This window comes from Erigeron canadensis, chromosome 7, assembly GCF_010389155.1.
Source record: "Erigeron canadensis isolate Cc75 chromosome 7, C_canadensis_v1, whole genome shotgun sequence".
Lineage (NCBI taxonomy): Eukaryota > Viridiplantae > Streptophyta > Magnoliopsida > Asterales > Asteraceae > Erigeron > Erigeron canadensis.
Genome location: NC_057767.1, coordinates 13345947 through 13418035, shown reverse-complemented (window position 1 = coordinate 13418035; position 72089 = coordinate 13345947). Strand labels below are relative to the sequence as shown.

The 72089-nt window shown below is 34.8% G+C and overlaps 4 protein-coding genes, 1 long non-coding RNA gene and 1 pseudogene across 7 annotated transcripts in view; 4 read left to right on the top strand and 2 right to left on the bottom strand.

Annotated features, from left to right (window-relative positions):
• Nucleotides 1-12907, bottom strand: part of LOC122608307 (ABC transporter A family member 2-like) — a 14673-nt gene extending 1766 nt beyond the window's left edge. The window contains exons 1-13 of one of the 2 annotated variants that reach the window (XM_043781398.1): nucleotides 12539-12907; nucleotides 9348-9579; nucleotides 9094-9263; nucleotides 8607-8792; nucleotides 8443-8538; nucleotides 8155-8355; nucleotides 7644-7803; nucleotides 7064-7290; nucleotides 6659-6776; nucleotides 6495-6571; nucleotides 802-891; nucleotides 549-692; nucleotides 1-265 (exon numbers count right to left, since the gene is read on the bottom strand). The exon at nucleotides 1-265 is cut by the window's left edge and continues 20 nt beyond it. In XM_043781398.1, coding sequence (XP_043637333.1) covers nucleotides 1-265; nucleotides 549-692; nucleotides 802-891; nucleotides 6495-6571; nucleotides 6659-6776; nucleotides 7064-7290; nucleotides 7644-7803; nucleotides 8155-8355; nucleotides 8443-8538; nucleotides 8607-8792; nucleotides 9094-9263; nucleotides 9348-9579; nucleotides 12539-12907 — 2335 coding nt within the window. The remainder of the gene's footprint in view (nucleotides 266-548; nucleotides 693-801; nucleotides 892-6494; nucleotides 6572-6658; nucleotides 6777-7063; nucleotides 7291-7643; nucleotides 7804-8154; nucleotides 8356-8442; nucleotides 8539-8606; nucleotides 8793-9093; nucleotides 9264-9347; nucleotides 9580-12538) is intronic. The other variant, XM_043781399.1, reaches the window with a different exon arrangement.
• Nucleotides 12908-21388: 8481 nt separating this feature from the next.
• Nucleotides 21389-28780, top strand: LOC122608142 (ABC transporter A family member 7-like). 2 transcript variants are annotated; one of them, XM_043781232.1, is made up of 18 exons: nucleotides 21389-21466; nucleotides 22061-22442; nucleotides 22528-22583; nucleotides 22662-22806; nucleotides 22954-23073; nucleotides 23160-23290; nucleotides 23528-23686; nucleotides 23779-23941; nucleotides 24030-24155; nucleotides 24259-24342; nucleotides 24819-25189; nucleotides 25671-25871; nucleotides 26103-26212; nucleotides 26294-26378; nucleotides 26806-26934; nucleotides 27020-27125; nucleotides 27438-27526; nucleotides 28466-28780. In XM_043781232.1, the coding sequence occupies exons 1-18, from the start codon at nucleotides 21389-21391 to the stop codon at nucleotides 28763-28765; spliced, it is 2835 nt and encodes a 944-aa protein (XP_043637167.1). In that variant the 3' UTR covers nucleotides 28766-28780. The 2 variants fall into 2 exon arrangements, with proteins under 2 accessions (XP_043637167.1, XP_043637169.1); XM_043781234.1 differs by lacking the exon at nucleotides 22528-22583 and having other exon boundaries at nucleotides 22675-22806; nucleotides 25689-25871.
• A 5158-nt stretch (nucleotides 28781-33938) lies between these two features.
• On the top strand, nucleotides 33939-42950 carry LOC122608191 (annotated as a pseudogene).
• On the top strand, nucleotides 42380-43040 carry LOC122608981 (ABC transporter A family member 7-like). The gene is made up of 2 exons (XM_043782046.1): nucleotides 42380-42431; nucleotides 42721-43040. Exons 1-2 carry the CDS (start codon nucleotides 42380-42382, stop codon nucleotides 43038-43040), a joined length of 372 nt encoding a protein of 123 aa, XP_043637981.1.
• Nucleotides 43041-43644: 604 nt separating this feature from the next.
• Nucleotides 43645-44736, top strand: LOC122609540. Its single transcript, XR_006325328.1, has 2 exons — nucleotides 43645-43850; nucleotides 44040-44736. It is a non-coding gene; the product is annotated as an uncharacterized LOC122609540 (long non-coding RNA).
• A 2542-nt stretch (nucleotides 44737-47278) lies between these two features.
• On the bottom strand, nucleotides 47279-47907 carry LOC122608634 (transcription factor PRE3-like). Its single transcript, XM_043781725.1, has 2 exons — nucleotides 47767-47907; nucleotides 47279-47428 (listed from the first exon to the last, which is right to left on the bottom strand). Exons 1-2 carry the CDS (start codon nucleotides 47905-47907, stop codon nucleotides 47279-47281), a joined length of 291 nt encoding a protein of 96 aa, XP_043637660.1.
• Nucleotides 47908-72089: the final 24182 nt, after the last annotated feature.

The following is a 72089-nucleotide window of genomic DNA, read 5'->3' as shown; positions in this document are numbered from 1 at the left end:
CTTCTTCATGATTTATTGCATGTGTCACATCACCGTTCGTCCCAGAGAAGCTTATATTAGCAACATATCCGGTACCAAATCTTGATTTTAACCTGATGGAATTTCCAATGCAGCGAAGTCTGCCTTTTGTCATGATTCCTATTCTGTCACTTAGAATATCAGCTTCTTCCATTGAATGTGTTGTAAGAATAACGGCTCTCCCTTTCTTTGCATTCTCAATAATGTCCCAAACATGTCTTCGTGTTATTGGGTCCATACCAGTAGTCTAAACAAAGATAAATAGACCAAGATGAAGATTATAAGTGACAACCTGTTTAATTATTAATCGGTTGATTTGTGTTATATTTATCTCTATGGAGTCTGATGCGGCTCATTAGTTATATAGTTGATTTCTATGTTTTGAAAAGTACGTGTTTCAAGTCAACCCAACCTGTTTCAACCTTTACCCGAAGTTCCCCCTTTGATCCCTTACCAAGCCCAGCCGATTTTGCCACTTCTAATGGAGATGACTGAAAGTTGTGAAGAAAAGAAAGTCCAACTCTTTTTACCGGTTCATCTAAGATGACCAACTTTGGTTCGCCAATAAGAGCTATAGCAACACTGAGGCGGCGTTTCATTCCACCACTGTAGCTCCGAGCTCTTACTCTGGCTGACTCAGTGAGTCTCACCTCAGCCAACAATTTTCGCACAACCTATAGAAAAGTGGGATCAGGATACATTTTAAAAGGTCATTTAAGCTCAAATCTAGTTAAAATATACAGTTACAAAAAAAAATCATTTGACAGATTACATAGGACACACCATGTTAAGTGAAGCAGGGGGGAGACCCTTGATACTAGCAAAAAGATACAGGTGTTCTTGACCAGATAGTGCATCCCAAAGAATATCAAACTGCAACCAATAGACAAAATGTTGATTCCAGTCCTGAACAATTGCTGCTTATGACAAGCTAGACTGCTAGAGCGTAATAAATGGTGTCAGGCTGAGCAGGTTGGGAAACGGGTCAAGATGGGTGATTGTAAGAATTTTTTTTTTGAAACAGGCGTTTTTCAAGGGTGTTTTGTCAAACAAGTTTTTGGAAATTTTTTTTTTGTGAAAGTGGGTAAACCGGTATTCCCAGTACCGGTTTCGTTTTTTTGGCTCGAACCCGGTATTCACAAAACCGGGTTCACTTTTCGAAGGTCCAAACCGGTAGTAGCAGCACCAGTTTCAAAGTGATGTGACAACTGCAGTGGAATCTTTGACTTCTACAGAAGACGTGCAGGTCATGGAGGTGATAGCGACGTATGGCTGCGAACCCGGTTTTGGCAAAACCGGGTTTGAGGGTCACGACAAAATAAGCAGCATCAATAATGGAACACAAACTTTGATATATATATATATATATATGAACATAGCTCATTTTCTGGGCATTCAAAACATTAAAAAAAAATACCCGACTAAATTTTCAAAAACATATCTACAGAAATGGCAGGTCAATCATCATCTCTGGTGGTGGTGCATTCCCAAATATCACCAGATTTGGAGCAAAAAACAACGTTTGAAGTCACATGAATGATGATGACAAGCGTAAATCGGAGGTGGCATCTTTAATTGAGCGTTTAAAAGCGAGAAAGTCGGATTATGAGGCTGAAATTGCAGAACGTGCAACAGTGGTCCAACCGACCAAAATAGACAGGAGGTACAAAGCCTACCTGCAGCAGAAGGTCCAATGGTTGCAATTACCCATTAACCATCTTACTTTTGCCGAGTCCTCAATAATTAGCACGAATCAGCACACATATACCTTTAGTGCTGAATTTCGCTCGTTTGGTAGCCGGCCTAGTGGTTACCTGACTGAGCCGGGAGAGGAATACGCAAGAGAAGACCCCAAAGCTGTAACCCCTGTCTATAAGCCCGGTGAATACATTCACCGTAATGACGGTGATAGTTCATTCGACTGCACTGATTCCCGTTTTTGTTAATTCGGATTTTGACTTATTTATGTAATCGTTTTATGTAATCGTTTTGGTTTTAAATAAAGTAAGTTGTTTCGCCATATATGTTTTTTATTATTAAGTGACAAGAATACCTAATAAGAAAATAAACATACAATTGATATTCAAAGTTGCCATGTTACAAGAAAACACTTAGGAATTTAGAAAAAAACAGATAAAAATAACACACAAAAACGGAAACAGATAAGCCACAAGATTATTGCCATATTCAAAGTTGAGGGCATGTTTTCCTATTATGACCCAATCCGTTGTAAATGCCACATCTAGCTTGTTGTCTTGAGGTTAAAGATCTGCTAGTAGAACTCTCATCCATCTCGTACCAGTACCGTCTGGTGCGTCTCCTACCCCTATGCGTGACCAGTTTTGTCGGGTCTCCTTGGATCTCCCAATCTACCTCTGCCCAGTAATGCACGTCTCGTAGGGGAGCAAGTGGAGCATTATACTGATTTATCTACGTCCTAGTTGTGTACCTCTTACTTGGAAGATTAGCAGTTCTCTCTTGTCTATATCCGCAAACAACAATGGCATGAGAACATGGAAACCTTTGATGCTGCCAAGCTCCACAAGAGCATTTTTTCCTATTATCCGCCATGACAACATTGTATGTGTACTCGTCATTTGCATTTCTTTGGTTTATTCTCACCGTGTAATTTCCTGTTCATTCATCATACACTTCCACCTGATGGCTTGTTGAGGCTATTTCATGCATCTGATAAACTTCCCACATTTTGCGAGCTAGTGGTGGGTTCCAATTGGTGGCCTTCCGATATTGCTTGACAAAATGGTCCTTGTCCAAGTAAAAGTGGTCTCAATTAAAGCTCTAATAGGTAGCATACGAGCTTTTCCAAGGATATTGTTTTGGCACTCGGCAATATTTGTCATTAAGTTACCCCAACGACGAAGTCCCGAGTCGTGCTTTAGAGTCCACTTATCCAAACCAATGTTTCTCAAATACGGCCAAACACCCTCTTCTTCACCTCTGACTTCATTCACCGCCCAAGAAAATACTTGGATTGTTGGGATGTGGAACCGATAACCCAAGCCAAATTTTTGATACGCCTGTTCTTGAAGTGCGAGTTGACATTGCTACAAACGTGCTTCAAACAATACCGATGATGCCAGCCGTCAATTTGGTTTACTACATTAATTATGCATTGGTGACGGTCTGAAACGATACACAAATCACCCTGCCGCTGCGATCCAACATGCTCTTGAAAGAAATTTTAAAAACCATCCCCAACTTTCATGACTCTTCATCAACCAAGGCAAAAGCAATAGGCAATAATTGTCCATTAGCGTTCTTAGTCACTAAAGTTAGCAACTTACCCTTGTAGCTGCCTTCCAAATGAGGGCCATCGACAAAGATCACTGGAATACAACATTGGAATGCTCTAATTGCCAATCCAAATGTCCAAAATACAAACTTAAATGTTTGTATATGGCTTGAGTTGGTTGGAGAATGGAGCCATTCCACAACCGTGTCTGGATTAGCACGTTGTAATTCAGCAATATACTTGGGCAATGCATCAAAGTTACTCGGCCAAGTTCCATACAACCTTTCAATTGCTATCCTTCTTGCATTCCACGTCTTGGCGTAGGTCACATCGACACTGAAAGTTCTTTTTACTTGCGCCTGGATGTGTTTGACTTGATAAGTTAAACCCACCCTCACCTGGGGCAAAATTTCAAAAGCTATCATACTTTCTGTCATACATTGATTGCTGTTAGATATCACTTCTCCATAGCAATTGTGACTCTCGACCCACTTTGTGACTTGAAGCAATCCTAAACTGTTTTTGCTAGATCCAACTACAACCCACCTACACGCGACCCGGTTCATAACACCACGATAATTCTTCCCCCTGGTCATGCGCTGTGCTTTCCAAAACTGTGGCCTCGTATCTTGAACAATAAGTTCTCTGTTTTCTCTTATGTTCCAAAGCCTAACAGCGTATACAAGTTCCGCCTTGCTTTGAAAATGCATTCCTTTTTCTATCACATTTCTTTCTTTCGACCAAAAATACCACATCTTCTTGAACTTCATTGAATGGCATTAGACGATCTTCATCATCATCGTCAAGATTAAGATGTTTCTACCTATGTTGCACGGGAACTGGTACGGGAACGGGAAACGGGTACGGGTACGGGTACGGGAACAGGAAACGACAAAACTAAAAAAATCAAGAAACGGGTACGGCACGGGTACGAAAATAAATACATATAAAAAAATAATCTTATATTATAAATAATGTACCACAAACCCCAAAATATATTCATATGTTGATGTAAACTTCAAAATTCATACATCTTCCAAATATAAAGTTAATGTTTAGTCATAAGGTAAAAACAATTATTTTTTTAAGATCTTAGTGTATTTATGTCATATTCTTTAACTTTGCAGGCTTAAAATATACATATTAGAATAGTTTGGGTTAGATAAGATAAAAAATTCAAGTTTTAAGGGTGTTATTGTAAAGTGAATGACAAAGGGGCAGTCACTTTTTGTAACCCATCATCTTCTCCATTCATATACGAGTATTTAATTTCCTGGTCAAAAATTCAACATCTCCATCCCTATCAACTTCTTTCCTCTTCCGTCATCTTCCCCGCTCTATGTTTGACTCAGTTTTTCTCTGTATCTCTCACATTGCTACAGCCAGGTACGTCTCCATCCCTATTCGATTATAAATTTTCGCAAAGGCACATCACCTGCCGTCGCTAGCTCTTTCATTTCCGGCAGAAACTACTTACCGGCACCGGAAATTGATGCTGGAATCGCTATACTCCGGCAGAAACGCCCTTTGACTTATTGAAACGGTCAAGGAACGTTCCCAAATTTTTCGAATCGGATTGGGGACGTTTCGCAGCCATACCCGTAGGCATTTCCGTCCCCGATGAGTTTCCGGTACGGGGTACGGTGCCTCCATGGCTTTTCCGTGCATGATAGGTTGCTACTGCTCCAAAGGACCTTCTACATGTGCCCCTTCATCATCTTCATATCCAGATACATCCCCATCAACGCTATATCCGTTGATGGTATCATTGCTTGTATAAGGTGCCTCATCACCAGATCCATCAACCATTGGTGCAATTTCATCATCTTCAACATGTTCATCGTCTTCATTGTCTTCATCATCGTCATTGTCTTCATCATCTTTGTTATCTTGTGACTGGTTACCCGCTTGAAAAAAACATTGACTTTGAGTGAAGCTTAACAACTGGTTTGTAAAAGTATGCTCGAACTTCCCTTCAAATTGCGCTTCACCCAGATGATAAATCATTCCCAAAGTATTATCATCCATAATTAAATTTCTAAAAGGAGCACCCTTAAATTCATACCATAAATATAATTGCAGTTTGAAGTCTTGTTTTGAAACACCAAAACAACTGTAAGTGACATCACAAATTTCTGAATAAGCCATTACGTGAAAAAGAGGAAAACTTTTTCTTTTTGATGGATCTGCAGTTTGAAGGATCCCATTTGCGAATGATACACAATCATCCCATATTAACTGAACCATAATTGGGTTAATGATGAAGATGCCATTTTTTTTTTGGAAATATAGTTGAGTGTTTGAGTGTTTGAATAGGGATTAGTTTCCTGGAATGTAAAAAACTTTGAACAAATGTCTATAATAGGAAATAACTAAAGTTGTGTGTATTGTATGTAAGCAACTCGAAATAATGTTTATTGTATGTAAGAATTTCGTTTCAACCAATTAAAATCTGACAATTGGCACCTGTATATGGTTGCCACGTATGTTTTCTTACATACAATAAACATTTTTTCGAGTTGCTTACATACAATACACACAACTTTAGTTTTTTCCTACTATAGACATTCGGTCAATGATAGTTACATTACAGGAAACTAATCCCATTTGAATATTATCTAAAAATATTTGTTATAATACTGATAATGGTTGAAGATACATCATCACATGAATACTAATATATATAGTAGGTTTTGACAAAACATAACTAGGGTTTCACCACGATCCGCCACGTGTAGGGTTACGGTCGAACCCGGTAGTGGCAAAACTGGGTTCAGGCTTAATGTCACATCACTGTTCCAGTCAAACCATTCCCCTGCATGTTGTCGGTAAACTGCGAAACCGGTTTCAACCTCCTTTATTTGAACCCGGTGTTGCGAATAACGGGTTCGGGTAAAAAAAGTGAACCCGCTTTCACAAATTTTTCTTTTTCCAAAACTTGTTTGACAAAACACCCTTAAAAAACGTCCGTTTCAAAAAAAAATTTGTGATTGTAATGTGGTTCAAAACAGGTCAAAACGTAATAGATGGTCGGGTTGAGTACCATGGAGGACTCTACCCACATATTTGACCCATTTTCATTTTTACATAATCCTTGCTCAACCCATTTGACCCATTAGATATTAAAAAAAAAAAGTAGTTTTATAACTAAAAGCAATTCATGTATAAATCAATGGGTCGAGGCAGCCAACACAAACAAAGAGTTTCAGAAAAACATTGTCACCTGGGGGCATACACCTAGCATTTTTTGGATATTTGACATGCCAATGGAGCTTCGAATGGAATGACCATATATAAGAGCTGTTAGCAAGACATTTAAAATGATAAATTTTCTGTTTTAAAAAATATAACCAAAAAGCATTGGCACTGAAAGTATATAGATTTCACCATCTCCTTCGGTGACTGGAGTAATTCCAGTTAAGCAATTGATTGCAGTAGTTTTTCCTGCTCCATTGGGTCCTAAAAGACAAAATAGCTGATCCTTAGGGAAGTTCAACCATAAACCCTGAAAATAGTTGAGTAAAAGAACAGTTTATTTATGAGCTAAAAACTAAAGCGGGTTGGTTAACCGGTAGCGTTTTGATCAGATCGGGTCCAAATTTCATTTTTGCGTCACATTATCGCAAAGCTGATATAACTGCGATAATATTCACACTTTTGAATAAACTGAACTAGGAGGTTTTATGGGAAAAAAAATGAACTTCGAAACACTATTTGCTCGTTAGACCTATTTCCTGTTTGGTTACCTTAACTTCATATTTGGGATAATACATAATGTAATTCATTATGTACCTTGAGAGCATGATAAGGTGCGCTTTTCTTGCAAATACAACAACCGATGTTAGTTTTTCCAGGATATACTTTTACGAGCCCATGTATCTGAACTGCAAAATTTTGGTCAACAACACCTTCTCTATGTTGTTGCTTCACAATGTTTTCCTCTTCAAGTACATCCTCATCATCTGGTGATGTATGTTCTATCGGTGGAAGAGATTGCATGCAACTACAAATCTGACCCTCTTCAAACACAATACGAATTAAGATAACTTTAGTGAACCAACAGACATAGCAAGAGTACAAACAACGTATAAGTTTAGTAGGGGTGGCAAACGGGTTTACGTAACGGGTCAAAAGTCAAAATGAGTTCGGTTAGTATCGATTGGCATAGGCCAGATTGACCTAACAACACTTATTTCCACTGTTTAACTCTCATTTGAGATAGATGGGCTAATTATGATTATAAAAAAATAATATTAGTTTGCTACAATCACAAACCTATATTTGTTGTATGAACAAAAGAAATAGACTTAACGACTTTCAACACATTTGACCCGTTCCCACATTTGTTGTATTTACTAGTTCAGTCAATTACCTTCAACCCTGTTTCCACCTTTCCCTGACCAATATCCAGGGTTCAGAAAGTAGAAAGCTGATTTTCTAACACCTGATGAGTTGGGGAATATATTATCAAAGTAGATTGCCAGAGCACCCCACAAAATAAATGTTGCTAAAAGCCATATATAGATATCATTCTGGCAAAAGTCAAACCAAAAAAAGTCAACTTCAAATGATAATAGTAAAAAGGCAAAAGAAATCACCATACAGAAAGGGGTAGCGTAGTGATTACCAACAGCCCATAAACTTACTATCGAGTGCATAGACCATTATAAAGTAGTATGGGTTACAGCAAATTATAACGTTGCATGCAATAATAATATACGATGGGCAACTTGCTGCCTGTTTGATACAATTAGCCCATTTGTTCTAGATTCTTCAAAGATGAACTTATGATTTGCATGTTTGAGATCAGGCATAAGTCAAATTATCATATACGTGGGGGAGAATGAGAAAAACAGGTATATGAACACCATTTAAATGCTTACCACCGTTATTAGACAGTCCGGGTCATTCGGTGCACACTTTCCTCTATTGGCCCAGGTGATACCAGGGTCTTCAGGAGTGGCAGTAGAAACAGAAAGCAACTGTATGGCTTTAGCAAGAAGATTAGGAGGGTAAAAAGACCAGATCGTCCGGTAAGTGCCAGAGTAGTTGTCACTGTAGGGAAAACCAAAGAAGGTAATCACCTGCATAAAAAAAGAATTCTCCAATTTGAAATATGCAAAAGCAGATAGTTTTTTGGTAAGCCTAAGAAAAAAAAAAAAAGAACTAGCCTGTGTCAGAAATCCAACTATGTACACAGAGAAGCCAACGCTTGTGGATGAAGTGGATTTGCTGATGAATGATGAGAACATAAACGCAAAACTAACCTGGCAGTAGCAGAAAAAGTTATGAAATGCTAATCCAAAAAACAACTTTGAGAACGAAAGATTCTTACCATGTTTAATTGGAAAAAAAAGAAAACAAGAAACACAACCGCAAAGCTGTTATGTAAGAAGAAATCAAACTGAAATATCATTCCAAAGAGAACTGTGAAAAGAGACGAAAGTAGGGCAATGATTCCCTCCCATGTAAGCCACGATAACCAATACGCAGTATCATAAAGACCCATCATAGCCATCGACTGTAAGAAAAACAATACAGAATTATAGAAATAATTTCATATTATGTTGAACAGTAGATGAAGCAAATTGAGCAGGTCATGCTGGGTGCAAACTAGTTCTTAAATCCTTTCTAATTCTTTTCTTTTGTATCAAAAAGTTTAATCCACTTGAATACTCTTTGTATGGTTTTGAACCTGTCCATACCCATTCAGCCCATTTGACCAGTTTCCTTTAGAGGTAAATCCAAACATTGCCTATAAATGGGTTAAAGTCCCAACTGATATAGTAAACAGAATTAGAATAAAAAATAAAATTTTGTACCTGGCGAAGCTTCAGTTCTTTCTCAACAATTAAAGAACTAATCTGAAACACAAAGCCAAACATGGCAATTGCCAGGAACAAGCTTGGTCCTATTGCGCCTACAGAAGAGAATGTTTGAACTACAGGGTGTGCAAATTCCTTCAGATTGACAACCCAACTGAAACTGGGATCTGCCACATTATAAAAAAAGTTGCTTAGCTATTTACAAATGATAATCCACCCAAACATGAAGGCAATGCAGTAATGTTCTATACCTCCTATTAAAGACCTCGCAATTTCACGTTCAGCAGCAATTTGTAATGGTATTTGGAATTTGAATGTTGGATCTTCATAATCTCCTCGTTTTGCAGCAGGTGTAGAATTTGTCTGTAAACCGTAACTAATTACAGTAGCAGTTCTGTCTACAAAATGCAGTGCTCCAGGACAGGTCATGGGATTAGCAAAAAGCCACGCATCCACGTCATTCTTTGTATGAAACGATTTTACCTATAAACAAATCATAAATGATCTTTCCAAATAGAAATTGCTTCTATAAAGACCTTTAAATGTATGACATTCTTTAGTCTTTTAAGGGATTACCGAGTACTTAAATATTTAAACGGCAACTCTCACACACACACACACACACACACCCCTTGAATCCTACACTGGTGCCCCTAACTTGTTTTGGGTTAATCGGTTTACCCACTAAGTTGGATTAGGTGTTGTTTGTTTACGACTAAATTGACTTAATGAGTAGATGTCGAGATACAGTGAATTATCAGGGTGTGTTTGTTTTGAACTTAATCTGTAAAGAATGACTTAACTGAAAAAGTCATAAAACTAATGTTTTACACTATTATTACTCATTAAGTCATTATATTTATTCCATTTTAGTAAGAGTGAAAATGTAGCAGTAACATTTTCCTGCAAATTTCATGCATCACCTTTTGTCTTCATTTTTGAAAGTAGTTTATATTCATTTGTGTAAGGTCACTTTACTTATACATACTCAGTGGGTTTTAAGTATGAGTTTTGTGGCTTTAACTTCTACAACGTGAATCCCACCCAACCACTTGATTAAAGGAACACCGAAGAGGCTATGATACACCTTGATACATTCTCATTAAGTTTGACCTAGAATTTATTTTAGTACCAATCATCTTTAATTCCAGATAACCAGCAGCTACAAATTTTAAATAACTTCAAATATATATCTCTCGGTTTTCCAATTACTAGAAGCAAAATCACTAAAGCCTAATTTCATGAGATCCTATCCATTCTAGGTAGTTGTCCCTGTATCTAAGCATAACCTTTTAAAATCTACTAGGTAATTAAAACTTTAGATAAGCTGAGAGGGATAAGTATTCTGAAATGTAATAAACTTTAGACGAATGTCTATAGTGTATTGTATGTAATAATGCATACGTGTCAACCATATATAGCTATCATTTATTAGTTTTTTGATTGGTCGGATACATTTTCTTACATACAATACACATCATTTAAAGATGATTACATACAATGAACATAACTTTATTTATTTCACACTATAAATATTCGTCCAAAGTTTGTTACATTTCAATATACTAATCCCAAACTGATATGTCAAGAACATTAACTATTACCATTTGTAATATATAGCTGGATAACCTCAATCATACCTAAATGGATAACCTAACTAACGTAAGATAATTGTTATGTTATCGTTGTTTCCTCGTCTATCTATACTCCATTGTAAAACAAACTACTCCCTCATCTCTTTTTCAACTTCTACCTTTAAAATACTCAAAATATCCACCTAGACACTAAAAATCTATCTAAAATATCCCTAAAATATTTCTCAACCATATTTTTCCAAATTATATCTCTCTTTTATTCATTAATTTAAATATTTCACCTAATATTTTTATAATGCTTTCTTTTAGAACAACTATAATACTATTAATAAAATTTTTTACAAAAGATACATACCTTAACCATAAAATAACTACACTATCATTTACATCAATCATTAATAATCACATCGTTACCACCACCGCCACCACTACCACCCGTCGCCACATTGCGCGAGTACTTCTGGTTAGATTAAAAAATAATAATCCGGGGTATATAAAATAACGCCTATAATTTGTCTAGATTATACGTAAAATACTTTTTGCACGTCGTAGTGTTGTATGCCCACCGCTCTAGTCACCTAAACTAAAAGATGTCAGCTAAACCATGTCACCGGTACGTAGTCCGGTACAAACTAAACTGTTTTAAATTTTAAACTTTTAGAATTAATAGCGGTTAACTACTAAACATATGCTTCATTCTCATGGTGACCATAAAACTGTTATGCTATATTACCTTAAAAAAATATTACCTTAAAAAGAGTCTAATAGCGCCTCATAGTAAACATCTAAATAATCAGCTAAATAGCCTCATTGTATCATAAAAAATGGTTAGCTAGCTAATTGCAAAGAAAAAAAAAAAAAAAAAACTCTTGTTAACAAGGACAAAATAGAACAGTTTTAGATTAGCAAACCTTACCTAATATATATTGCAGGGCTTTTTTTTTTTAAGACAACATGGTAAATTAAATTGATGTAGAAGTAAGAAACGGATTATTAGAACAAAGTAATTTGTTTTTCAAAGCAGCTTGTAATATTTATTCTAATTACATGAAGTCAAACAACCAGTGATGAACCACTATCCCTAATTAATATTTAAAGAATTAAAGGACATTATTCAATATGAAGGTAAAATAATCAAAGATAATGTGATAATGTTGTTGATATATATCGTTTTGGAATATTTCCACCAAAAACTAATGAATCATTGCATATAAATCACTAAACCCACATTATTCTTTTCCATTTTTTAATTTGTAAACCAAGATAATTTCATTTTTTTTTTCTAATTTTAGTTTTCAGGATGAGTTCATTTCAAATGGGCTGGGTTCATCCTCCCCCGCCATTGGAGTCCGTATCTCTATTTCTCTTCTTTCGTTACCACCCTTCATTTTTAAAATTACTCTTAATTAATATTAGTTGTAAAAGTACAAAATTACTCTTAATGAACAACTTTTTTAGCAAAAGTTATTGAAAATTACCCAAGTAAATTAATTTATATCCTACACTTTTATTTTAATAATTTACAATATATATATATATATATATATATAAAAGTCTTTATCTTTTAAAATATTTTTAATATAACCTTTACATCGCCACCACTGTCAATATTCTTTGTTATGACTTATGACCACCCGACACTACTAGATCGTCATCGCTAACAACGTCCTCCCATTGCGTGGGTACGGTGCTATTAAATTCTAATGAGTATGTTTTTACATGTAATAATGAAACTCATCTAATCAATGCATGAATCCATGGCTAAAGAACAATGTTTGGAATACTTTTACACGGAAGGTTTTGTGTGTGGTTGTGTGCATATATTCAAAAATGAATGCGGAAATTACCTTATCAGAAGGAATAGGTCTACCAGGATTATTATCCCGAATCCGATCCACAATTGATCGAATTCTAGCACTATCACTTCCACTCCAAACAAAATCGTAACATGGAAGCTTAGTATAATACTTATCCTCACATGGAGGAATTGGTGGATCGATAAGCGATTGCGGATCACGTAGGCTTTCAAAAGCAGTGGTGAAACTGAAACGACCTTCTATTGCTTTTTGAATAATGAAAAGCAATAATATGAAGAAAATGGATGAAAATAATTGAAGGAATGTTGCTCTTTTGTTTCTCCATGCTAGTAGTAAGTTTTTGGTGAATAATGCTTTGTATTGTTGGATTAATAGTTTGTATCCTTTTTGTAATTCCATAATTGTGTGTTTCTATATGTATGTGTATATGTGTATGTATAGGTGAGGATGTAAAATGGAATTGAAGATATATATCTATGTATGTATGTATATATGTGTATGTATAGATGAGGATGTAAGACGGAATTAAAAAAAAACGCGGGTGGAAAGCAGATTTATATGTTAGAATTAGTGTAAAAGAAGTGATGTCTACAAGCGACATTGGGTTTATATGAAAATTACTAGAAGTTCCATTTTGTTAAAATGAAGAAATTGTATTGTCTTTTTAGTACGACCTATCAAGATGCGAAATCTATTAATGCTGGACATGTAAAGCTTAAACAGGAACACGACAAGATAATTAATCGCGTCTTTTTCAAACATAAACAGGACATAATATTAAGAGGTTACACAATACAACCTGTTATTAAACTTGTTAAGATTTTGTGTCTTAACTTAACAATTGTTAAGACACAAAATCTTAACGTGTTAGTTTTCTCAAACACGAACACAACACGAAATATAATAATGTCAAACCACTTGTGGGTACCGAATGCGGTACCGTGGATTGAGTGTTCCTTCCAGTTTATTTTATTTTAAATTTTTATAAAATGGTTAGCTCTATTAGTAAATGCAAATTACAAGTCACACCTTTAAACCATGATGATAGTTAATTACAGGGACCTCAAAATTCGAAAATAATTGTCTGTTATATTGTTGGAGCCGAGCGACTGAGTACTTTAAGAAAGGGATAGGGGACGGAGAGTTGGACCTTTGGTCCGATTGGAAACACCATCATGTATCGCTATGAAGAAAACACCTATGGTTTTCATTTTGTTCTAATTTTTTAAATGACTAATAAATAAACTTTAAATATTCTAAGGTTAGGCATGTGATAAGGCAAAATATGTCATGATGGACATATGCAACACAATCTTCCATATGAAATTATATGCATTGACATTCGATCTCATGTATGATAGGATAGGATAGGAATGTAAAAAAACTGGAAGATCTGTTTATAATATAGTTTAAATGAGTTGAAGATGTAAGCTACCATAAGAATCTCACTTACATTTAAAATTTGGTGATAACGGAGTATTAATTAATAGTTAAAAGATTTTTGGTGATGATTATATTTGACCAAATATTTTTTGTGTTTCTAAAGCATCAAATAAGATGATATATAAACTCGTGATTGATGTGGAGGAAATTTCTGTTTACAACATTATTTTTTTTTAAAACACACGTCGGAGGCACGAATGTCACCATCGTTGTCATACGCCTCTCCTTTGGAAGTATGTTACTTATATTGGAAGCATTAGTTTTGAGATAAAATCCTCTATTGATAAAGTAAAAATCTTGAGTTATTTTGATTTTTAATAGAGTTTAAAAAGAGAAGTTGAAAAAAGTATTTTATTTGTTTGAGTTAATGTATCATACATTGATAAATAATATAGTTGTATGTAAAAATGATATTTTCTTTTCAAATTATTATATAATAGTAATCACAATAGTCAGGTGAAAATTTATGTAGAGGCTAAATTGCATATCATTGATTTCGATGAATTTATTTTATGTTGTTTAATATAATGCAACTCATCCTTCTGCACATTTGTCAAAATTGCAAAGACCAATGTTCAAGTTCCCATAATTTGCACTCACACGAAATTATTTTAAAAGTTCATATTTTCTAATTCTCATGTGAGGGTCAATTTTTTTAAAAAATTTTTCCTTCAAAAATGACTCTAATAAATATAACAAGAGACTTTTAAATTTGCTCTGTTACATAATAAGTTATGGCTCCGTCCCTGTGTGGACCAATAGAAAAAAAAAATTGATTCAAGAAAGAGAAAATAAATATAGTTTCATTGGTGGTTATTGATACCACATGTGTTTGTAGTTTTTGTTTGTAAAATTTTGTTTGTGGATGTAGCATTGCTCTTTTTTTTAGAGTACTTCACCTTCTGGTTCAGTGTGAAATTTGTGCCTCAAATATTTAAGTTGTGCTGTAAATTTTAGGTTTGTGCCACAAATTTTCCCTTTTTAACTTTTGTCTTTTTAATTTCATTTAATAATCCTTTCTTGGGGTTGTGGTATGGCTGAACTAGTTGGACCTTACCGTTTGGGGTACCTTAAGTTAACTTGATATTTGTGTAGTAGGTGATTATTGTTGAGCTTTGAACCTTTTCCCGCCTATCTTAGAGCGGTAAATTGTATTTGTATTGCTCGTCTCAGGTGAGTTTTGTACCTAATTTTGTAGAATTATGGGTGGAAAGTATACTATTATTGTGTAGGACGAATGTTAAGTAAAACTTATACGATGTGGGGTGAATGCTTAGTAAACTTATATTGTGTCGTATGATTTCTTAGTTGAACTCATATTGTGTGGAACAAATGCTTAGTGATACATATGCTTAGTTTCCGATCAAGCCAAATATTGGCTCTTTTATATGAATGTATACATATATGTTGTATGGTTGGTATTATGTGATCAACAGTGAATGGATGTAATATATATATATATATGTATATATGGGGATGAGAATATAAGGATGTCGGGTATCTAAGCTTAGGTGTGGAACCCCTCACACACACACATATATATATGTATATATGGGGATGGGAATATAAGGCTGCCGGGTATCTAAGCTTAGGTGTGGAACCCCTCACACACACACACACACACATATATATATATATGTGTGTGAGGGGGTGTGTGAGGGGTTCCACACCTAAGCTTAGATACCCGGCAGCCTTATATTCCCATCCCCATATATATATATATATATATATATCTACCAATAACTATAAAACAACACCTTAAAATTTTTTTTAAAAAAGCCACAACCTTTTGTAGAAGCAATTTCTGATAGGCTTTTGTTGTCCGTTGCAATACAATTCAAAGGGTTGATTATGATGAAAAGAAGACATCATCAAGGTCGTGATGACGTCAGCACGAGGCAGCAGTTCGTGCGAAGGAGCTCGAAGTCCACGAACATGATAGAAGCCCAGCCCATTCGATAGCCTATATATACACGACTTAGGTTACAATTTAGGGTTAATGGTTTTAGACTAGTTAGAAAGCTATTCATAGGATCGATGTAGAGATCTATACACCGTGTCCACCCATGTAATTCATTATTATTGTCGTCTCTTTGATTGTAATCCGTAATCATTGAGATGTTTTCTATACGGATTTATCATTGTATTGTAATCGAGATGACTGAATAATAAAGAAATTTGTTTTATATCTCTTGTTTTTTGTTTAATTCGTGCATATATGTTCATGTTTATTCAGAATTCTCAAAGACAATTACAATCGGATTCCGCACGTTTGTAGTTGTTTAGATCACGATTTGAACGGTCCGACGTGTTTCAACACCTTTGGATGAAAAAGAAGTTTTAATTTTAACCATTTGATTGTTTTGCTAACATTACTCTCCTTTTTTAGATTACTAATTTAAAGTACTAATAATACTAAATACTAAATATTAAATACTAATAGCTACTAATCATCATTCCATACAATATTGTATACTAAACTAAATAGCTACTAAGAGTTGATTGACTGATTCTTTCTATTGTTAGATTACTAAATATTCTAAATTATTAACTAATAATATATGTATATGTAAAACATTTTACGTAATCGAAACAATGTTTCTATAAAATCTAGAAAGTTGATTAGTTATCAAAATTTGTATTTTAGCTTTACTCAATATGATGTACGTATGGTCTTGCATATATAAGGTCTAAGCTATTTATAGTCTAATTTGAGTGAAAAAATAAAATCATGATTATAAGGCCTGTCTATTTCTTATAAGAGGCTTGTATACAAATATAGATATCACTTTTAAATACTAAGAGGTGGTATATTTGAAATTTATTTGTTTTTATAAAAACATATGAATACATATAAAACATTTGAATACTGTTTTGTTTTCGTATGTAATAACCAGATATTTACTAGCATTAGCACTCTTTTTTTTTTATCTATTACAAAGTATTAATATTAATGTTTTGAAGTTTTTTGAACATAAACAAACTTCATTTTATAACTTGCAAAAGAATTTTGAAATTTTACAATTAACTTGCAATCAAGTTAATGCTTAATACTAATGCATAAATACACAGAATCATTGAACACATACTCTTCCAATATATCATAAAACCTCTACAAATTAATAATATTTTAAGATAAAATATTTAATTAATTAAATGAGATTTTCTTTATCTTTTTTAACAAAATATTATTATACCAATTAACTAATATTTTATTAATTTAAAAAGTATTTACATACCTCTAAATTTTTAAAATATTATCTACAAAAATAAGTTTCAAGAGACATTTTTTCTCTATTTAAATTAGACATGGTTAAAAATATGAGAACATAATGCCTCAACCCTTCAATTTAATTATATTTAGATACAAACTCAATATAGATCAAAGTTTAAAAAAAAATGAAAAAAAAAAAGTGATCATAGAATTTTTGTTTCTATACAATCTTAAAATTTGCAATTTTTTAGTTAATATTAACGTGTACTCCAGTATTTTATATATTAGGATTTAAGTCTGTCTGATCTCAAATTGAGACTTCACAAATTATTCGATTTATCGAGGTTATTAGTTATCGAATATCATGTATATCCGGATGATTTTCTATTAGAAGTTAAAGAATATATAACTTTCTTTGTGAGTTCATGTAATGCACATAACTCAAATGAGTTTGAGAAAGTATCGAGTTTTTAAAAACATTCCAAGAGACACTTTAAGTACTTTTTTTTGAAAGGTGGATTTTGCTTGAAACTTTGTATCGCTATTTGACATCGGAAGGCTAACATACATTGTTTTAACCGGGTCCGTGCTAGAAAGCTTCCTCGAAATAGAATTACCAGTTTAAAATATCTGATTGGGGAAAAAACCCCTATTAATCTGTCTAAATGTACGACGATTAATAGGGGTAAACTCTTGTCTCTTCCAAGATTCAAACCATTAGGCCCAAATCTAACATAGTTTAGATTTAGATTATATATAAGAAGATATTATATTATTTTAGAATATTATTATTACACTATATTATTATGTTTACATACCAAAAATTACTATGCATTATGAAAACTTAATATTTTTATCCCGCGTATTACGCGGGAATATAATCTAGTATATATATGTGTGTGTCTTTGTCTAATTATTGTAAGAGATTCTCACAACTAGCTATATTGCTATTGTCAAGCTTACTTGTTAGTACGACACAACTCATGTTGTTGCGGTATTTTACGAACTCATCAACCATGTGTTAACTTTATTTAGTACACTTTTCAGGTAACCAACCGAATCCCAGAAATCAAGGATGAATGGATGCTAACTATGGACTGGAATCAAGGAAGTGCACATGTTTTGATAGTTTTATCAAAAATATGCACATCTTGTAGCGTTTTCATGATTTAGGCTTATTCACGTTTGGTACAGACTTGTATGCTCCCATTGAGGGATGCACAATTGTTATTCAACGATTGTACTCGTTGCATTGGTTAACTTTGTATGTCATTTATGGGTTATTTCATGCTTTATTACTTGGTTAACTTAAAACCATTGATTCATATAAATGTTGTTATATGTAACTTTCATGTCATGCTGTGTATTTCTAATTGCTTCATGTTTTCACCTTATTAGGGTGTTATTGGAGAAAAGATCGGTTGTTTTACACGAAAGTAAAGATGTCTTTTTTCTTTTACATATTTTCAATATCTCCATTCAAAAATTTTTGCCATTATGCTAAATACCATTTGTGTGACATACTATACAATCTTTTTAATAAAATGTCTTAAAGTGAAATAACTTGATGGGTAAGGTTAGATGGATTTAGCCCTTGGATTAAACTTAAGGGTCAAAATTAAAAAAATAATCATCAAATCTTGATCCTTGATTTTAGATTAATGGTCAAAATTCTCTTAATTTTACCCGTCAAGTTGGATAACTTGAGGGCGCCCCTATCATTTTTTCTTCAGGTTAGTCATTTATAAGAATAATTTAATTTTATTGCGAATGAGACACTTATTATAGATACATGCTATCTTTCATATTGTAAATGTACAATTTGATCTATTGATTCAGCTTGTTTGGTGTTTTTATTTTATAAAAAAATAATGATTTATAAAATTTTAAGACTACCGCTATGACATGTTTAGTTTTATCAAAGTTTGATATAAGTTTTTAATCGGAATAGAGTTGGATAAAAAGCAATGTATTCTTTAATAAAGAGTGAATTTCATATTTACCCTCATTAAACCATGTAAATATCAAATATACCCATCTCACATTAAAAATATCAAATTTACCCAACATTAATATTAAAATATCAAATATACCCAAATCACTAATTTAATAATATTTATACATAAAAAGAATCAATAATAATAACTATTTTTTAATCATAGAATGACAATAATACCCTTTTAAAATTGTTAAAATTCTGCTTATTTTCATTCTCATAACATGCTTTCATGAATCAAAATTGTTATGATAACGCTCTCCATTATTGTTTTGTTAATTATTTCTTTTCTTTTTTGGTTTATTTTTTCTCAATGTTTAGACTTTAGATGATTCATAAGGTTTGAAATTACCCATTACGTAGTCAGTGACCTACTGTGTTTTGTCAAAAACATAATCTGCTAAGAACGTACAAGATAGTTAATTTAGTATTTTATAATGCATATTTAGTTTATAAAAGTTTGGATGCAGCCGTGTAGCACTACAAACAATATTACATTTATTCATACTTTTAGGTGAGTGTGAACAAATTAAAATTTTTGTCACGCTTTTTAGTGTGTATAAATATATTGAATTAAAAGTGTATGGAAATTTCTTCACACTAAAAAATGTGTATAAATAAAAGTTCACACTAAAAAGTGTGAACTTTTATTTCTACACACTTTTAATTCAATATATTTCTACACACTAAAAAGTGTTACAAAATTTTTAATTTGTTCACACTCATCTAAAAGACTAAAAGTGTGAACAAATACAATATTGTTTGTAGTGTAGATTTCATGATCAGGCTAACAAGAACAAGAAGTGTTTTATTAATCACATGGAGCAACTTATCGAGAAGTCTTTTTGTTAAATACTAGTATTTGGCATTTCAATAGTTACACATTTTAAAGTTCTTTGAGATATGTAAAAGAATGTTGCAGATGCATTATCGTTGTTTCAAGTAGGGTATTGTAGTCATTATATGATTAAAAAATAATTATCATTGATTTTTTTTTATGTATAAATGTTATTAAATTAATAGTTTGGTGATATTTGATATTTTAATATTAATGTTGGGTAAGTTTGATATTTTTAATATGAGATTGGTATATTTGATATTTACATGGTTTAATGAGGATAAATATGAAATTGACTCTTTAATAAAAATTTGGCATGTTTTCCCACGTCACCTCTCTATATACGGAGTAGTTCGCAAGCCAAAAATTTTTTGACGTTAGAAGAAAAAAACAAAATATCTCTGTAATATTATTTACTAATTTTTTTTTATAAAAAAATACATTTAACTTTAATATAATAATGGGTGTGGTGGCCCATTGGTAAATTATTTGATCTTGGGAGGATCTATCTGGGTTCGAGTCTCACTTTCCACATTTGTGGGGTGAATTAATAGGGATTTTTCAAGAGTTTTGGGTTTCATCCCAAATGACTGGTAAAACGATATATTTGAAAACTTTTATAATTTTATACTTTAAAATTATTTGATATAATTACAAAGTATACTTATAATTAATCTTAATATAATTAATCTAATAATTAATCTTAACAATAAAATTGGGTTGCATCATGTGGTTAAAGTCTTTAAAGACAGAGGTCAAGAGTTCGATCTTTATTTTTAGCAAGGCTGAAAAATTTTTTTCTACCATTGATAAAACCTAAAAACAGTTTCTCTAGCCTTAGTAAGATAACATAGTCTATATCTCTAACAACCTTAATACAATGTTGAAGAGGATGTTGAAACCCAAACGGCATTGGGGTTACTTTTCATGTGATGTAACATGTGATTTGATACCGATTGATTATTTCATAGTACTCCACGCACGATGATAAAAGATATATTGGGTTGTCATTGACCATTATTAGTTTAGTTACAAGTATACAACTGTCAATATTTCTCAAGAATCAATTGTCAATTAAAAATTACATAAAGAGTGAAGACTATGAAATATGATTTCGTTAGTGCTCGTGCCAACATTAAAATAACCTGTTGACCAAAATATTAGTAGTAGGGTGTGAAATTTGAAAAGTGAGTCCGTCATGACTCATGAAGGAATCTTAAACCAATACAAAAGACACATTTAATTACTTATTTCCTTACTTATCTATACATTCCTTTTTCCCGAAAATGTATTTTTTCTTTCCTTTGGCGCCAGATCATTTCAATATTAACGGTCACAATTTCATCTGAGAGAGAAAGTGTAGATAGTGTGTGTTTGTGAGGTGCGTCAATGGCAGATTCGACCAATGGTCCCTCTAGTTTCTGGACTCAGGCTGATGCGTTGTTCCGAAAGAATTTGACTTTTCAGGTTTTTTTATTTTTATATATCTTTACCTTTATAATGTCATTATTTATAGTAAGTAACTGCTCAGTGCCTTCCGCGGGTTTTGAGCCCCAATACCTCGACGGTGTATAGGGGAGGTTAAAATGTAGGCAGACCTTACCTCTACCTAAGTAGAGAGGCTGCTTCCAGTTTCTACCTAAATGGTAGAAAAGGCCCTCTAACCTTTGCATGGGATGAGGATCGAACCCATGATCTCAGTCTCCAGAAGCAAGGATGTTTACCACTGATCCAACCATGCTGCTTTATAATGTCATTATTTATGTATCTATCAAACTTTTAATTTTTGCTATTGCTGTTGTACGTATGTGATTTGATGAATTATAAACAGCTGACGTGACACTAGTTTTAATGATGTGACAACTTATATAGTTATTATGTCATCAACAAAAATATGAAGAGTTAACTGGATACAGACAATAGGAAATTAGCAATGGATTGAATGTTTGATATATAGATATATAGATATTTTGAAAGTTGATCCGGATGTGTTGCAAAATAGAACATGGATGGATATTAATGTAATACTTATAATACGTTGTTTTTTTTGTTTTTCCTCAGAAAAGGAATTTGAGGACAAATCTGAGGCTTGTATTCTTCCCAATCGTCCTTTGTTTGTTACTAGTACTACTACAAGTAATAATAAACAATGAATTAGATAAACCCAAAAATAAATGTGGTTGCACTTGTATTGATCAAGACGGTGATGGTCAGTGCGAGAGAGTTTGCGGGATTCAATACTCAGATTTGGATCAAGTGCTGACTTGTCATATTCCAACACCACCTGAATGGCGTCCCGTATTGCAATTACCAGATTCGCAATTTCGTGCTGTGAGAACAGATTTCATTCCATTTGGTGATTTGCCTAACGAATCATGTAGAGCTACAGGTTCATGTCCAGTCACTGTTCTTATTACCGGGAATAATCAATCTTTTGGAGAGAGTATGTCGGTTTTATCTCTTGCGTATCGTTACTTATGTCAACGCGTATTCTGTATTCAAATCTTGACTATAATATTATATGACAGGGCTGGCTAGAAATATGTTCCCAAGTTCATCCAATGGTCTCGCCGGTGCTGTATTGGTAAGTTATTTTGGTAATTATGTAAGATTTTATTAACAGTTTCTTTTTTCTTATATATGTTTGTTTGAAATATATCAGGGCTCAGCTTCAGATACTGATATCTACAACTTTTTGGAGCCTGCTTTTTCTTCGAGTTCTCCTATCTACTCTATTCAATCTCATTGTGGAGCCAACTCCACATTTTCTATTCCTTTCTCAATAGCATCCATTCAATTACAGAAAGGTATGAAGTCTCGTTGCTTTAATAATAGAAAGAGAAGAAATGGTTTATTGTTAATGACTTCATGCAAATAATTCAGTAGAAGTGCCTATACCAAAATATTTAAGAAAGAATAACAAAGTCTGTGCTATTGCTCAACTGATCTTGTAGAAATCAGATGTGTTCAAGGTGAACATTTATGGCGCAACAGCTCTTCTGAAATCAACAATGAGCTCTATGTGGGATACAGAAAGGGAAACTCTAAAGATAAAATAAATGAGATATTAGCAGGTTGGTTAATACAAACCTTATTTGATAGTAATCTCAATTATATGATCTAAACTCTGCTTTGAGTTCTATATTTGAACATTTTACAGGTTATGATTTCTTGAATTCGAATATGAATAATTATAACGTGACAGTATGGTACAACTCCACATACAAGGTGAAGAATGATACAGGAAGTGGTGCCATAGGAGTGGTTCGGCTTCCTCGCTCAATAAATTTGGTACACACTATAAGCTTGTAGCATCATATAATTTCTATTTACACAAGACCTTCTGTTCTATTTTGTCCAAGTTATCGCTTTCTAACGAATCTGTCTTAGGAAGTCCAATTTTTTTTATTGTTACAACAAACCTTGTGTTACATATATAGTAATTTTACATTTTCCATTGATTGCATGAGTATTATTATTCGCCCCATATCAAACAGAATCTGACATTTGCAACACATATGGATCCAGTTATCAAATGCTTACTTACAACTTTTGGTTGGGCCTTCAACACAAATGCTGTTTGATTATGTAAAAGAGATGCCCAAACCTGAAACCGAAATCAGGCTAGACTTTTCTTCTCTCCTTGGACCATTATTCTTTACATGGGTCATTTTGCAACTTTTTCCTGTAAGTAAAGTTTTAGAATACCATTTTATTTTGATTTAAGTGACAACAAATCAAGTTATAGTGTTATACTGAAGTTTAAGTAATTCTGCAAGATTGTTTTAACCTCTCTGGTATATGAGAAGCAACAAAACTTAAGGATCATGATGAAAATGCATGGTCTTGGGGATGGTCCTTATTGGATGATTTCTTATGCATACTTCCTTGCCATATCTTTGCTGTATATGTTCTGTTTCGTGGCATTTGGTTCAGTTGTAGGTATATATTAGCAAAAACTGAATTACACTTTTTTTTTTTTTTAATTTTATATATTATGTTTTGAGTCATACCCTTCAAATCGTTGCAGGGTTGAAGTTCTTTACGTTGAATGACTACAGTATCCAATTTGTGTTCTATGTCATATATGTGAACTTACAAATTTCTCTGGCATTTTTAGTGGCTGCACTTTTTTCTAATGTGAAGACTGCTGCAGGTTTACTATAATATTGTTCAGATATAATGTAGTTTTTTCATTGTTCTTGTTAGGATGATAGAGATACATCTAGATTCTGATTGTATGCGTATGATTATGACAGTTGTGGGGTATATCACCGTCTTTGCAAGTGGTCTCTTAGGAGGATCCTTCTTCCAATTCTTCCTTCAGGATAAATCATTTTCAAGTGAGTAAAGATGCAAATAATGTATTTTTAAACCTTTAAAAGCGTATTTGGCATTTATTGATGACTTGTTTAAGGTATAGGTGACTATTACAACCTATTTAGGTAAGGACGGCTTATTTAGGCTATGTTTTATCCGTAACAGGTTAAACATGTTAAAGAAAATGGGTCGTAATTGCCCAAATTGTTTTATTAGAAAAAGTTAAATAATACACATCTGACACTCTAATCTTGTCTACGAAGTTTAAATTATTTAGTAAATAAACTGTTGCACGTTAACCCAACCCAACCTGACACGATCTAACACTTTTTGACCCACACCAAATGTTACCCCTTTTGACCTGATATGCAATTTACCAACCCCACTCATTTGGCCAAACATTATAAATAGTGGTATTAAGGGTTGACTTGTTTAGAGCTATTTCTCATATCTTACTGTTTGCATGCTGCTTTTATGAAAATTTGGACTTCCTTTGCAGGAGTTTGGATTGTCGTGATGGAGTTGTATCCAGGGTTTTCTCTATATGGCGGACTTTATGAGTTTTCACAGTATGCTTTTACTGGAAATTATATGGGTACTGGTGGAATGCGTTGGGGAGATTTAGGGGATAACAATAATGGGATGCGTCATGTCTTAATAATCATGGTTGTGGAATGGGTGGTGGTTTTGATTATTGCATACTACATAGACCAGGCTGTAACATCCGGAAATGGTCTCCGAAAATTTCCACTACTTTTTTTCTTGGAGAAGTTTACAAAGAAACCTTCAGTTTCGTTCAGGAAACCCAGTTTACAAAGGCCGGGTTCAAAAGTACATGTGGAGCTGGAGAAACCTGATGTTGTTCAAGAGGTAAGTATCACTTTCTGTTAAGTGATCTTGTATATATTATTAGAAGCGACATATCCAATTCATTTGGTTATATTGGTTTATTTTATCTGTAAGTAGTCAATGGATGTGAAAAAGAATTTCACTTAAAGAAATGCATCCAACAAGTTGAAAGTTATCTACAATATATTAAAATTTGTAAAAATCTCCTAAACATTTTTATTAATCAAGTAAGATTAATTTGTTATTAATATAGTTTTATATCATACTTTCACATAAACAAAGTTGAAGATTATAACACATGGCTTAGAAAATGTTTGCTGATCGATCCTACAAGTTGCAAGAATGATGTAATTCTATGCTTTTGTTTGAACATGCCTTCTCTCTATTTTGTTTATAGTTTTTGTATTATTTTTTTGTAATTAACTTTTATCTAATACCCTGATTACTGTAGGTTCTCTAAGCTTTGGTAAATATTAACCGTCTCCCTTCCATTTTCTAACAGAGAGAGAGGGTGGAGCAGTCAATATTTGAAAATGCTACAAGTCATTCAATCGTATGTGATAACCTCAAAAAGGTGTATCCAGGAAGGGATGGAAACCCCGAGAAATTTGCAGTTAGAGGTTTGTCACTTGCGTTCTCTCAAGGGGAGTGCTTTGGTATGCTTGGTCCAAATGGTGCTGGCAAAACCTCTTTGATTAATATGGTCAGTGTAAAAACATCTTTATTTAATAAATAAAACAATGATAGTTGCATGTTTTGTTATATAGTGAGATAGATGATTAAATCTTCCCATTATATATGAATGGTTCTATGTAGGTTACATTTTACATTTTTATGTTTAGTTTAGCATCTAACTTTGTTTCAGTGTTCTTTCTTATGGAATGTCTTGTTTTGCTTTGATCTCAACTTAAGAAAAGTTATTCACTGCGGACAGATGATCGGGCTCATTAAGCCAAGCTCTGGCACAGCTTATGTTCAAGGTCTAGATATAAGGACCAACATGGATCAGATTTATGGTAACATGGGTGTATGTCCTCAGCATGAGTAAGGATCAAAATCTATCGGAAATTAAACATTACTAGTTCTTACTTATTGTGATTAATTTGCTACATTATACATATATAGCCTGCTTTGGGAAACGCTAACGGGTAGGGAGCATCTTCTTTTCTATGGAAGGCTTAAGAATCTCAAAGGTTCCATCTTGACACAAGTAAGTTTCATTCCTTTCCATTATAGGTGGCAATTTTAACCCAATTACTTATGAGTGGATCATTATCTTCTATGGGCCAAGCTAGTGAGTAATACAAGAATTATTAGTGTAAAAAAGGTTAGGCCACATGTCACGGGAATGTCACGCAAAGTATATTATTAATGTATAAAACCTGCCAAATAAGTTCTTAAAAATTATAGATTGCAATTGATAAAAAGTTTTTGTTATCATATCTGATGCACTTAGTGTGGACTAAATGTGTTTCAGGTTAACCCAACCTGCCTGGTCTCTCTATGACCCCCAACCCAATTTTGCCACCTTAAACCCTTTCTTGCTGAGGAATTTGCATCCAAAAAGTACCTGCTTGCTTCTTTATAGGTCATTTTCTAACTTTTGAACTGTGTATCTTTCAATGCTGTTGTTTTAGGCAGTTGAAGAATCACTTAGAAGTGTCAATCTCTTCAACGGTGGGGTAGCTGACAAGCAAGCGGGTAAGTATAGTGGAGGCATGAAAAGGAGGCTTAGTGTTGCCATTTCATTAATTGGAGATCCAAAGGTATGTCTTGCTTCCCTGCATTTACAACCTTTAATGTTGACTACTTTACACATATCCTTCTAAGTTTCCAACAATATATGTATAGGTTGTGTACATGGACGAGCCTAGCACTGGACTGGACCCAGCTTCAAGAAATAATCTATGGAATGTGGTGAAGCGAGCCAAACAAAACCGTGCAATTATTCTTACCAGTAACCTTCTAATCAAATGTTCTTTCAATTTACGTGGTGACGTTCTAGCGATGGCAATTTTGACACATTTACTTATGAACTGGTCGAATTTGGTTGTGTTTCTTTTCTTATCTAAATTGTTCAAAATAATAAATGTCAAATTCAACCTGACCTGTTTGAGCCCATTGCCTATCCTGTTGACCTGTCATTCTTACCATCACTAGACGAACCATTGGGTCATTGCAGAACATATAATCAGTTGCCACTTAGCAATAAAACATCCCTTTACTTTTTCCTGAATATATATTAATATTATTAGTTCAAATTTTTTAGCACATTCTATGGAGGAAGCTGAGCATCTATGTGATCGGCTAGGAATCTTTGTCGATGGCAGCTTGCAATGTGTCGGAAATCCTAAAGAGGTATTATTAATTCTCACCTCAATATAAAAATGTTGCACCTCGATCACATACTAACTTCCTTTAGTTTCGTGATCACTGCATGCTAAAACACTTTTGCAGTTTAATAATCACTACGTGCGAACAGATTGTAACGTTTCATCCAACTTTTTTTAGTTGTCTATATGGAATTACATTTATATAGACAGCCTACTTTTGATTTGTAAATATGGTTTCTTTCACAAATAATTGAAAACTGCATTATTAGCTGAACTGCTTAGAGGCACCAATGGCACTTTTGACTAGTTCACATATGCATCGGTCAACTCAGGTCATGCCTATTCGGAAGGGTGAAATAAAGTAAAATAGTTTAAAAGGAAACGGTTTGATTGGGTTGTATGTGTTAAGAGTACTCTTCTAAAATGTAAGTGTGCAACTGTGCATGGTTCAGTTTGGGTCAGTGTTGGCCCAAATAAAAATAGGGTAATGATCAATCATCCTAATTGTTTAGCTTAAAAATCCTCCTGATTAATAGGATCGTGACATGTGGAAAATCAGGGGGTGAGATTAGGAAAGAGAATTAATGCATTACATGTGTTAACAAGTGGATATATTAGGAGGATTTTTAGGAGGATTTATCATTTTCCATAAAAATTATACCGAATATTTCTGTTAAGTGGAGTCCTAAACTGTTTACTGCTGGTTGATTATTGGTTCAGTTGTAAGTTTCTGATTATGGTTTGGTTATGGTAATTGGTTAATTCGGTTGACCATCAAAAACTAGCATTTGAGCTTCAAAGTTAACCTAACAATCTATCTATAACCACTTCTATATTTGTGTAGCATATCTACAACTATGATAGAAGGATATCCAACCAGCCTGCTGGGGCAATTTAAAATATGTGACCATGTTAGTGATGTTTGAATGTTTTACCATTGGAGCTTACTATCTCTATTTTCCAGTTAAAGGGTAGATACGGAGGTTCATACGTGTTCACAATGACAACGTCCTCAGATCACGAGACTGATGTAGAAAACCTAGCAAAGGGTCTCTCACCAAACGCTAACAAGATATATCAAATATCCGGAACACAAAAATTTGAGTTGCCGAAAGAAGGCATCAAAATAGCAGATGTTTTTCGGGCAGTTGAGTATGCCAAAAGCAGGTTCACTATTCAGGCATGGGGGATTGCAGACACGACTCTTGAGGACGTTTTCATCAGAGTTGCTCGAGAAGCTCAACCGTTTGATGTTCTTTCATGATATCTTTATTTTAAAAGCTATAAGTTCAATTCGTTATTTCTTGCCAGCACTTTAGCAGGCATATAGTTTAGCTTGTATAATATTCAGCCTCATGTGGCAGTCATATTGTATGATATGTATTTCAAAAACATGTAAGTTTTAAGTTTTCAGATATATTTATGAACATAATGTGATATATATTTTTGTTGCAGGTGATGAATTTGATTGAATTGTAATTGTAATTTGTAAAAGGGATAAGTGTCCCGAATGCAGTCAACTAATGCTCAAAAGTTATTGTGCGCACGAACTCTAGGTCAGCTTTATTGTGTTCAGAAAACTTGAAATTATGTTTATTGTGAACATAAAACGGGAGTATGGCTATGTAGGACCGGTTACTTCACATTAAACTTGTTTATTTTTAATTTGATATATCTCACAATAAACGGGATTATGGCTATGTGGGACCGGTTACTTCACATTAAACTTGTTTATTTTTAATTTGATATATATTTGCCTTTTCACTTCCCTTTGTGACAGCTCCTCCAGTCCAACCAAAAATCACCCCATCGAACAAACCACCACCCCCATCGGACAACACCTTCGGCCATCACCACTACCTTACATTCACCAGCCAACTCCTCCACCTTCACTCCCTGCCTCTTGCAACCCTACTCAACCCGCCAGGAACACCATCACCACCACCAAACAGAGCACCTCACCCGCTGTCCACATCATCTCCCATGAAGATGTGTTTGTTTAGATCTGATCGAGATTCTTTTGAGTTAGGATTTGTGCGGACGTCAATTTTGAGTAGTTTGGTGTTGGTTTCAAGTCGAAACTCCAAGAAACAACAAAGTTATGGTGATTTTAATTTTTCCAGCAAGTCTCAATCGGTTTAACTTTTGCTGAGGGTTTGTTCGCGGCTGATTTTTAAGTATTTTGGTGCAAATTTCGTGGTCTAATTCGAAGAAACGAAGGTTTAATCGGATTTTTAAGTTTTCCGGCGAGTATTTGCAGTTTCCGGTGAGTTTGAAAAAATATAATATGTTTTTTATTGTGTGCATAAACTAATCCCAAAAAGTTATTGTGTGCATGCCACGTAAGCAGTCAACGGGTTAACGTGAAAGTGGTGACCGGCTAACTTTTGGCCCGGTCACTTTTGCATGCTATAAGACTATTGAACAAGTTTCCTGATACAATAAAGTTGACCTAAAGTTCGTGCACACAATAACTTTTGAGCATTAGTTGACTGCATTTTGGGGCACTTAACCTATTTCAAACGTTTTATTTATTTGTATGTTGAAATATGTTTATGTTTATTGTATGTTAATATGTGTTTATGTTTAATTTTCACTAATCTATTTTTTACTTATATTTTTAATTTGCTTACAGAATTTGTAGTCTCTTCGAGAAAACTTAAGGACAAAAGAGCGGCAAAAGAATGGATATAAACCTTTTTTGATCCTATTTGAATTATTAGACCAGATTACGTGTGTTATTACGCGAAAAATGCTTAAAAAAATGATTCATGTGCTATAAATTTTTAACTATATACCACCGAATATGTTTTTACACTATTATAAAATACCATGTATCATATTCGGTCAATGGGGTATAAATCACTTCCCAGAAAACGTCTACCATACATACCTATGTTAGCATTACTACCCCTTTACACTTTCTCAATGTCTCTGTAACTTAAACTCTTTCTCACCAGATTGAGATCCTTTAAAGTTATAATGAATTTTTTTGGTAAATTTGATAGTTCAATGTATCTGTAACTTAAACTATTTCTCACCGGATTGAGATCCTCTAAAGTTATAATGAACTTTATAGGTTAACTTGATTGATGTGGACCATCAGATTAAAATCAATGGTCAAAATTAAAAAATCATTTTTAAATCTTAACCGTTGAATTTACCTATCTGACATATAACTAAGGGAAGTGATATATTCACAACAAAAATTTGTCATCTACTGCACACAATGTACAATTGTCTGAAACAGGTAATTGTTGTAGATGACAAATTTGAGTTGTGAATATATCACTCAAACTAAAGAGAAGGTTAATGGTAATGGTATATTTGGCACCCCTTAAAAGCCTTGAGATTATATATGAACCTCCACTCTCTCATGCTCCTTTTTTATCTTTTTTTTTTTTTTTTTTATAAATTCTATTTTATTATTTTAAAAAGAGAAATCGCGATAATAGCCAATTTTCGTTGCGATCGTACCAAAATAGCCAAGGTTTTTTGCAATAAAAAATAGCCAACAAAATCGCAATAAAAAATGAAAATTGCAACAAAAAACACGAAATCGCAAAAAAAACGCGAAATAAATCGCAACAAAAAATGCCAAAATCGCAACAAAAATGCCAAAATCGCAACAAAAAATGGAGATCGCAACAAAAAAACGCAAAATCGCAACTCGCAGTTCGCAACAGTTTGACTTTGACTTTTTATTTTTTTTATATTTTTTTAAAGGATACTAGTTTATTATATAGACATGAATACAAAACTTCAAATAAGCTCTAAAATTTCACTAATTTAAAAAACACAATACAACTAAATAAAACATAACATTTATTTAAAACACAAAACATTAAGAAATTAAAACACACAAAACATTAACTTACAACACAAATACATAAAAAACATACTAATAATGTTTTGGTATGAAAAGCAATGGTGTTTTGAACAAATCGGATACATACAAACTGAGTATTATACTGAGCTTCAGTGTCAATACGTTACTTATTTGCAGGGGAAGATCGACAAGACCCAAGTTGCTCTGGAATAACTTGACTGTGCGGTTACCACCTTGGAGCATTTCATCATAACTGCCAAAGCAGTTTATGAGATGAAGAAATAAGTTTGTCTTTTAATAATGTGTTCTACGAACTATTATTATGTATATTTCTCTTTATTAAGTTTGTAATGTTTCTTATGTATTTGTGTTGTAGGTTAATGTTTTGTGTGTTTTAATTTCTTAATGTTTTATGTTTTAAATAAATGTTATGTTTTATTTAGTTGTATTGTGTTTTTAAAATTAATGAAATTTTAGGGCTTATTTGAAGTTTTGTATTCATGTCTATATAATAAACTAGTATCCTTAAAATAAAATAAAAAAAAGTCAAAGTTAAACTGTTGCAAACTGCGAGTTGCGATTTTGGCATTTTTTGTTGCGATTTTCATTTTTTGTTGCGATTTTGTTGGCTATGTTGTGATACTCCGAAAAACTTTGGCTAATTTGGTACGATCGCAACGAATATTGGCTATTGTCGTGATTTTCTCTTTTAAAAATAAATTTTATTATTAACAAATTATTAAAGGAAAATGCTAAATGCGCATAAAAATTTTTTATGTTATCAATTTATTTAAGCGAAATTCTATAACTTGTCATAAATTCTCATAACATATTAAAACAAAATATACAAGATATATGTTTTGAATCCATCGGTTCATCGAACAACAGAATAACGACTGTTAAGTTATTATACACAACAAACCTTGTTGGGTCGATATATGTATTGCGCAGAAAATGATACATCTACCAAAGTGTACAAGTATCACAATATATTGTATAAATATGTATTGCGGCAGCTGTGGTAGATTTATTAATTTTTGTAGTACTAATATCAGCTCCCTACCTTTACACATATCTTTTGAATTTACCCGTACCACAAGTTTAGAACCTTTCTCACCACACAGGAAAAAAAATGACATGTCCTCCATAGAATCACGAGTAATTTTCTTTTGGGTTAAATGCAAATTTCGTCCCTGCGGTTATTCAAAAAATGACTTTTTATCCTTCTGTTAGTTTTTGAGTTTTTTTCATCCCTGTGGTCAAACTTCCGTTAAAAATCATTCATCCCTGCTGTTAAATCTCTCAACATGAGGGCATTTCTATCATTTTATCCACCTTCATCCTTGTTCTTCTTCAACTTTCAAACACATTCTTCAACCTTCAAGCACAACCCAGAAGTTCTTAATTTGCCAAGATCCATATATTGAATGGATCTAAAAGTACATAATCTGGATATTATTTCACTTTTTTCATTACTAATCTCCCAATCAAATCAATAAATTGAAAGATATCATAAATCTAATACTACGTATATATACATAATTAAAAAGTCTTCAAAAACAAAATACTACGTATATACACATAATTAGTCACAAAGCAAACCCAGTATTATGCTATCAAGATCTAAATCTTATATATATTTACAAACCACTCCCAAAATCAAAATACTAGTCAAAATCAAAAAGAGAAATTGTATGGAAAGGAAAGATTGGCAACACCAACCGTAAGTCAGACCACCACTCTATCAACCTACATCCGGCCACCATGAGCATCGAACCTTCTTTCTTGGTTACTATGGCCGGCCACACCGCCGTCAACTACCACCGTCGGTAACCACTCAGATCTTAACACCACCGATAACCACCTTCTTTCTCGCTTCCCATCGCTTCCATAAGTATTTCTTCATCGTTGAGAACTCCGGTGACAAAGCTTTACTCATTCATATCACTATTAATCATTAGCAATTTCTAGCCACAACCGTAAGTTTTGTTTTGATTTGATACTTAATTTAATTATTTTTCAATGATGATTCCAATTCAATAGTGTTGGGCGCTGAGTTAGTTTTTTTCCTGGTGGTTTTATATATATATATATATGATTTTAAAGGGCATTTTTAGATGGGAAATGAGATATGATGATATTAAAGGATCTTGAAGAATATATATATTCGGGATAGATAGTAGATTAAAGGGTGTAGATTTGTAGGTTGTATTAATGTGAATTTGGAAGGGTGGAACACCAATTTAAGTTTTTGTAAATGTGAGTTTTAAGAATAAGTTACGAATTATGAATTACTCGTAATATATATGGAAGAATATATAGATTTAGATCTGGAAAAAGTTTGTGGGTTTGGAAGAACAGGGATGAAGGTGGGTAAAAAGACGAAAATGCCTTTCACGTGACTTGCACGTGGGGGGAGTTAACAGAGACAGGGACGAAGTGCACCACAGGGATGAAAAAAAATAAAAAACTAACAGACGGATGAAACTTTCATTTTTCGAATAAGCATAGGGACGAAATTTGCATTTAACCCTTTCTTTTTTACAGTTCAAAGAATATTATCTACTCCGTAACACACAACAAACCTTGTTGGGTCGATAGCCGGCGGCGGATCTTGGTGGTGGTAGGCCAGTAGGGTGGTGGTGACGGTAGCAGCCATCCGTAACACAGGCTCTTCCCCTACCTTTAAAAATGTATATGTATATATATATAGATATCTATATTTTTATATATGTATAAATCTATATATATGTAGTTATTTCATGCCGGGATCAGCAATGAGTCGAAATTTATTGACAAAACATGTAGCTGCAGTTCTGAAACACCAAAAAGACCCAATAAAAGCTTTACAAACATTCTATTCTGTAAAAAATGAAGACGGATTCAAACACAATCTCACCACTTACAAATGTATAATTGAAAACCTCGGTCGAAACACCGAATTCGAAGCAATGGAAAACATGTTTTCAGAAATGAGATCAAATATTGAAAATAGCTTATTAGAAGGAGTTTATATTTTTGCAATGAAATGTTATGGCAAAAAAGGAAAGATTCAAGAAGCTGTTAATGTGTTTGAAAGAATGGATTTCTATAAGTGTGAACCGACGGTTTTTTCGTATAATGTGATTATGAATATATTGGTTGAGTTTGGTTATCTTGATCAAGCGCATAAGGTTTATATGAGGATGAAAGACAAAGGGATTGTTTCTGATGTTTATACTTTTACGATACGGATTAAGGCTTTTTGTAAAAGTAAGAGGACTTTTGCCGCACTTCGGCTACTTGAGAATATGCCCGAGGTGTACGGGTGTGAGATGAATTCAGTTGCGTATTGTACGGTGATTGGTGGTTTTTATGAGGAGAATAAAGGAGTGGATGCGCGTAAGGTGTTTGATGAAATGCTTGAGAGAAATATGTTTGTTGATATTGTTAGTTTTAATAAAGTTTTGCATGTTCTTTGTAAAAAAGGGGAGGTTAAAGAAAGTGAGAGACTTTTTGGAAAGGTTTTGAAGAGGGGTATGTGTGCGAATGTGTTTACATTTAATATATTTATTCAGGGTTTGTGTACGAAAAGACAGCTTGATGAGGCTGCAAAGATGTTGGATCGTGCTAGTAGAGAAGGTTTAATACCTGATGTTGTAACTTTCAATACACTTATAACAGGTTTATGTAGGAATGCAAAGGTTTTGGAGGCTGAGAGCTACTTAAAAAGCATGATAAAAAAAGGCCTTGAGCCTGATGATTTTACTTACAATACAATTATTGATGGGTAGTGTAAACTTGGTATGGTGGAAAGAGCTTCTAAGATCATGAAAGATGCGGTTTTTAAGGGGTTTAAGCCTGATAAGTTTACTTATTTGTCTTTAATTTATGGATGTTGTCAAGAAGGCGATATGGATAGAGCTATGTCGGTTTTTAGAGATGGGTCAACTGAAGGGGTGAAACCGAATACCATTATGTACAATACATTGATCAAAGGTTTGTCTAAACAAGGGCTTATTTTGCAAGCATTGGAGCTAATGGAAGAAATGCCAAAAAAAGAGTGTAGTCCTGATACGTGGACATATAATTTACTGATAAATGGGTTATGCAAGATGGGGTGTGTATTGGATGCTAGTAACCTCATGAATTGAAGATGAGTGACGCCATTGAACTTATGCATAACATGTGGGATTATGTGACCCCGGATGCTATCACGTATAACACAGTGTTAAATGGTCTTTGTAAAACTACCAAGTTTGATGATGTGATTGGAACATTTCGTGAAATGGTGGATAAAGGGTTTGTTCCAAATGTAATTACGTATAATGCCTTGATTGAAAGCCTTTGTAAAGGCCAAAATTTAGAAAAAGCCATGGAAGTTTTCAAGGAAATGGAGAAAAGTGGCATAGCTCCAGATGAAATTAGTTATGGCATATTGATTAATGGGTTTTGTGAAAATGGTAATCTCGAAGGAGCTTTTGATCTCTTCCAAAAGAAGGTGAGCACACATAAATTACCCCATACGACTGCCTTATTCAACATCATGATAAAAGCTTTTAGTGACAAGTCGAAGATGGATGACTCACTTAAGCTTTTCAATGTAATGCCTGAGAATGACTGCCAAACAGATGGCTACACGTTCCGTTGCATGATTGATGGGTTTTGTAAAGCAGGAGACATTGACAACGGCTACAAGTTTCTTCTTGATAATATTGAGTGTGGTTTCATACCGTCAGTTTCCACATTTGGGCAGGTGATAAATTGTCTTTGTGTCAAGAATAGAGTGCTTGAAGCAGTAGGCATCATTCACATCATGGTGCGGGAAGACGTAGTCCCTGACACTGTAAACACCATATTTGAAGCTGATAAAAGGGCAGTGGCAGCTCCAAAGATTGTTGTAGAAGACTTGCTAAGAAAGAGTAATATTACATATTTTGCATATGAACTCTTGTATGATGGTGTCAGAGATTTAAAGCTTCTTAAGAAGAAGATTTTAAATAGAAAAACCATAAATTCGTAATTCAGAAGTGTTCTTTAAGAAACAAATGAAGTGCCTCTTCAATCTTTCCACTTTGTGCATATCCCGAAACTAATGAAGAACATGATATTTTATCTCAGACAGGTGATTAAATCTCCCCTTTTTCTCTGTAACGTGTATGTGGAAGTTTGATGCATTTATTTATGAATGGTTCAATCTAGATTACATTTTAATTTTAACGAGTCAATTGGATAAACATTGTGGCTGTTCAGCCAGAGCCACCAGCTTTTATGGTCTGATATAGCATTAAACTATGTTTTAGTGTTCTTTCTTGTGGAATGTCTTGGTTTGTTTTGCTCTCAACTAAAGAAAAGTTGTTCCTGCTGACAGATGATTGGGCTCATTAAGCCAAGCTCTGGCACAGCATATGTTGAAGGTCTGGATATAAGGACTAACATCGATCAGATTTATGGGAACATGGGTGTATTCAGCATGAGTAAGGAACATAATCTCTATATAAACAAACATTACAAGTCCCTAGGTTTTGTGATTAGTTTTCTACCCTATTCACCTTTATAATATATAGCCTGCTTTGGGAAACCCTAACAGGTAGGGAGCTTCTTCTTTTCTATGGGAGGCTTAAGAATCTCAAAGGTTCCATTCCATTTTAGGTGGCAATTTCAACCCATTTACTCATGAGTAGATCGATTCGGATTATCCATTTTTTTTCTGTGGGTCAAGTGAGTAAAATTAGAAATAGTGTAACAGAAGTTAGGCCACATGAGTAGTCTCACTGGATAATCATCCAAAGTATATTTTTAATGTATAAGACCTGCCAAATTATTCTTAATAAATTTGGATTGCAATTGGTAAAAAGTTTCTGCTATCATATTTGATGCACTAGTTAATGCATTTTTTAATTTATTTTATTATAGTTTGGACTAAATGTGTTTTAGGTTAACCCAACCTGCCTGACCTCTTTATGACCACCAACCCACTATTGCCAGTTTGCCACCTTTAACTACTGGACATGTTCTTGCTGAGGAACTTGCATCCAAAAAGTAGCTACTTGGATCTTTATTGGTCTTTTACTAAATTTTGAACTGATGTATTTCTCAATACTGTTGTTTTAAGCAGTTGAAGAATCTCCTAGAAGTGTCAACCTCTTCAATGGCGGGGTACCTGACCAGCAAGCCGGTAAGTATAGTGGAGGCATGAAAAGGAGGCTTAGTGTTGCGATGCCATTACAACTTTTTGACAATCTTTCGTATATCCTTTTTATATTGGTTTTCAACAATATATGTATAGGTTGTGTAGCACTGGACTGGACGCAGGTTCAAAAATAATCTATGGAACATGGTGAAGCGAGCCATACAAAACTGTGCAATTATTCTTACGAGTAATCTTCTAATCAATTGTTCTTTCATTTTAAGTGATGACTCTCTAGTGATTGCAATTTTGACACGTGTACCTATATATTTGTCGAATTTTGTTGTGTTTCTTTTCTTATCTAAATGGGTCGAATTATTGAATGTCAAGTTCAATCTGATCTGTTTGAACCCATGGCCTAGCCTTTTGAACCCATTGCCTAGCCTTTTGAACCCATTGCCTAGCCTCCTAACCTCCTTCACCCGTTATTCTTGCCACCACTAGAACCATTGTGTCTATGCTGAATATATATGTAGCAATTGCCACCACCAGTTTGCTCTTTCCTGAATATATTAATATGATCAATTCGAAATTTTCAGCACATTCTATGGAGGAAGCTGAGCATCTATGTGATCGTCTAGATATCTTTGTCAATGGCTGCTTGCAGTGTGTCGGAAATCCTATAGAGGTATCATTAATTTTCACATCATTATGAAAATGTTGCACCTTGATCACATGCCAACTTCCTTTAGTTTTGTGATCACTGCATGTTAAAACACTGTTGCAGTTTTAGCATGCACTACATGAACATGTTTCGATTCTTCCAACTGGACTGCCTTAGTTGTCTATATGTAATTACGTTTACATAGACATCCTACTTCTGATATGTAAATATGGTTTATTTAAATAATAATTGCAAATTGCATTAGCTGAACTGCCTAGAGGCACTAATGGTGGTTTTGACTCATTCACATATGCATGGGTCATCTCAGGCCATGCTTATTTCGGAAGGGTGAAATATAATAAAATGCTTAGAAGGAAACGGTTTTAATCAGGCTGTCTGGGTTAAGAGTCTCCCAAGGTGTCTTTGTATCGTGAGTGTACATGGTTTAGTTTTGTTCTGTTATGGCCCAAACTCAAACCAAAACTGAATATTTCTGTTTAGAGGTTTTCTTAACTGATAGGTTTCAGTTAATTATTGGTTCAGTTATCGGTTTTTGATTATGCGTTTTTGGGTAAAGGGTCACCCCCGTAATACTATATATAAGAACAAATAAAATTTTAAGTATAAGTAATTCATATATAACGTATATATGTAAACCACTACCTATCTAGAAACTCATGGAGCCGTCATAAACAACATTACATAATTAGCTATTAAATACGTAATGATGATGTATTGGAAACCTAACAGCAATTCTCTCGCTGTGATCTTCAAACCCATCCAATACGAGAGCTTTAGCCTTTCGATTTGCATATAAACATACCCTTGGGCAGATTCCATGCTTCAAGCAAGCAAGATACATGAATAAACTCTTTAAACTTCATGGTTACTAGCTTGAGTCGAACCATAGCACAATTAGTTTCCCCCATTTGAGTAGGCGATCTCTTTTCAGTAGAAAACATGCAGTTATTCTTTTCCTGCCAAATGAAATAAGATGTAGCAGCCACAACAAGCTTTCGAATGATATTCTTTGCAGATTTGCTTTTAGATATTGGCATAAGCCAATCAATTACATCAACCTACCTGCATAAACCATTAGTAATACCTGCTAAAGGTTTTACCAAATCCCAGACGTGCAAGGAGAAAGAGCACTCAGAAAAGAGATGCTCGTGCGAGTCAAGGCCGTTTGTACACATTGAGCATCAAAGCAGGTTCAAGCTGGTAGCTCTTCTAACATCCCAATGCTTTAAGTTATCTTGAGTTTTAACTTCTTCGTCTTGACTAGCCACATGTGAAAGGAGTGTCTTGGGATGCTATGTTCGAACCAAACCATATTTACCCATTGAACTTTTTCTTGTCTCAATCTAATCATTTCCCATACATTTCCAGTTGGAAAAACTCTTTTATTCCCATTGATGTCCCACCAAACTAGCACATCATCAATAGAGGGTTGTATAGTTAGGGGCATAATATTTTATGGGCAGGGATAAATCACACTTGGCGACAAGCCATTTCGATACCGTATCTGATACACTCAAAGCGTTAGGAGCGTGAACATTGCGTCACCTTGCCTAAGATCTTGATCTCCTTCCTTTAAACTAGCACGTGAGCTTCAAAGTTAAACCCACCCAACACTTCAACATTATACAATAAGTGGATAGCATAGTGTAGCATATTTACAAACATATAAAAAAACATTTTGTATGTAAATCTTTTAATCAAAACGAGAGATATTAAGTATTCTTTAATAGCAAAATTACAGCTAACACCAAAAGCATTTTAAAATAGCAAACCTAAAGCAAAAGCCTGATGGTTGTGGCCAATCTTGATCAAAAACAAGGTTTAGAAACAACCTGTGTTTATTAGTCTAGTGGTAAGGAAGTCTCTCTGTGAGAGCTTGGATTTGGGGAGACCCAGGTTCGAGTCTAAGGGAGCAAAGTTTTCCCTCAATATGTCATCGTGCCTTTGGACGAACTATAATTAGCGGGTTTTTCCTCCTATCAGGTATTGGGTCAGTGGGCTCTTGCGTACCTGGTTAAAACAACATAGTCTAGACCTTTTGGTGTGATATTCGATCCTGTCAACAACAAAAAAGCCCAACAAGTCAAAACAAAATAGTATTGTTAATGAATTGTAGTGTTTTGCTAATATGTGATTACCATTACATATAAAAATAAAACTAATACCAAACATTTTCAATATATTAGAAGTAACATATAATTGAAAAACAATGTCTCCAGCCAACCTAAATTACCCAACTTATAATAGTACCTTTCGTTTAATTTGTTATCCAACCCTACCGATGATACGGCCATATTCTCCAGCAAAGATAAATAGTCTATTATTGAGATATATATATTATATTTTAGATTTAGATATGTTTGAGAATATATTTATTATTATTATTTAGTTTCTTTAAATCAATTAATAATTGCTTGTTAACCAAGCTATAGAATTAGTATAAATAGAGGATTAGGGCTGTAACTTTAATGTGTGGAATATTATTATCAGTTTATTGTTCTTGTCTAGTTTATTTATAGGAGTTTATTGGTTCTCGAATACCAACCTATCCTTCTTATTGTTCTTATCATTTGATACAAGTCATTGGTTCGTATCAATTGGTATCCGAGCATCGATCTTGCAACCTGTGATATAAAAAAAAAAAAAAAATCAAAAACAGTGTTCACGGGGGTACTCCTCATCACCAGAAAACACTGTTTGCACTTACTTTTCACAGTGCGTACTGTTCATCTGTTGCTGTTCATTGGTAAAAGAAAAAAAAAAATTTCGTATGGCAATGACGGAGAATTTCAAGGCGAAGATGGAGGATTTCAGGGTGAAGATGGACGATATCAATAGAAGACACGAGGAATACATGGAACGGAGGTCCAGGCAACACAATGAGATCATGAGGTGCTTAAGGGAGCTTGCAGTTTCGAGGGGCTGCGATGTGTCTGATTGGCCTTCATCAGCAGCGATACCACCAACCGCTACCACCACAACTCCACCAAAAACAACCCCTACTTCCCCGCAACCGGTGCCATCACTACCACTAAAAACCTTGCCATCATTACCACTAAAAACATGCCCTGTTTCCTCGTTGAAGTCTAACTTTACAACCGTCTCAGCACTATCAGTAGTAGTTTCATCAAAAGTCAGCCCAAAACAAATACAACCAACAATTGTCATTTCAAATCCAACTTTGAAACCTGTATCAACCTCTCGTTGGCACCAAAACCTGCACCAGCATCAGCTCAAAACACCACTGCAACCAAGCCATCATCCAAATCGAATCATATGCCTTCTGGAAAATTTTTACATCAAAGGTTACTTTTGAGCGGTCGAAGGCCGTGAAGCATAAGAAGAGGGTATTTCAAAGAATGACTTGGGATCCGGGAGTCACTTGAAGCATTCTTTGAAGCCACACCTTGAGGACAAGGTGTGTTTTGCGGGCGAGAGTATTGATACGACCATATTCTCCAGCAAAGATAAATAGTCTAATAGTCTATTATTGAGATATATATATATATATATATATATTATATTTTAGGATTAGATATGTTTGAGAATATATTTATTATTATTATTATTTAGTTTCTTTAATTAATAATAGCTTGTTAACCAAGCTATAGAATTAGTATAAATAGAGGATTAGGGCTGTAACTTTATTGTGTGGAATATTATTATCAGTTTATTGTTCTTGTCTAGTTAATTTATAGGAGTTTACTGGTCCTCGAATACCAGCTTATCCTTCTTATTGTTCTTATCATTTGATACAAGCCATTGGTTCGTATCAACCGACGGGGCAATTGGAAATACTAGCAGCGGGATAAAATATTTATTTTTTATTGGTGGTATTCAATGATTTATTTTGTTGTAGTAGCTGGTTCAATAAGATATAAAAGATAACGTGAGATGTTTCTGTTTTAGAATTAAAAATGTTCCGATGAATTAAAAAGGTGTATTAATGAATGAATTAAAAAAATTGTCTTAATAAATGAATACGTTTACAAAAACTAATATTATGAGTAACTTATATTGTTATGTATGTGTATTATAATATTACGGTAAAAGTTTATTTAATTCTGAAAGATAATTTTCTTAGAATATCATTTTTATAATTAAGAGCTATAATATAACCTATAATAGATTAAACTTATAATTAAATAAGGTAACTATATGAGTGGGGAAGTCTCACTACATGTTAGTGGAAAGTATGGTTAATGTTTAAGTATGTGTGTTAAACTCTTTATAATACTAAACGGATGCCCGCACGATGCGGCGGGGCGGTAGTAGCGATGTTGTGGCGGCTATGGCAAGTAGTGTAGGTTTTTTGATGTAAAGGTTATTGGTGTAAAAGGAAGTAGTTTAGTTATTTTGCGAATTAAGGGGTAGATGTTGTAAATTAATTTCATTAAGAGTGTTATAGGTATATCAAATTATCAAGCTGAGATGTTTAAGATATTGATTATAAGGGAAGGACATTTTAGGTAGTTCAACTTGTTTTTTAAGAAAAATGGTGTGTGGGGGGAAGGGGTGAAATGCTTTATATTGTATTATAGATTATAGATATAGATGTGATCATGTTAGGGATGCTTGTTTGTTTTATGATCGTAGGTTACTATCTCTATGTTCAGTTAAAGGCTAAATACGGTGGTTCATACGTGTTCACAATGATAGCATCCTCAGATCACGCAACTGATGCTGAAAACCTAGCAAAGGGTCTCTCACCAAATGTTAATAAGACATACCAAATATCCGGAACACAAAAATTTGAATTGCCAAAAGCAGCCATCAAAATAGCAGGTTTTTCGGGCAATTGGGTACACGCTAAAAGCAGGTTCACTATTCAGGCATGGGGGCTTGCAGACACTACTCTTGAGGATGTTTTCATCAAAGTTGCTCGAGAAGCTCAACCATTTGAAATTCTCTCATGATATCTTTAGGTTCTATGACACAAGTTCAAATTCTTTTCTTACCACCAATGTAGCTGGTTAAAAGGAAAGTATATAGTTTAGCTTTTAAGGCCCAAATCAGCCTCATGCGCTCATCTTGTATGGTATGTATTTGATATACATGTAAGTTTTAAGTGTTCAGATATATTTTTGAACATCGAATGTGATATATATTTTGTTGCAAAATATATAAGTGATAAATCTGATTGAATTGTAATTTTAATTTGTAAAAAGACACTATCTCGAATCAATTTATATATAGAGTTTTTTTTACTTGTATGCCGTAATATATCTGTTCGTGTGTATTTTTTTTGTTCTTATTAGATGTATATATTAATGTATTGTATTTGGTCATTTGGATGTATGTTTTTTGGGTTATGTTTGTATCGATATTATAAACAACTAGTTCATGTTATTGTTGCATTTGAATTTTCTGGTGGAGCTGGAGCTAGAAAGCATGATGATTATGGTGATGGTCATCCTCCACGAGGATGGTGGCAGCCAACTTTGGGTTGCTCATCCAGTAGTAAGAAATTCTGAAATATCTTGATTACTTGCATTTTATTTTTTTAAAGTTATTTGTTTACTTGTATTCTTTAAATTTGTTTACTTGAATTTGTAGGTTGCTCGTCAAAACATGGACACGAAAAACAAAAGGCTCAGAGATCTATCATATATGGCAAAAGAATGGCTACAAACCATTTTTGATTTTATACGGGTTACAACTTACAAGACCAGACTAAGCTCTGACCGATCGGTCTTAATGCGGAAGATTTTAACAACCTCCTCAAGGTTACTCTTGCGACCATGATCCATACTCATGAATCTTTGGAAAAGGTCCATGAGGACCAGAGGACCCCTGTCTGGTCCTAACTTCATGTTGAGAATGTTTAATATATTTGAACTGGAAAAAAATATATTTTATCACCAACTAGTTTTATAATTTGTAGACATTTTTTAACTTGACATCCTATTGGGCAGATCCTTAGGTGTGCACACAAGTTCAGACAGCTCGATGAGGGTTTGTGCCAATCTCTACTAGGGAAGCAAGAACCACTTCAAGCACATATATTCACGAGCCAAGGGGGCGTGACGATGTCAAAGCAATCCACGAGCAATCTCCACCCAAGTTTTTTTCATTAGGGGTCTTACCTTGGGGATAGACGATGGACCCGCCATTCATGGAATCAGCTAGGGTTCTTCCATTGCAGACCGATAATGTTCACAGATGGAGGGTGAATTCGGGTAACAAAACCCAACATTATTACCCGCTATCATGGTAACAAGGCGTATGTTGGGATGAGATATGAAGAGATAAGTCATTTTCTCTCTAAACCAATCACTCATAGTATACCATGGACGGTAGTATGGATATGAGGGTCGACCCGTTTGGTAATATAGTTAACGGCTTAACGGCAACCTGTCTGCTAATATAAATAAAGGGCGCCCTATTTGGTAATATGGGGGTATAAGAGTGGGCTTATTTGATAATATGGGTAAGAGTCCTATCCGTTTGGTAATATGAGTATAAGGGTCGACCCATTTGGTGATATGGTTAAAGGCAACTTGGTTAGTACTTTTTCATGTTTAATAGAGGGTTTTTGCAAATAGCAATATTTTAGTAATTATTTGTAGTTAAAAACACTAAATATTCAATGGAACTTCCATATTTAGATAACATTGATTATTTCTATACGTTTTGTAAATATACAAACACATGAACAAGCTACTTAGAGCCCAACATGGTGTTCCCAGCCCGATAACTATGACAGATAATGGTTTCAATTGGGGCGTGAGTAGTGTTGTGAAACTCAGCCAATACAGCCAAGTCGGATCGTTTATCGGCCGACTGACGATACGAGTTTGTCATAGTCGGTCTGAAAATCGGCCAGGGTTTCAGACTCGAGTCAACTTGGTCAAGACTCGACTGTATCGGTCAAGAATCGGCGTCAAACAAAGTCTAACCTTTTTTTTTCTTAAAGCTTTTATTAAATATGTTATTGTTTCTAGACAATTAAGTTTAAGTTGAAAAATCATGTTATGTTTAAGTTTGATCTTTTATATATATTTTTAATTTTTTTAATATATAATTTCAAAAATTATTATTTTATACATAAAAAACCCACTATTCACCGATCCGATTCTGATTCGATTATTAAAAAAATCCTGTCTCCCCCACCCCCCCTCGAAGATCCAACCCGATGTCCGAGTTTCGCAACCTTGGGCGTGAGTGGACAAATTGTATGCGATATGCGAATTATTTTACAAAACAAAGGCATATGGCATATGGTTTTGCTACTAAAGAAGTTTTGATGGAGAAATTTGCAAAAACCGGTATACCAAGCACTAGCAATGCTGAGTTCGTCCCAATCACAAAGCAAGAACTCAAAGAATCACAAGGTGACACATGGCTAAGGCTTTAGAACTAGCATTAAATGAACCCATCATTACCATTGCCGGGTTTAGTTTGTCCACCTCGACTACTAAACTTTCCACGACTCACATTTTGCCATTTAGGGTCGACATTGGTAGTGCTGGATGACCTCGACATCGCTATTACATATACTGGTTTGCAAATTATTTACCTTTACAACTTGTTTTGCATAATCATAGGCAAAATTCCTTGTTTGGTAAAAAGTTTCTGAATATTTTCCGTTCTTAGCATTGTTCATCAACCCCCTTAGCAAAAACGTCTGAATCCATGGTATGTCTGTACACCCAAGCCAAAGTTAATGAACTAATAGCTAGATGTTCCCAAAGATCACACTCGTGATTGAGTGGAACGATGATGGCAATGAGGACGACGACTATAACTCCGAGTCCAACTAACTTGATTTGCAAGATCCCTTTTATTTGTCGTTTTTATCTGAAACTCGTGACCGTGTTGATCACATTGTCGCTTAATTTGAAGCAATAGTCTTCGTTTTAATTATTTTTTTATGTTGCTATGTTGGTGTTTGAATGTTGGAAATGGTAAAAAAAAAAAATTCCAAAAACCTAGGCAAGCTACAAAATTTTGGTATCAGACAGTGAAATGTATATTTGAAAATAAATTTGTATGAAAATAAATTTGTATGAAAATAAGAAAATTGAGCAAACAAACTGTGATATAAAACTTAACACAATGTGTTTATAGCTGTCCACCACCACTAGAAAACCATACGTCGTCGTAATATTATGTTTTAATATTTGGGACCTCACAAATATTAATTTTGTCAAGTAATAATTCCCCGCCCCCTCTCCCCCGAACACTTTTTTTTTCTTAATTAAAGAAACTTTCCATCAATGGTCAACACATAACATGCATGAAATACCAAAAGTACGGTTACTGAAATATTTTACATTTATCCATCAACTTTCAAAATAATTAAATTACTCTTTTACATCAATGAAATTTACATTAATAATCTATACTACTAGTCGCTACCACCAGCGCCGATCGCCGCCATACCACCACACCGCAGCTGCTACAACCATTACTGTCGCATCGTGAATTCATCAATCTAGTAATCAAACATATCTTGGTTGAAACTAAAAAAGTTTAGGCAATAAAGTTATTGGGACGGAGTTTCTGTGTGCGAGGATATGTCCTTGAAAAGAATCTATAACTTATATGACATTTTGACTAGTTATAAAGGCTAAAGTTCTTGATGTACGTAGGTGTTTTTTGTTGCAAAGTTACATGTCATCAAAACCGATAACCGACCGGTTGGCTTGACATAGAAGCAATTTTGCTCATCTTTTTTGTAATGGACCAGATTTGATTAACTTCGTGCTTAGGCCTATGATCCATGAAACAATATATTTTGCTCATCTAAGTAAAAGATTATCTTGAGAGAATTCCGCACTCTCAACATGAAAATAAACGTTCACCTTAACAATCAGGTTACCGGGACTTACAAGTGGTATTAGTATTTGATTTGGTACAAGCATCTACAGAAAAATACGTATAAGTTCATTCATACATGCAAATGGCATATGTATAGTATTAAAATGGAGAACGAAAAAATGTCCATAAATTCAAATCATAATAAGCTACAAATTAAAGTGCTCTCTTATTAGCTATTACATTACTTCAAAAATCATTTTCTGATAAAAATGACAAAAAATAACCCCTAGAATAGGTAATGAAAAAAAAAAAAGTACAGTAGGACTTATAAATTCCAAAAATAAAAATTCAAAATGAAAAGGGCAATTCATGATGGATCTAGAATATCGATCTATTGCATAAGTAGACTTCTGATGATGGAAGCTTGGGTTGAATCTGTGTTGTCTAACAACTCTGATAAACGTTCACTTAAATCCTCAACTTCTCTATGCAAGCTTTTAATGTAGTTGCATGTCTCTTGTAACACTCTTGCTGCTGATACCTGCATTTATCGATCACTTCTATGTTAATGCTTGTTGTATATATATTCTCAATTTATGTTTTGCATGTTCTTTTTCTAAAAAAAAAAAACAGATACTACTGCTAGCTAGCCCTAAACTACATATATAAATGCCTGCAGGACTTTCGAAAACCCCCAATTATGTACTACTATAATGTGAACGGATCAAATTACAACGCATTTGCATTTGTAGTTTCAATATAGATGTATGATACTATTCTTAAAGTAAGAATAATGTTATTTCTAGATCAGCATTATATTCTAGTACTAGAATGTAGTATAAATACACAAAGAAAGGTCAATAATTAATGAGTGACTACCTTATCATGAGAGGAGCGATTATTCCGGATTTCAGGAAGAAGATGATTCAATTTAGAAACCAAATCATTGATTTGATCATCAGTGATCATACAATTAGCAGCGGTTGACGACTGCCTAGATCTTGACCTTCTACTCGACATTTTTATGTATCGTTTTGAGTGACGACTTTGATTTATTAATAGTTATTAACTGATGTATATATAGAGAATTAAAGCTAAGCAGTGAGCTGAGATCAGGATCACACAGATGATTATTAAAATAATAATTAGCAAAGTAGTATAGTTGAGATGCAGAAATTAAGAAGGAAGTAATTAAGATGAGTGCATGAGTGAAAACAGTGGGCTAAGCTCCTATTTAAATACAGCAGTCCATCCATCCATCCTTTGCTTATTAATTTCAAGATATATACATGAGGACAGGTGATCATGCTAATATATATATATATTTAATCACACTCTTACATCTAATTAAGTACGGTTGTATTATATACATGTTACATATATTTATATATTGACGTAATTTATGATTCTGTAGATATATAAATAAATGAATCCTGAATCCAAATGTATAATTGCTGTTGTCATGCATGGTGCTAATGGAAAATAGTAGTAAAAATATGCCTTATATGGGAATATAAATGGATAATGAGCAAGTGTTAGACTCACATACTGTATATGAGATTCAATTGGCTTAATTACGAGGTTTTCAACCAGAGACCTCGATCTTTTGAGAATGTCTAATCACCATATCTGGTTTTAATCAATATGGAAAATTAATGCATGTTTTCTTTATTCGGGTTACTCAGGAGATAATTCGTATGACTCCTTAACGTGAATGTATACTCCCGTAACCGTTTTTTACTTTTTACCATTTGATTTTCTTGCCATTCTCAAATATTAAAGAAGGTTTTTTCGAAAGGAATTGAACTAAATATTCAGAGAAAACATATGACGTATAGGCCATCTTGGTGATGCTAATGTCAAAACGTTACTTAGACACAATGTATATATATAAGAGATAAGGTAATACGAATTATTACTTGTATATATAATTCTAGAGTCCGCAATGTTGATGAATTAATTAATGTCAAAAGGTTACTTAATTAGACTAGTAAAATGTAAGATATAAGGTTACACAAATCATAATTCTAGAGTCTAAAAAATTGCTTAACTGAAATATATTTGAACTTTAAATAATCATTCAATTGCGGAAGCGCATGTGCTCACAATGCATTCACATCTGATATATCTTTATTCTCTAATAATATTAATTTGTTATAACTCGGACACAAAAGTTTACAAATGAAATTATTTTTAACAAATAAATAAACTTTTTACCGTTCGTTCATTGATATAAATTTTTGAGTTACAAAGTGAAATTTTAAGAAACCAAGAATAAATCATTTTGCATTTCTTAAAACTGTAAATTTTCTGGTCTTTTGAAAATTAAAATATTAGGGGAGCTTCCCTATAGATTCGGAGTGACAGATATGGGCGGTGATGAAGTGCTAATATGAGTAAATATGTTTGACCAGTCAAATGTTTTGAGTTTACATGATGAACTTCCCATATATGGAAAGTACAGCACATGACATGTAGACTTCTCCAACTGTTGCGACACGTAGCCTTCTCCAACCGTTGCTCTATCTAAATTTGGATCTCATGACATCAAAACTAGCAAGGTGTTAAGCTAGACTATAACCATCAATATCAATATTTAGATAAAATGATATAAATCAACTATAATGAAAAAGATGCATGTAAAAGTCTACCACTCAAATTACTAATAACCAAATTCAAAGTAATCCATTCCACTAATGGTCAATCACCCCATAGTTAAGCCACTGAACACAATTAGGCTAATGGTACTAAACGTGGTTTAAGTTTAACACTTGCCACTAGAATTCACTTATGCTCGAGATTTTATGCACACATATAATGTCGACTTGTTCCATTAATCAACTTTAGGGCCCTTAAGCTAGATGCGACATATCAACTTAATCAAGACTAGTTTACTTACTGTGTGTACAAGTTAACAACAATTTACAAATAATCAACATAACAACGTACAATTCTTGCTCATATCGTCATAATCATGCATTATAATCCCCACGTATAACCTCCCACACGTATCTCATAAACATATGCATGAGATATTTTAATAAATACGAGCATGGTACCCGTGTAATGCAGCGGCAAGCCGGCGATGACGGTGCTGTAATGGTGGCGACGGATGGTGATGGTGGTGGTGACATTAACTGGTGTAGGTGAAGATATTTGATTTAAAAGAGGTTAGTAGATATATTTTATAATATAATGGACTAATGATGTAATTTAATATTAAGAGTTGATGGTGATTTAATTTATTAAGGGTATTTTAGTCAATTTGTATGTTTCATTTTTGTAAACTTTCAACATAAACTTATAATTTTTATATAGTAGTATAGATAAAATGATGTTAGTAAATAAATACAAATTTTGTCATGTCATTTATGTGTCAAGAGTTATCTTACCTATCAAGCTTCTCAAACAACAAATAACTAGTTAGCTTACTTAGCATGTGTTCCCAATAACCTAAAATAAGCATGTATACAAATCCATGGTAATTGTTTTGGGCAAAAATTACTCAAGATAATTTTCTATAAAGGCTTGAAATAATTTTATAACCAAAGATTTGTAATTGATGACTAGTGTTCGTGATCTTACAATATATAAAGATAAATGCCGATGAAAAATTATTCTAATGATAGATTTTAGAAGAAAAGCTTTGGAAAGATCTTAAAAATGAGTTTTGGAGAAAATTAAGTAAAATCAATGAAGATAAAGATAATAAAGAATTAAGAAGAGATCTGTGATCTTAAATTAAGACAAAATAAACAACATGTCACACCCGGACTAAGGCGAAAAACATAGGATGCGACGCATAGTACACGCGTCATGGATATTATGTAAAGTAGGGATGTGCACAGGTTCAACTTCTTTAAGACTTTTTTCTCTCACTCTCACAAAATATAACTAGATTAATACCCGGTCGGTGACCGGGTTATCAAATAAACCTTAGAAACTTTTACCCCAAAATACAAAATTGTATTAAATCGAGTGTATGTTAAAATAAAGTCTTAAATCTTGTATACTTTTTGATGTAAAATATTTACAGTCGGTTTGATAAGTATTAAAATTGTCAATACTCGACCTTATCCGAAATTCGACTTGAAATCGACCCAAAAATTTGGTTAGGGTTTTGAATTCTGATATGTTAAGTCGTCAACTTGAGTTTTTTGGGTTTGGTCGAGTTGATATTTTTGGTTAAAAGATCAACCCCTAACCCAGTTTTAATAGGTTGACTTACCAACTCATTTGATCTCACAACCTACAACCCATTTTTAGTGAAATCAACCGATTAATCCACCAACTCATATTATCTAAATCAACCCACCAAACTATTTAACCCGTTAACCTGCCAATCCACCGACCCATGTGACTTGAAATCAACACACCAACTTATTTAACTTGCCAACTCGATTTCTTTTGGGTTGGTTGTTGGCTTCGGGTTGACGGGCTCGTAAATCTTGGTTGTGATTTTCAACCCACTAACCCGAACCCATTAGCCTAAACTTGTTATAATTATATTATAGTTATATTTATATATATATTCTAGTAGTTGTTCTATGTAAAGTTATTTACCCGTGCATTATAAATTTTAAGTCGACATTTGGTGAAGTGAACCGTTATCACGTTCATCCGTTTTCATAAGTAACTTCTAGTGTGTTGGGTTAGGTTTGAAATTTTTTATCTGCCAACCCAAAACTACTGACCCGAATCTATTGACTTTATTATCAGTTACTATATAGTATAGTATCAATTAATAAATGGAATTGATTTAATCTATCATTAATTGCCGATTTTAATATCTTTTATTTTGTACCTACTTATATTATCAAAATCCAAAATTTTATGTTATATGAATATTGAATGCAAGTTTGATATCAATCAAGATCTTTAAAATAACATAAAAGATTTTGAAAGACTGATATAGACATTTGAGGAAATTCTTGGGATAAAATAGAATGATGTAGTATTAGCTTTTCAGAAAGAAATTTTTTTTTTTTTATTGAATTTAACATGGATCTATGGTTAATATTTTTTTTTTTATTGAGATGATAGATGTATCACGACAAGACACTAATATCAAATAAATTGAGGTGACTATTAGTACCAATTAGCATGAACATTTGATTATTTATTTCTTTTCTTTCACCGGAATACCCATTTTTTATCCTCATTTTCTTTTTAAACATTTATTGTTTTTCTCATTTAGCTATAAACTTCAACATGGAAATTTTTTTAGTTAGCATAAACTATCTGTAATAATAATCCGTGTGATTATTACATGTGGTCAAATTGTGATTAATAAAGTGTGATTTTTTAAATATTTATACATGATAATTAGTTTGTCTTCTCGTAATACTCCAAACTAATAAACGAATAGTCCACTATGAAGTACTTCTAGGCAACTTGTATGAATTTGTATGTTTAGAAAAATCAATCATTTTTTTTCCCTTATGAACCAACTGGGTTGGATCAGTGGCTAGAGCCTTTGCCTCTAAAGACAAAAGTCATGGGTTCGATTGTAAATGTGGCCTTGTAATTAAATGAGGCTACAAACAAAACAACAAATGTATAAAATAAATGAAACGTGGAATATATATAAAATTAACATCTTAAAACATCGATAACCTCGTTAATTTCATTGCTTCCAAGTTTGCGTCATGCTTTCGCTTCCTCATCAATGAATCATCGCTTTCTTTTTTCGAATCCTCATTACTTGAAAAGGTGAGGTCCTCCTCCAAGTCGATGTCGTCATTCAAGTGAAATGAAACTTCATTTTTCTTGTCAGTATTGAAGTGTTTGATGTTTTTAAAGTCCTATAAAATTACATAAATAACAACATATTTTTAAATATATTATACAATAATATCTTATGATGAATGTGAATTTAAAAATACATAAACATTCGATCTTCATGTTGTTGCTAGAAAATTAATATAATGATTTGAAACGAGAAGAAAAAGTTTTTGGTATTTATAATGTTATGGAACAAATCTTCCACTTATTTATAAAGATAGAAAGTATTAATTAGGAATTTTGACAAAGGTTAATAAGAAATGCCGTGTCTTTATATAGTTGCATTGTTAATATAATATAAGACTTACCTTATTTGTAATTTGACTTTTAAACTTTATAAATGTTTTGTCGTGTCCCTTTCGTTAGTTGAACTATTGTATTTAATCTAATTTGAAAGTTACCATGTTTATAGACTTATAATTTGAATGGCTAGGATTGATTAGTTAGCTATTTTCGATGGTCAAGATTTACTTTTAAAATAATTTTTTTCTCTATGTTCTACCAACAATATATATATATATATATATATATAAAGTAAAATTCGTGTCTCTTTGAAGATTGATTCGCAATACATCAAAAACCACAAATGTTTGCTGTTAATTTCTTGATTTACAGATCGAAGAGCGCATGACAAATAGAAAAGCACGCCCAAAACCTACTAAAACACACACTTCGGGATGTCTTCACGTTTTTTGACTCCAAACTCAAAAGCCCAAGTATCACTTAGCCCAAGATATCTTACACTCAAGTAGTCAAGTCAGTGTATTACGGGTTTTACCGGGTCAAACCGCGGGGGTTTGACCAGGCCTGAACCGAGAATCACTAAATTAATGAACTGAGAACCGGCCCGTTTGGGTGCCGGGCGGGTCGGGTCGGTCCGGATCACGGGCGGGTCGCGGACGGGTCACGAGTTTCGGTCCAAATGCTCATCCCTAATGTAGAGTAGCTACATGAATACTTAAATAACACACATTTCATAGAATTTAAACATAAATATCCAACATAGAGTCAAGATTCAAATAAAAACATAGATAAAACTCCCATGCAGGGGATTAACACTTAGGCAAAATGCCATGGTCTAAACATATAGCAAACATAACAAAACATAAGATATGTAGCTCCAAAATCCTAGCCTGGTCTGCTACAGGTCACCATGCTATGCTCCTTAGTCACCTCTAACACGATTCACATGCTCATCTGAAAGGATATTCAAAAGTGTCAACACAATAGTTGGTGAGTTCGTAGGTTTTGTAAACATGTATCAAGTTATGGTGCCAGGTCGAAATATCATCAAGATCCACACAACAATATGGCTATCAACTTACTTATGATAGCAAAAAGCAAGTATCTCTATGCCACCAGCACTTACGGTATACCAGGCCTAAGGTGCAAGTATCAAGTATCTGGTGCCTCCAAATCTACCATAAGTATCAAGTATCAAGCATCTCAAACTCCAACATAAGTATCAAGTATCAAGTGTCTGGTCCCTCCAACTCCACCATAAGTATCAAGTATCAAACATCTCAAACTCCAACATAAGTATCAAATATCAAGTGTCAAGTATCAAGTATCACAGTGCACATCATACAGTACAGTCAAATAGCCATAAATAATGATAGACACAAAGGCACGAATATCCTTCCACCCCAAAACATATAAAAGAGGGGCTACAAAACTCATCTGATTGCTAGCAACAAGATCAAGCTACAAAAGATATCAGAAAGCAAGTAACCGGTACGCAGTCAATCTGTTACAAGTTATCACAATTAAGTATTCATTCAATATAGGTAAACGTGCTCACAACGTGTCTCCAAGTGTTGACCAAGTTGTCCAAAAGCGTACTAGTTTGACTTTGACCAGATTTTACGAGTTTGACCAAAGTTGACCAAATTACGAGTTTGACTAAGTTGACCAAATCAACTAAAGTTTACCAAAGTTGACTAAACTGACCAAAGTTGACCAAGGTTGACTAAAGCGACCAAAGCTGACTAAACCAACCAAAGTTGACCAAGGTTGACTAAATCGAGGTAGCAATCAAAATTCGAGGTCTCAATTGAAAGTTGAGGTCTTAAATTGAATTCGGGGTCTTAAATAGAAGTTGGGGTCTTAAATAGAAGTTGGGGTAGTATTTCAATAAAAGACAAAATAAAATTGAGAGACTAAATTGAGAGGCTAAATTGGAAATAAGAGACTAAATTGGAAATAAGATGCTAAATTGAAAATAAGAGGCTAAATTAAAATCGCGAGGTCGTAAATCTTAATTGCGAGGTCACAAATTTTGGGGTCTTATTTCACTAGAAGACAAAATGAAATTGGAATAGTGAACGGGGTCGTAAATTGGTTGACGGGGTCGCAAATCGGAGCTGTTCTTCCCCAATTTTGTTCTAGAAAACCCTAATCGTTTCTTTTGATTGGAAAAGTGTTTTTATCATCAGATTGTACTTTTATATCTGAAACAGACTTAAACTCGAAAACCCATTTGTACAAAGTGTATAAAAAATGTACAAAAATTCTTATATCTCAAGATTTTGTTAACGAAATCACACGAAACTTTGACAAAAGTTGTAATATATGTTTTTAAACGTTTTGGACGTAAAAAGTTCGATACTTGGCGTGTGTGGTGCGTGTATTATAAGAAAAACCAAAAATACCAAAAAGAAGAGCATTAAGTGGGTTTTGATTTTATACCTTGAATATGTAAAATATAAGTTTGTAGAGATGTTTAGGACACAAAAACACTGTTGTTAAAACTAAATCTAAATAAAATAAGGTTTGATTTTCATTAAACTTGATGTAAATGGGGTAGTAATGGTAGGGTAGTAAAAAAGGGTTAGTAAAGTGAGGTAGCAATTTGGGTTAGCAAAAGAGAGGTAGTAAAGGTTTGTGTGTGTTTTTCTTGGAGGCTAAGTTGATGGAATGAGGGTTTGTGAAGAAAAAGAGGTATTTATATGTAGGACAAAAATGTAAGGTTCCCATGCTTACTCAAGAATACGATGCCAGACACGAATACGAGGCTACACCAGAAATACAAGGCCAAGAGATAATACGATGCCAAATTTAAAATACGAGGTCGATACACAATTACGGGGTCGTTACAAGAATACAAGGTCGTATTACAAATACGATGTCGATACAAAACTACGAGGTCGTATTTTCAAGTTTAAAATTTTAATTTGACTAAAATTTTTCGTGGTCAACTCATGGGTGTTACAGAATATGCGAGAAAATAAACGACACCAGAATTTTGTTGACGGGGAAAAACCCTTGATTCTATTATGGAATCTTAGGTAAAAAACCCCGTGAGGAAACAATCTTTCCTACCTGTGTTCTTTTATTATTATTGGTTATAGATTACAATATAATGAATAAAGAGTATTTAATTTGATGAATGACTTTGTAAATAAGTAAAATGAAAGCAATGAGTCAGTATGTGTGAGTACAAGTGATAGCAGATTATATGCTTAAGTCGATCATAAACACCGTATTAATAAGCTAAGTTTAGTAACTAGTATTCCGAAATGTCTGGGATCTTCCACGTCTTGCTCTTCAACGTGCTTGGACTGATTAAGTGAACATTGAGTCTCTTTTGACATGTGAATGTTTTCTTCGGTTCTCATTCATATGGATGAGTAAGTAAATAACACGTTTAACTTTCTTTGGAAAGCTGAACTACCCTTGTTTGAAACGTGTTCATTTTCTAGTTCTGTCTGTTAAAATGTCTTCATATCTTATCTTCAGTATCTTGAATTATAGATGTTACATGGTTCTCAATATCTTTAGTTCAGGATCCTATAAATTGTTAACACTCTTTGAAAATAACAAAGTGATTATAAGAGTTGTTAGTATCTTGGTTAAGAAGTTAAATATTAAATCTGACCCCAAATAGTAACCGTCAAATAACTCTTTAAAATTTAATAATTATTAGCAAGAAATGGAAATACCATGGACTCGCATAAAACAACTTCACAATAAAGTGTAGACTAATTCATCACTGCGTGTTTGTCAAGATAAATGTTATTCACACACCTTCACTTAACCAATTAAGAAACTGTTTTACTACACCAAATTTTAACTATGGTTGTTGGAATCTCCACAATAAGCATTTTCATTATTTTTCTATGACATGCACTAGTCTTTGTATACTATTTTTAGAAATCAACGTTTTGTTTTTTTTAACGGCATTTTATTCTACCCCTACTCCTAAATTACACGTATGTCTGGAAACCAAGACTCTCGAAAACCCCCTATTAACCCACCCTCACAAATGTGAGAAGTGAGATTCGAACTCAGGTAGATCCTCTCAAGGTCAAAAACCTTACCAATGCCAATGGGCCACCAATCCCATTGGCAGAAATCAGCGTTTTTGACCTATTTCAAAGCAAAATCAAATTTTTTTTCATGGACGAATATATTAGAGACGTAGGTTTTAAAAAAAAGTAACAATTAACTCCGGAGAATTATGATGAATCACTTATGATTTTTGCCGAAAGATTTGAAGTTTCAGCCCTACCGGACCTCTTTTTCAAACTAATCTCCCACCGAACGAATTCAATACCTTGATGAGCGTCCAAATAGTGATAAAAACCCCTATTGAAAGGCTTCATTTCTATGTCTAAATGAGTTAATATTCCGGAACTTTTGGTACTTAATGAATTGCATGTTTATATAGGTTCACGGAAGATGCGAGAGAGGGTAAATGGCATCAAGTAACTCAGGAGGGAAGCCTATGATGAGTACAAGACACAAGGAAGCGATTCGGAGCTAAACGAAGACGCGGGAGGTGCAGCAGGAGCCAACAGCGCCGCTGGCCAGTCATCTACTAGCGCAGCTGGAGAAATCCAACGCCGCTCTCTCAAGCATCCCAGCGCCGCTGGTCCATCAGGCCCACTCACCAGCGCCGCTGGTAAGCCCACCAGCGTCGCTGGTGAGCCCAGTTCAGGAGACCGACTCTGCCGGGTTCGCTGCCCGTAAGTGTGGTTTTGTTTAGTTTAGTTACTTGTACAACATATAAATTTAAAGCCCGTAAAACAAACGCACATCATAGTCTTTTGGCGCCGCTGCCGGGGACGCGACACATTGTTTTATTTTGTTTAGTTAGTGTAAGTCGACCCTATTTTGTGTTTCGGCACAAGATAGTTAATTTCAGTTTCGCATTTTAGGGTTAGTTAGTTAGTTTAGTTCATTTTAGTTCAAATTAGGTTTAGTTAGCATTATATTTCATTTTTAGTTTAATTTAGTTCTTCATTTCATTTTGTTTTTATATTGGTGCGTTGATCTTTTTCTTGAGTTTTGCAGGATATATAGGTAAGTTGATGCGCTTGAGATCGGGAACGGTTGTAAGACGTTTTTCCACAGGCCTAAGTAGACTCAGACGTAGGAACAGGTTCAAGAGATCAGCATCATCACCCGGCATTAACCTAGGAAACCTATTCAACTTAGAAGCCTCTTTAGGATCAACCAGCCTTAGATCAGATTCACCATCACCAGAACCGGAGATGAACGAATTCGATCGACCCATGATGGGAAGGAAGAGAGCCGTTGCTCCAACACCGGGCTCGGCTATTGTCCTACCTAACCTTGGAGACTCGTTTTCGGCCAAAGGTCACCACCTGAAGCTCATTCAGGACAACCAGTATAACGGCCAAGCCAAATCGGACCCACACAAGCATGTAAGCAGGTTCACCAGTTTGTGCAAAATGTTCAAATATGGAGGAGATATCACCGAAGACAACGTGAAGCTTAGCTTATTTCTGTCGTCTCTCACCGGAGAGGCACGTGCTTGGTTTGATGAGCTTGATGAAGGTACCATCACTACATGGAATCAACTTCGCGAGGAGTTTGTTTCGCGATTCTTTCCCCCGACTTTGGCTATGAAAATGCTTAGAGACATCAAAGCTTTCAAGCAAGACGAAGGAAAATCACTAGTTGATGCATGGAAAAGGCTTAGGGAGATGATCAGGAACTGTCACGGGAACGGGCTACCGAAGGACGAGATCATGGAAATCTTTTTCTATGTTCTAACCAAGACTTCCCAGAAGGACTTAGATCTAGCCGGCGGTGGTAACTTTTTGTACAAGACTACCAATGACGCGTACAAAATGATGGAGGATATGGTGCAAGCTAGCTTTGCCCGGGAGATGGACGACAAGGAACGAGATAGGAGACCAAGAAGGACCGTGGCTAGCATTGAGAGCAGCTCCGACAATGAGGTAATTCATGAACTTAAAGCTTTATCTAACCGATTTTCTGATTTTGAAGGTTGGTTGGAAGTTACGGACAAGGACCTCAAGGTGATTGCACACGGGTGCACCAAATGCGGAGGATTGCACTATACCGAAGATTGTGAGGACGAGGCTACCGAGCAAGTCAATTTTGTTCAGAACCAATACCGAGGAGGAGGCTTTCAACGAGGACTATTTGCAAGAAACCCCAGTAATTCTAACTTTAATTCTAGTTATCCTAGAACTAACAATGGTTCTTTTCAAAATAGGTGGCAAAGGAGCAATGATCAACCGGAGAAGCCAAAGGTAGAAGGTGAAGCCAAGGAGGACCCCATTGCCAAGCTAACCCACATGATGGAAAGGTACATGGAGATGAATGACAAGAGGCACGACTCTTTGGCAAGCTACACCAAGACCTTGAATGAGAAAATTAGCAATCTCAATCAAAAGGTTGATGAAGGATCAAGAAACCAACAAGCCGCAACTAAGGAGCTGGAGTGGAGGATTGATAGGTTCATAGAGCAGAATTTAAGGAAGGAAAACAGCCGCCCTCTGAGGCAAGTAACTCAAGGCGGTTCAAGCTCAAACCCTAGTTCGAGTCAAAAGTACCAACCACCAATCGGGAGAAACGAGAGTGTGAACGCCGTGTTCACAGAAGGTAATGACTCAAATATGGTTTCTAATGATTCTTGTGAAGTGTCCAATCAAGTGCAGGTCAAAGGGACGCAAAATGAAGGCGAAATGGACAAAACGCAATTCTGCATGCTGAACAGCAGGCACCAGCGCCGCTGGTGACCCTCCAGGTAGCAACCAGCGCCGCTGGCTGCACAGGTAAGCGTCGCTGGGACCCTCCCAGCGCCACTGGCGTGCCCGGCAGAGATGATTCGCGCAATGTTTCGTCCAGAGAAGGAGACCTCGACATCCAGCTCGCATCCAAATGCAGAATAGAAGATGGAGGAGATCCGGACAGAAAGGAAGGAGTTGAAGATCCCGACACACCGGATGACAGGAAGCCGGGAATGCAAGCATCTATAGATCCAGGAAGTTTTCTAATCCCTTGCACTATTATTAATTAATATTTCTCGAGTGCATTAGCTGATTTAGGGTCAAGTATTAATGTTATGCCTATTGTGATTTACGAGAAATTTACCCTTTGTTTGCTAAAACCCGCCAACATGAGTATTCGGTTAGCCGATCAGACTTATCGACAACCCAAGGGGATTGTTGAACGAGTCCATGTTAGGGTTAAGGACTTAGAATTTTGGACTGAGTTTGTTGTGCTTGATTTGGTTAGTGAGTTAGTGACACCCCTAATCTTAGAACAATCTACATGATGCTGATGCAACCATTCATGTGCTTAAACGAGAAATAAGTTTGCCAAATGCTCAAGTTAGAGTTAGATTACCTGATGTAGAGCCTAGAGATGAAGATTTTATTGGCATGTGCTTTAATGTTGAAACTGAGAATACTTTGGAACCTGAGAATGCCTATGACTATGTTAGGAAACTTCGTAGCTTCTGGTATCATGAGGGTTCAGAATTATCAAGGACAAATAGGTTAGGATTGAATGTGTTATACAGGGAGACTAAGATTAGAGAACTAGAAAAACTCTTAGAGAAGACAGAAGAAAGATTGAAAAAGGGAAATGAGTTAATAGCAGGAGTTGATAAGTTCTTGAATAACTTAGGTTGGAATGATATAGGGGACCCAAGACCCAATGCATTTAATCCATATCTATCGTCCTCAGCCCTAGGTGACCCTACCATCTTTAAGCTGTTCTGTTCTATAGGTAGTAGAGGAGTCCAAGCATTCATTGATGCCAGGTCAAATGTGTACATCTTTCCCTTAGATTTTTATACCAAGTACACTAAGAGAGAATTAGGAAAAGTTAAGTGGGAAGATAGGATGGTGAGCGTTTTTCAAAACATTAATGTTAGAGTTCGCGGATTTGTTGACAAAGTGGTAGTTCAAATTGGTGATTTAAGATTTTCAACTGAGTTTTTCTTAGCAAAAGAGAACATGACAACCAAAAATGAATTCATCCTAGGTCAACCTTTTTTAAGAACCGCTTGCACTGATATTAATGTTGAACTAGGAGAATTGACTGTAGAATCAGGGATTAACATACTAAAAATTGTTAAGCAAGACATAGATGAAGATAATCCCTTTGGTTTCTATAGTAAGTCTAGGTTATACCAAGGACAAGGAGAAAAGTTAAATATCGAGTCATTTTTAGAGGACAAATCCGATATCTTTATTCGATATAACCCCACGGGTTTCGGCCCTAGGCCTAACCCACATTCCTCACCTTAGTTCCTAGGCCGAGTCCGGCTGAAGACTCGTTAAATTTAGCGCTTCTTGAGAGGCAACCCAAGCCGTATTTTTTATTTTTCTTTTTATTTTTATTTTTAGCTTTTAAGGAAACTATGTGACTAATTGCCATTAAGGAATTGTTTTATGTTTTATAATTTGTGATATTTTATGAGTTTGTTTTGAGTATCACAGATTCAAGCTTCAAGGATCAAGGAAACAAGTAACTTATAACAATCGTCGTTTGGTTTTCATTTTTAGTTTTTATTTTTATTTTGTTTTAGCTCGTATTTTTCTATTTTGATATTTTGATTGAAGTGTGCAGGAGAATTTTGCTTTGTAGTCTGACGGAAACTATGCATTTAACCAAAACCTAAGTGTGAGGGAGTTCGAGCATCAACTCGCTGAAGAAATCAGACTCTGGAACACGTACAGGAGCTACAAGCGCCGCTGGAGAGCACCAGCGCCGTTGGTAGTGCAACCTGGGCACCACCAGCGCCGCTTACCACCACCAACGCCGCTAGATGCACACCTGTGCATCTAGCGCCGCTAGACATATACCAGCGCCGCTACCCACCTTCCAGCGCTGCTCAGGGCCTCGTCCCGCACACCAGATCGCCAAAAAAATAAAAATAAAATCAGAAAAACCCAAAACTTCAAAAAAATTAAAAAAATCAGAAAAGACCAAAAAGAAAAGGAGGTGGAAATGCATCAATGGATCTCCATTAAACGGAGAAACTCAAAGCATTTGAAGATTCAAGATCATTCAAGTATCTCCATAATTGCCAGCTTCAACAAATTCATGCAACTTTAGACCCGGGAAGTTTCGTTAATCCTGTTTATCTTTCAATTTTATGTGTTTTTCCTATTATCCTTATTATTCATTGTCTAGTACAACGAGGGCGTTGTACAACTTAAGTGTGGGGGGATGGAATAGGAAAAACCCTTGGTCTAAATGTTGATTCATTTTAAGTTTTCTACTACTTATTTCATGTAGTTTTAAGTTTTTATGTGTCTGAAAACTGTTTTTGAGAGCATAAGCTTTGCAAGTAGACAAAAGATGACGATAATTAAGCAACATTAGCTTTCGTAGGATGAACGGTTAGTTAGGATTATTAGTTTAACTATAGATTTGTGGTTGTTCATGCTTCCAACTGAATTAGAGCTTAGACTGAAACTGCACACTTAACCGTACTTTAATATGCCTAGCAATTAGAGCTTTCTAGTCATTAGTATAGGTATGTTAATTGGACTTAATATACGTGTTTGTGTAGGAACTAGTTTAGACGTATGGTTCGCCTTAATTCTTACACTATTTAATGTAAACTAGTTGCATGCGGAGTAAGAATATGAGTCATCTGGGATCTCTGATAAATGTCTATGCATGAATAATGTAGTATCTTAAAGAAAAGGCAATCAGTAGATTAATTAAAAGTTCAAAGAACTATTAACGAGTAAAATCAATATACATCAAGTTATGTCGCTTTGCGCGTAGGGAACCATCGACCTGTCACCGCTGTCTTGATGTGAACTTTTAGTTGAGTTATGTCGCTCTGCGACTGAGGAATCACGACCTGTCACCGCTGTCTCAACTATTAAAGATGATAATATCATGTAATTGCTTTTGTATCTGGCTAGTGAGCATGACTGTAGTGTAGGAGTATATCTAAGTAGTGACTCACAAGTACACAAACCTTGAAATGTGAAATGCCTTGCTAGTAGCTAGTAGTTCTGATTGCTATACAAACCTTAATTAAGTGCTTAACTAGTCCGTAGAAAGTAGTAAGATTAAGCTGTAAGACATGTGGATGTATGAACTGTTTTAGAGGTATTAATACAAGTATAAAGTTAGCTTTTAGGTCTAATGGACCAATTATCTCACCTCTAGCTATAGCTTACTGATTTTGTCTAAAGCTTTCTCAAAACACTTTGCATGACTGTTCTTTCAAATGAATTCAATATAGTAGATTACTTTTTACACTTAAGATGTCCACTCATAAATTGTTTTATCTTATGGGACTATTTGCTTGGGGATAAGCAAAGACTAAAGTGTGGGGGTATATTATGAGCGTCCAAATTGTGATAAAAACCCCTATTGAAAGGGTTCATTTCTATGTCTAAATGAGTTAATATTCCGGAACTTTTGGTACTTAATGAATTGCATGTTTATATAGGTTCACGGAAGATGCGAGAAAGGGTAAATGGCATCAAGTAACTCAGGAGGGAAGCCTAAGATGATTACAAGACACAAGGAAGCGATTCGGAGCTGAACGAAGACGCGGGAGGTGCAGCAGGAGCCAACAGCGCCGCTGGCCAGTCATCTACTAGCGCCGTTGGAGAAATCCAGTGCCGTTCCCTCAGGCATCCCAGCGCCGCTGGTCCATCAGGCCCACTCACCAGCACCGCTGGTAAGCCCACCAGCGCCGTTGGTGAGCCCAGTTCAGGAGACCGACTCTGCTGCCTATTTAAGTCGAACTAACCCTCAAAACCCTAAGGAGAGAGCCGAAACAGCAGCCCTAGCCGCCCAACAACACCCCTAGGTCGATTTTGCAAATTCCAAGAAGGTTTTGGAGCTTCTAATGCCTTCCGATCTTCATCCTCGGTCTAGATCTAGCTTTCTTATTATCTTTTATTGTTTGAACTATGTCTTTAATATTTTCAGACTTTGTTATTCCATTAATAATGCTAGGCTAAGGGCTGGATACTTGTTTGGAATCGATGTGATCATGTAAACGTTTACTGTTTTATTGTGTTTGTTAGTTTACTGTTGGAGTGTGATTTTTACTGTTCATCGTAGATCCATGTTTATTAGTAGGTCATGTTATTATTGGTTATATATTTGAATATGTTAGTTTAATTCTGATGGTTGTCTATGATCATACACTAGGACTAACATGCTAGGACAGAAAACGACTAGTCGGTCTTTAACTAGAAGTAAAAAGTGATTCACTTGTAACCGAGGGATCCAAAACCATAATAACTAGATTGAATTGAACATGATGCTTAACAATGTCAGACGCGATCCTTTGACTTGGAAACGAGCACTGTGGTCACCGAAGGGAATTATATCTGTTCATGGCTTAAGAGCCGGGTAACTAAAAGATGAACTAGTAACACAAACTTTAGGTCGTTTATTGCTTAGACAATGAATCTAAAGAGAATTTGTCTATAGAGTAGTGTGAGTCTAGCAACAACACTAGTAACTTAGGTAAGGTGAATCTAACAAGAATCCGAGCCTGGACAAAGTTTCCAACAGTCTAACAAACCAGTAGAACTAGTATTTGGTCGTACCATGAGATCTGAGATGTCCAAACAAGTATTTTATATTAATTACTATTATTCGCTTTTTCAATTCTATTTTCAGGTTAAGCCTTTCACTACTAGTGTGTGGCTTAGAGTTAATTTTCTGCAATTAATTAGTTAAAATAGGAAATCGTGACAAACCCCCAACCTTTAGGATTACACTTAGGTATAGATTAAACAGTGCAACGCGTCCCTACGAACGATCCTGTAGCTTACCACTAGCCTATACTACATCAACCGGGTTCGCTGCCCGTAAGTGTGGTGTTGTTTAGTTTAGTTACTTGTACAACATATAAATTTAAAGACCCGTAAAACAAACACACGTCACACCTCTAGCCATTTTCCATAACTAAATAAATACAACAAATATATACAATTGATGACTTGATACCATCTCTTGTTCCATATCATTATACACAATAACAAATTAACAATCACAAAAATCCCCCTGAATAAAGATAAGATTTTGATTATTGAGTACCAATAACTCACTTGGAGTGAAATAAAATGACAAAATTAACAAGGATTACCATCGATACATGTAGGGAAAGATTATGGCACGATTTACAAGCATAAAACCTTTCAAATTTACCAAAATCAACCTTGGATTGCTTAAGAATGCACAAGAGCTCTTTGGTGGTTATAGCTAGATCGCCTTAAGAGCTGAATTATGATGTATCTAGGGCTAATTTACAAAGTAAGGGTTGGTAAAATGACTTCTTTACCCTCATGGTTCACACCAATAACACTCTTTTTTCGAACATTAAGTCAGTATACGACATCGAAAAAACCTCACTGTATAATGGTAAAGCCTTGCACGTACCTTAGAGAACAAGATGTTGAATTGACCATGAGCCGTTACAAGTATACAGAGCAAAAAACCCCAAGGCTTTGTCATCCCTAAGGATCAAATTCAAGACATTGGGTAAAACCGGGAGTGCCTCTGACCAGTTGGACTGACCTTCATTGGCACACCAATAACACAATAAGGCTATCTCCAATGGGGGTCCCTTTGGGTGCCCTTGGATATCCTCTGCCGTTGAAGCTTGTTCAAAACTAGGGATTTTTTGAAGGATGCCCTTACCTAAGGGCATGCCATTACTTGTCCTTACCTGATATACTTTTGTTTTTAATTGGAGATAAAAGGATATGTAAGGATGTTTGTATGGTTGGAGATAAAGTTATAACATTTGAAAAATTTGTAAGGATATATAAGGATTTGTAAGGATATGATGTGACAGCTCAAGGACGCTTAAGAACGTTCTTAGTATTGGAGATAACCTAACTCTATTTAACGACTATAGGATCTCATTCAATGACATGTCACTTTATGGGAACACAAATTACACGGGTTTAACTACTTACATGATATACATTTAATCCACAAATTCACTTCATATAATCCAGATATCACATATTAATATCAACATAATGATTAGCCACACAATTAAACACACGTAACTGCATAACGCAAGGCTTAGTTTGACGAACGGTCAAAGTCAACATAATAAGAAAAGATTTAGGTTTTTAAGGGTTGTGATCAGATGGAACCACTAAAAAGGGTGGAAACCAAGGGCTTCTTCATAGCCATCAGATCAAAAGTAATAGACATTCAAGATTAAAAACGAAAAAAACACGGGGAGGGGTACTGTAGTAATTTGAGAGATATAATCCCCCCCACCATAAAACCAATTGCGATACATAAAAATCCGGCGAAGTCAAACCCTAAATCAATTGTGATTACAAAACTCCCCGGCGAAATCAAACCCAAATCAAATCAATCGTGAAATCAAAACTCTCCGGCTATAGAAACTCCGGCTAACAACAGTAAAAAACTCCGACGATCGATACAACTATAGCAATTAACTTACAAAACTCTCCGGCAGTTGGAAACGCCGTGAAACATCATAATCGTTGTTCATAATCTTCAATAAATCATTAATGGAACCAGAAGAACATATTGATTCCGACTAAGAGATCATTGAAGACGAAGAAGGGATATTTGCAGAGGAGGAAGACAATGCAGGTACGTAACCAATCAAAGTTGATTGTAAATAAGAATATACGTTTTGTGCTTCAAATAACCTGCCTAATCCAATCAACGTTGATTATACATAGTAATTTACGTTTTGTACTTGAAATAACCTGCCTAATCCAATCAAAGTTGATTGTACATAGGAATATAGGTTTTGTGCTTGAAATAAGCTGCCTAATCCAATCAAAGTTGATTGTACATAGGAATTTACGTTTTGTGCTTGAAATAAGCTTCCTAATCCAATCAAAGTTGATTGTATAAAAGAATATAGGTTTTGTGCTTGAAATAAGCTGTCTTTTCCAATCAAAGTTGATTGTACATAGGAATCTACATTTTGTGCTTCAAATAACCTGCCTAATCCAATCATAGTTGATTGTACATATGAATTTACGTTTTGTGCTTGAAATAATATGCCTTACCTAATCATAGTTGATTTTACATAAGAATATATGTTTTGTTCTTGAAATAACCTGCCTAATCCAATCAAATTTGATTGTACATAGGAATATAGGTTTTGTGCTCAAACTAACATGCCTTATCCAATCAAAGTTGATTAGTCATGTATCCAATCTAAATATGATTGAATTTTGAAACTTCTTAGATGATGTATTCAACTTGTATTTGTCTAAATCAATCAAAATTGATTAGTTATGTATCCAATCTAATATGATTGAATTTTGAAATGTGTTAGATGATGTATGCAACTTGTGTTTGTCTAAAGCAATCAAATATTATTGATTATATATGTTTTGTTTTTTTAACAAGTTATATTACTTATACAATCAAAGTAGATTGTGTGAATCATAAAATGTTAATATGTAGCTTGACATGTATATTGTTTCTTTTGTAATAGTTTATAACATGAATGTAACACCTAAAACAGTACCAACAACAAAATTCCAAACACCATGACATGCTTCTTCAAGAGTACAACACTTATCAAGGCCCGAAAGACAACTAAAATATGCCGATCAACTTTTTGTGTATAATGCACAACTTGCAAATATTGGACCAACAAAAGCTCATCAGTTGTACAACAACATGAAAGGAAGTTATCAAGATGTAAATGGGACAGTTGACGACTTCAAAAACTGGAAAGAGACCTCAACGTTATTATCAATGATAGTGACTCTCAAATGTTAGTTAACAAGATGGAGGAAAGAAGGGAGTACATTCTGGGGTTTTCGTTTAACTACAAGCTTGAAGACAGTCAATTGCACTCACTTTTCTGGGCAGATGAGGTGGCAAGGGTCAACTATGAGGAATTCATTGACAATATGTCGTTTTATGCGACATACCGAACAAACATGTATTATTTTTATGTATAAGTAGTAATCAATCAAATGTGATTGGACATTTTTTGTTATTCATTAGTAGGCGGGATCAGTCAAATTTTCATTGGTGGTTTAAACTTAAATCAAATTACTGGACCGCAATATGGTCTTCTAGAAGGAAAAAGTCGGTTCCATTTACTTTTACTATTCTTTAATTTGTACAACAAATTGTTAAAACACGTTGGACCGTTCAAATCGTGACCAATTCGATTACAAACGTGCGGAATCCGATAGTAATCGACTTTGAGGTTTCTGTATAATTAATGGACATAAAAACACGAATTACATGAAGAATAAGAGATAAGAACAGATGTAAAACTCGCGAATATCATTAATCATATAGATATTACACCAAATCAGTATACATCTGGCTGGCACGGGGTATAGATCTCTACCCCGTGCGCTATGAACGAAATCTGTTGCAACTAAGATCGTTAACCTACAATTGTAAACTATATCTAGTATATATAGGCTGTAGAAACGGGCTGGACTTCAATCTCGTTCGTGGGCTTTAAGCTTCTGCACACGAACTAGCAACTTCGTGCTGACGTCATCACGACCTTGAAGACATCTTTTCTTCTTCATAATCAGCCCATAGAATTGCATTGCGACGTACAATAAAAGGTGCTCAGAAATTGCATCTACAGACTCCCCCTTTTTCGTTGCAATCAATTCTAGATGAACTCCGATAATCAATAACTACCGAAAAACCTGAGTCCACTGGCTCTCCCTTAACTGATGATATCGAGTCTTTTTGTTGAAACTCGATCTTCTGACATCGCATCCTGATCTTCAAACTGCAAAGTCCCTGTCCCTCTATGACAACCAACTAACCCAACACATCTCATTGTAGTTCTCCCCCTCAAAAGTTAACTACCTCCGAATTAAGCATTGCCACCTTCCACTTAGGATCGTCGCTCTCCTTGCCTAATCGGCATATAATAGAGAAGTTGAATTTCCAGCAATCAGCATCAAATCAACCAGCTATCACAAAGACAAGAAACTTTACAACCTGCATCACAAAATGTAATACCATAGACCCTGTCTCAACTATAGCAGCATCAAACTCCGTTTTGTATCTCCACAACTTTACTAATCACCTGAAGTCTTTCTTATCGGATCTCCCCTTCAGTTATATATAAACTGCCAATCACATAAAGATCTTAATCTCGCAATGAAACTTATATATCGCCTGATTATTATCCTTATTTCATGGAATATAGATAGGTTCAATCTTCAAATACTCAAACAACAAATAACCAGCTTCATCATTTCAATACTTCAACAAAACTATGTCTCGTATCTTCATTGCTCCAATACTTCGACAACAACTGCTATATAGAAGATTATTTATTGAATAGTGTTAATAAAAACTAAAAACACTATGATCTTCATTACTCGAGAGTTTTGAAAGTGTAAACACCGTCAATTGTCAATTCTAACAGAATAACACTTTGATCACCACTTTGTCTCGAGTATATCAGAGTTTTGCGGAGAAAACTGAAGAACATTCTTGAAATTTTTATTCCCCCCCTTTTCTCGGCAAATACTCTCAAAATCAGCCTATAATAGGTTACGGTATCTCTCATTCTTGAGGTTCTTCAAAATGCTTAGAGCTCACGACATTTAAAGCTCTTCACCAAACAGGGTATACCCGTTTTGCCTCCAAATTTTCAGGGAAAACGCATTTACGTGAAACATTGGTATTCACGTAAATTTTTATTAAAAAGGCTGTGGGAAAATTTTGATAATTGTCAAAAATTTTCATCCAAAATGTTCCGAAAACGCACAAAAATGAACCGAAAAATTTTCAAACGCTACCAAACTTCAAATCTCCATGAATCATACCATTTTTTTTTTTTTTGGTTTTTCTACTACCCTGTCTTGTGTGTTTCATAGGATATGTCTGCACACAAAGTTGGAACCTCTTTACTCGTTTTGTTTCTTGTTATAAGATTCAAACAAGGAAGTGGGCATCTTCGTATTAATGTAAACACGAACTTGTTTCAGATCGATATATCACCTTCAGCATGACGTCAGGGCGAAGTAACGAATACTTTGAGATGACGTAAGCACGAACTTGATATGAGATTATCTTCGTGTGATGTCAGCACGAGGGAAGATCCTCTTCGTGGTGACGTTCGCACGAACATAATCATTAATTCGTGATAACTTGTCCATGAACTCGTGGTGACGTAAGCACGAAACAAACATCTTCGTGGTGACGTCATCGTGAACTTGATCCACTTCGTGCTGACGTAAGCACAAAGTCGTGAATTTCATGCGAAGAACTGAGTTCGTGCTGATGTAAGCACTAAGCAGAACTTTCTTCGTGCTGACGTAAGCACGAAGTTATACACGAAATTCATCATCTTCATGAATTAAGCCACGAATTCAGCAAAAAATCCTCAATACAGATCACGATTGAAGACTGAAAACGTCTTCCCTGCTCTGATACCATGTTGAAACACGTCGGACCATTCAAATCGTGACCAATTCGACTACAAACGTGCGGAATCCGATTGTAATCGACTTTGAGGTTTATGTATAATTAATGGACATAAAAACACAAATTACATGAAGAATAAGAGATAAGAACTGATGTAAAACTCGTGAATATCATTAATCATATGGATATTACACCAAATCAGTATACATCTGACTGGCACGGGGTATAGATCTCTACCCCGTGCGCTATGAACGAAATCTGTTGCAACTAAGATCATTAACCTACAATTGTAACCTAATTCTAGTATATATAGGCTGGAGAAACGGGCTGGACTTCAATCTCATTCGTGGGCTTTAAGCTCCTTCACACGAACTAGCAACTTCGTGCTGACGTCATCACGAAGTGATGATGACCTCATCACGACCTTGAAGACATCTTTTCTTCTTCATAATCAGCCCATAGAATTGCATTGCGACGGACAATAAAAGGTGCTCAGAAATTGCATCTACACAAATGACTACACCAATCTATATCACCAACTTTTGTTCCTTAGATACGTAATCTAACACATCATACTTCACCAAACCATTGTTGTCACTACATATCATCGTATTCCAAAACAATATGAGAAAGTTGATCTTAAAAAGGAAATCAGTGGCACCATCGGAGTCAACGATAAAATTTGCAAGTGACTTAGATCTTATATTCTTTACATCAGGAAACGAACAAAACCACTGTTTACGGAAATCAGCATCAACCCTATACTTCCCAGACTTAATATCAACAACACCTTTTCGAATCCCTAACACGTCAAAAACAACTTACTCATCACACTTAATATCCCCCTTTGAGGTCCTAATGACCATATCATTGTTATCAAATGAATCTACAACATAGTAAAGAAGCTTTTGATGTAACTCCTTGATATTAAAACCAATTAATGAACCAAAACCCAAGTCACGGAGCAGTTTCTTCTACGAAAGATTAAGCCTAGTCATCATACGAGCAAATGTACCGTGTTTGAGCATGGATTGTCGAGTTCAATCACGAATGGATTTAACCACGAAGATCATCAAAATCTTCTCAATAAGAGTGCAAACCTACTATGCTCTTGACGAACCTAAGTTGAATGATGATCTTCCCAAAGAGATGTTTCGATCTTTGGAGGATGTGAATATCATGTGATTTTATGTTATGAATGATTGATTGATGATGAATGTACTGAATATTGAATGTGTGTGTAAATGTGCTGAATTGAATTGATCCCATTGTCTGTGTGAGGACACGTATTTATTGGCAGGCAAATTAGGGTAACCTCTTATTTTGGGCCGTATCAGTTATGGAACTTGGCCCTAAAACCCAAAAGTACCATACATGTATAAGAATGGTTTACTGCTTCCTAAGCTTTAGGGAAGGTTCCCTTCAGCGAGGAGAGCTTTGCCAGGGAGAGCCTTTCTAGGGAGAGCCTTGCTAGGGAGAGCCTTCCTCTCTTTACTAGCTTTACTGAGTTACTGGAGAGCCTTCGTAGGGAGAGTCTTACTCTCTTGCCGAGCCTTCTAAAGTTGGAAGCCTTCATGAGGAGAACCTTCATAGGGAGAGCCTTGCTTGGGAGAGCCTTCATCTCTTGCCCAGCCTTACTGGGAAAGCCTTCCTGAGGAGAACCTTCCTAGGGAGAGCCTTCCTCTCTTACCTAGCCTTCTAAGGTTGGAAGCCTTCCTGAGGAGAACCTTCCTAGGGAGAGCTTTCCTCTCTAAGGTTGCAAACCT

Bases quoted from the DNA above. Each gene is read 5' to 3' on its own strand.
- LOC122608142 (XM_043781232.1), top strand. From the start codon at position 21,389: ATGGCAGATTCGACCAATGGTCCCTCTAGTTTCTGGACTCAGGCTGAT. The intron at 22,807-22,953 runs GTATGAAGTCTC...CTGATCTTGTAG, and splicing joins ATCCATTCAATTACAGAAAG to AAATCAGATGTGTTCAAGGT. The intron at 23,291-23,527 runs GTACACACTATA...ATATGGATCCAG, and splicing joins TTCCTCGCTCAATAAATTTG to TTATCAAATGCTTACTTACA.
- LOC122608981 (XM_043782046.1), top strand. From the start codon at position 42,380: ATGCGGCGGGGCGGTAGTAGCGATGTTGTGGCGGCTATGGCAAGTAGT. The intron at 42,432-42,720 runs GTTTTTTGATGT...TTATGATCGTAG, and splicing joins GGCTATGGCAAGTAGTGTAG to GTTACTATCTCTATGTTCAG.
- LOC122608634 (XM_043781725.1), bottom strand. From the start codon at position 47,907: ATGTCGAGTAGAAGGTCAAGATCTAGGCAGTCGTCAACCGCTGCTAAT. The intron at 47,429-47,766 runs GTAGTCACTCAT...CGATAAATGCAG, and splicing joins ATCGCTCCTCTCATGATAAG to GTATCAGCAGCAAGAGTGTT.